This window comes from Musca vetustissima, unplaced genomic scaffold, assembly GCF_032173495.1.
Source record: "Musca vetustissima isolate MV318-11 ecotype Yass unplaced genomic scaffold, APGP_CSIRO_Mvet_v1 utg67107, whole genome shotgun sequence".
NCBI lineage: Eukaryota > Metazoa > Arthropoda > Insecta > Diptera > Muscidae > Musca > Musca vetustissima.
This window is the reverse complement of record NW_026884219.1, coordinates 52582-113958: the sequence shown is the minus strand read 5'-3', so window position 1 is coordinate 113958 and position 61377 is coordinate 52582. Positions and strand designations below refer to the sequence as shown.

General features: G+C 34.0%; 8 protein-coding genes across 8 annotated transcripts; 4 read left to right on the top strand and 4 right to left on the bottom strand.

Moving 5' to 3' along the window:
* The first annotated feature begins 6 nt into the window (after positions 1-6).
* On the top strand, positions 7-2248 carry LOC133331227 (L-threonine ammonia-lyase-like). The gene is made up of 2 exons (XM_061539628.1): positions 7-264; positions 1885-2248. The coding sequence occupies exons 1-2, from the start codon at positions 11-13 to the stop codon at positions 2246-2248; spliced, it is 618 nt and encodes a 205-aa protein (XP_061395612.1). The 5' UTR covers positions 7-10.
* Positions 2249-2381: 133 nt separating this feature from the next.
* Positions 2382-5977, bottom strand: LOC133331226 (radial spoke head protein 4 homolog A-like). Its single transcript, XM_061539626.1, has 3 exons — positions 5643-5977; positions 3624-4720; positions 2382-3160 (listed from the first exon to the last, which is right to left on the bottom strand). Exons 1-3 carry the CDS (start codon positions 5975-5977, stop codon positions 2382-2384), a joined length of 2211 nt encoding a protein of 736 aa, XP_061395610.1.
* A 9052-nt stretch (positions 5978-15029) lies between these two features.
* Positions 15030-16241, top strand: LOC133331225 (phosphotriesterase-related protein-like). The gene is made up of 3 exons (XM_061539625.1): positions 15030-15582; positions 15651-16033; positions 16104-16241. The coding sequence occupies exons 1-3, from the start codon at positions 15030-15032 to the stop codon at positions 16239-16241; spliced, it is 1074 nt and encodes a 357-aa protein (XP_061395609.1).
* A 15381-nt stretch (positions 16242-31622) lies between these two features.
* Positions 31623-33507, top strand: LOC133331223 (uncharacterized). Its single transcript, XM_061539624.1, has 2 exons — positions 31623-32641; positions 32691-33507. Exons 1-2 carry the CDS (start codon positions 31623-31625, stop codon positions 33505-33507), a joined length of 1836 nt encoding a protein of 611 aa, XP_061395608.1.
* Positions 33508-34861: 1354 nt separating this feature from the next.
* On the bottom strand, positions 34862-35562 carry LOC133331222 (uncharacterized). Its single transcript, XM_061539623.1, has 4 exons — positions 35527-35562; positions 35348-35471; positions 34995-35272; positions 34862-34921 (listed from the first exon to the last, which is right to left on the bottom strand). The coding sequence occupies exons 1-4, from the start codon at positions 35560-35562 to the stop codon at positions 34862-34864; spliced, it is 498 nt and encodes a 165-aa protein (XP_061395607.1).
* A 1498-nt stretch (positions 35563-37060) lies between these two features.
* On the bottom strand, positions 37061-39406 carry LOC133331228 (very-long-chain enoyl-CoA reductase). Its single transcript, XM_061539629.1, has 5 exons — positions 39355-39406; positions 38927-39288; positions 38175-38391; positions 37349-37464; positions 37061-37274 (listed from the first exon to the last, which is right to left on the bottom strand). The coding sequence occupies exons 1-5, from the start codon at positions 39358-39360 to the stop codon at positions 37070-37072; spliced, it is 906 nt and encodes a 301-aa protein (XP_061395613.1). The 5' UTR covers positions 39361-39406; the 3' UTR covers positions 37061-37069.
* A 7868-nt stretch (positions 39407-47274) lies between these two features.
* LOC133331221 (nuclear valosin-containing protein-like) lies at positions 47275-52540 on the top strand. The gene is made up of 10 exons (XM_061539622.1): positions 47275-47331; positions 47594-47717; positions 47785-47873; positions 48817-49003; positions 49064-49761; positions 50322-50827; positions 50879-51701; positions 51763-52092; positions 52157-52381; positions 52451-52540. Exons 1-10 carry the CDS (start codon positions 47275-47277, stop codon positions 52532-52534), a joined length of 3123 nt encoding a protein of 1040 aa, XP_061395606.1. The 3' UTR covers positions 52535-52540.
* Positions 52541-53248: 708 nt separating this feature from the next.
* LOC133331219 (carboxypeptidase B1) lies at positions 53249-56263 on the bottom strand. Its single transcript, XM_061539621.1, has 3 exons — positions 55616-56263; positions 53929-54188; positions 53249-53816 (listed from the first exon to the last, which is right to left on the bottom strand). Exons 1-3 carry the CDS (start codon positions 56261-56263, stop codon positions 53249-53251), a joined length of 1476 nt encoding a protein of 491 aa, XP_061395605.1.
* Between the last annotated feature and the right edge of the window lie 5114 nt (positions 56264-61377).

Below are 61377 nucleotides of genomic sequence, written 5' to 3'. Positions count from 1 at the left end.
CTCCAATGCCATGGAAAACAATGGTCCAATTCACACACCCATTAAGAACACCTTGGCCGATGGTTTGGCAGTGCCCAAGGTGGGTTATAATGCTTTTGTCACAGCTCTGCCATTGATCGATAAAATGGTTGTGGTCAAAGAGGAATGGATTGCTTTGGCCATTCTTCGTTTGGTCGAGGAAGAGAAATGTGTTGTGGAAGGTGCTGGTGCTTCGGGTTTGGCTGCCATTTTGGCTGGCCATCTACCAGAATTGAAGGGAAAGAAGTAAGCTTATATAAAAAATCTATATTTCTATGGAAAATTTCACTCAAATTTCTATGGAAAATTTCATTGAAATCGAAATTTTTTATGAAATTTTTTCTTTAGAAAATTTATTTATTGAAATTTGATTTCTATTAAAAATCTCTTTGCAAAAAAAAATCCTTAGAAAATTTCACTAAAATTTAATTCACATAAAAATTTTATTGCATTGTTATTTCTATAGAAAGTTTCTTTTGAAATTTTATTGTTATCGAAAATTTCATGCAATTTTTTCAATACAAAATTTAATTGACATTATTTTTTAAGGAAACATTCAATGACATTTTATTTTTACAGAAAAAATCATGAAATTTTATTTCTATAAAAGATTTCATGAAATTTTATCTCTATAGAAAATTTCATGAAATTTATCTCTATAGAAAATTTCATGAAATTTTATCTCTATAGAAAATTTCATGAAATTGTATCTCTATAGAAAATTTTATGAAATTTTATCTCTATAGAAAATTTTATGAAATTTTATCTCTACAGAAAATTTCATGAAATTTTATCTCTATAGAAAATTTCATGAAATTTTATCTCTATAGAAAATTTCATGACATTTTATCTCTATAGAAAATTTCATGACATTTTATTTCTATAGAAAATTTCATGACATTTTATCTCTATAGAAAATTTTATGTAATTTTATCTCTATAGAAAATTTAATGAAATTTTATCTCTATTGAAAATTTCATGAAATTTTATCTCCATTGAAAAGTTCATGAAATTTTATGTCCATTGAAAATTTCATGAAATTTTATCACCACTGAAAATTTCATTGAAATTTTATTTCTATAAAAAATTCCAATGAAATTTTATTTCAATAGAAAATTTCATTGAAATTTTATTTCAATAGAAAATATCATTGAACTTTTATTTCTATAGAAAATTTCATTGACATTTTATTTCAATAGAAAATTTCATTGAAATTTTATTTCAATAGAAAATTTCATTGAAATTTTATTTCAATAGAAAATTTCATTGAAATTTTATTTCAATAGAAAATTTCATTGAAATATTATTTAATTCACATAAACATTTTATTGCAATTTTATTTCTATAGAAAGTTTCTTTTGAAATTTCGTTGCTATCGAAAATTTCATGCAATTTTTTCAATACAAAATTGCATTGACATTATTTTTTAAGGAAACATTCAATGATATTTTATTTTTACAGAAAATATCATGAAATTTTATTTCTATAGAAAATTTCATGAAATAGAATTTCAGTATATATATATATATATATATTTCAACATTTATATTTATTGAAATTTTATTTCAACAGATAATTTCATTGGAATTTTATTACAACAGAAAATTTCATTGAAATTTTATTTTCATAGAAAATTTCATTAAAGTTTTTTTTCAATAGAAAATTTCACTGAAATTTTATTTCCATATTTGTTTCATTAGAAAATTTCATTGAAATTTAATTTTTATACAAAATATTATTTCAGTTGAAAATGTCATTGAAATTTTAAATTCTATGGAAAATGTTTTTATTTCATTAGAAAATTCCGTTTCAATTGAAATTTGTATCGAAATATTTCAACATTTTAATTTCAATATTTGTTTCCAGGGTCGTTATCCTGCTGTGCGGTGGTAATATCGACACCACAGTTTTTGGTCGTTGTTTGGAGCGTGGATTGGCCGCCGAAGGCCGTTTGGTTAAATTCAATGTGGAAGTATCTGATCGTCCCGGTGGCATTCATGAGCTGTGTGAAATTCTCTCGGATCTTGGTGTATCCATTAAGGATATTATGCATGAACGTGCCTGGCTGAAGGATATCTACACTGTGGAGGTGAAAGTAATTTGTGAGACGAGAGATTGGGCCCACAGTACAGAATTGAAAGAAGAACTGAAGCGACATTATACCAAAGTACAATTCTCCGAGGAGCCGTTGGCCATACACGAACAGATGATTAACCAAGGCAAGAAGTAGGAAAGAAAAAAAAAACACACACACAAATCGTCCTTTTTGAAAACAAGTCCCTGTTATTATTATTAATTTTATTAAAATGTATTTAATCAATAAATTATTCGATATTTATTTAAGTAATTTCAAACTGGTTTTATTACTCCTCTTCTTCCTCCTCCTCCTCTTCTTCCTCGTCCTCATCATCATCAGTATTATCATCTGCCGATTCATGTGACTCATTTTCATAATCCATCAAATGCTCCCCCATATCCCCTAGCTGTAATTCCTTTTTCAGCAAACTCAAACGATAAGCCTCCTCCAATTCCACACTGGGATCTGTGGCTTCCACAAAATCCATTGCCTCATGAGGATATTCCTCAGCTGGTTCGGGTGGATGATGCCACGTCATATTACGTCTGACATATTTATTACCCCAACCCAAATAAATGGAATCACAAAGATCTTCGAAAGCAAAAGTGTATGCTCCGGGCCATAGATTGGATCGCATTATTAAAATCCGTTCGTTGCTATTGGTAAAATTACTAGTAAAACGTCCAATCCATGGCACGGACATTTCATCATTCGCATCACGAGAACAGGGTGTTAGTATGGATGGGCCATATTCTCGTAATTCTGGTTCTTCAAGTTCTTCTTCTTCGTCACCACCTTCTTCGGAATCGTTTTCCTCACTTTCATCTTCTTCTTCGTCCTCCTCATTGTTCCCTTCTTCCAGACCCATTTCTTGAAGGCGTCGTAATTTTTCCAAACGTTTAAGTTCACGTTGACGATCACGTTTTGCCTTTCCTTCATCGAACCAAGTAACTCGTCCTTGTTTGAGGATATTGGGTCTAGCATGAAGCCATTGTGAGGGGTTGTTCAGGGAGGTTAGGGGTCGGGGAATATATTTTTCGTTTTTGACAAATACAATATCGTTATCTGCAAGGGCACATATTTTAATGAAATTTTCTATGAAAGTAAAATTTTAATGAAAATTTTTATGGAAATAAAATTTCAATGAAATTTTCTATATAAATAAAATAAAATGACATTTTCTATAGAAATAAAATTTCAAGACATTTTCTATAGAAATAAAATTTCAATGAAATTTTCTATAAAAATAAAATTTCATGACATTTTCTATAGAAATAAAATTTCATGAAATTTTCTGTAGAAATAAAATTTTCTATAGAAATAAAATTTTCTATAGAAATAAAATTTCATGAAATTTTCTACAGAAATAAAATTTCATGAAAATTTCTTTAGAAATAAAATTTCATGAAATTTTCCATATAAATTAAAAATTCAATAAAAATGTCATTAGAGAAAACATTTAAAGAAACTTTCTATTGGAAATGAAATTGTTCTAAAAAATAATTTTCCTTACCTTGCTCTCCTTCACCCTCCTCCCCTTCTCCCTCACCAAAGACTGTGCTTTCATGTTCCTCATCTTCCTCGTCGCCCATTTCATCATCCACAATACCATCAAAGAGACGTTGCTCAGCTTTACTCATTTTGCGATAATACCCCTTGGGAGCAATATAAGTACCCGCCGTGATACGAGCAATCATAGCTCTCAAATAATGTTTCTCTTTGCCGGGAAAGCAAGGATATGAAATAATATCCGCTTCCAAATCTCCCGTTAAAAATTTCTTAATCTTACGAGAAATCACAATTTGTTTGGGTGTACAAATCGGCAACTCAATCCATTCATCGGAGAGGGAGTTCACGACAAAATATGAAAAACGATTTACCCCACGTCCTATGGGTTCAGGTGGTATGTCGAATAGCTCTTCAGTTTTAACCGTGGGTATGGGCATGGCTGGAGGTATCATTTTATCCAACTCATCTGCCGGATAATTTTCCCAACCCACCGAACCTGGTGTTAATTCAGGACCAATATGTGAGGGTAGTTTTACCTCCTCTGGCATTCTCCATTGCATCTCCTCGATTTCTTTATGCATTTGCAAAAATCTCGAATCAATTTCTTCGTTTGTCAGCAAGGCCTCCACAATATAATATGAAGCCTTCAGGCCATTTATCATACCCCAAAAACGGCATTGCCTTATACACGGGTGTGTCTGTATGCGATCCATTGAACAGGCCAGTTGGAATATATCTTCGGAGGAGATACTAAAACCACATTGATTCCAATAAAATTGCAGATGTTGAACACGTTCATTGAATATTCGGAACTTATAGGCGTAATCGGGTTTTAATGGTAATTTTAGATCGTCTTCTTTTTGGTGATCTTCTTCCAAGTCCTCCTCTGAGATACCAGGTTTCGTATAATCGATCATGGGTAATTTCATCGACATTAATTGTTTCTTGGCCACCTTATATAGTGGGTGTTCCTCGTAGACTCCATTGGATGGAAACCTCTCCGGCAAATGGAGTTTTTGTTCACGAACATTGCGACTGAATTCTTCGAAGAAATCAATGACATTTGGTGGCCGTTCGTCTATGACACGTTTTATTATGTCCGATAAATGGTCGAAACTGGAAAAAAATCAAATAAGAAATATCGTGAAGTTCGATCTGGCCGAACTTTTTATACATTCAAAATACCTAAAATCGGTCTGTATAGAGGAATTTTGTCCACCCATAATCTGAAATGTCAAATTACAGCCACATTGACTAACTATGACTATATGTATTAAGGCGTAACCCTATATTAAGAAATTTCTGTGAATAGGTATTTTACCCAACTAGAACTCGGAATGGCAAATGTTGCTAAAAAATACCGGAAAGGAAACCGAACTCTAAAAAAGATGACTATGGTTCGAAAATTTAGTTAAAATTTGTAAAATACCGAAAATAAGATGATTTTGTTATCGCATTCTCTAGAGTTGAAAAATCTCGTTTCTAAGGCGGTTCGATTTTTTTCGGTTCACTAGGAACTAGGTCATTAATTTAGTTCTATAGTTTTTTTTAGTTCAATAGGTATTTTACCCACCTAGAATGGCAAATAAAGTCACTTCGTTGGGAAAATGTAGCCAAAAATACCGGAAAGGAGACCCACACTGTATACCTGTTTCGAAAATTTAGTTCCTTTTTGTTTAATGATTGGATTGAACGGAACTTAGTGAACGAGATAAAAAGGAACGATTGAAGCAAATTGAACTAAGGAACTGGCCTAGAATCGATCGTTCTTTGGTGAATAGTTCTTTTGAACTATTTCGTTCCGAGACGACCTAAATCTACCATTTTCAAACTTTTTAGGTGCTCTGTCTTATGGACATGAATAGTATTCAGTCTCAAAGGACATGCATAGTATTCTAAAAATGAATATGTGAATGTGGGGTATCCTACATATATTTTGAGTTGTGACAAACGCAATGGCAAATTTAATATCTAGTCCACCTTATCATTGAGGGTATAATTAATATACTCTCCATAACCAAGCTTGCATGTTACTCACAGATTATCACCACTTATGCTGCTGTACTGTTGCATTATCGACTTGGCCAGCGACAATTCATAGCCAATATTTGGTGCTGCGGGACGGGGCAATTTTTGCTTACGACAATCCTGATTGAAGAGAGCACTGCTAATGACCGAGGAGGAGGATGAAGTACTCGTTAACAATCCCGAGGGACACTGCCCTACCGATTCATTTCGTTTCGAAATATTTTCCTCTGATTCTGCGCTTGCTGGCTGGGCTCTCTGATAGGGATAATCTCCACCAATTTTGACGCTGCTTGAAGTGTCGCTTGGTATAAAATCGGTGCAGGAGAAATTCGTATCCAAGTTCATGATTTTATTTAGGCTTTGTTAAATATTTTAGGTGTTTTGTAGGAGGTAAATAAATTTGAAAAATATATTTCTTTAGAATTGACAATAATTGAAGAAGTACAGACATTTATGGAAATCGTTCCAAAATGGGTTTGTTAAAAACAGCTTGGCTTCTTCAATCTTACTTACTTACTTACCCCCCTAACTTACTTCAATCCCCTAAGAATTCTGAAGAGCTGCACAAAAGGTAATTATAAAAATTGCATATGTAAAACAAGTCTAAAGTCAATGCATTCGATGCAACATCAAACATTTTACATAAAACTATGTCTTGCTGTAAATAGTTTGCTAGACAACATACCGATGGTTCCCGGGTTCAAATTTCAGCGGAAAAATAATTCGACAATCTCCTCCAGATGAAATATATCCCAAACTCCCTGAAATATATCCCAATCCTCGGCTTCAATATCACAACATGAGGATAATTCAAAAGAGGAATGTCAGGGGATTGCTACACTAAATAAGCGAGGACACAAACCAATGTACAAAATCAAATATACATTGTTTCTAGGCTACGATAGATGGCAGCCCCATCACCTGGGATAGGTTGCAGAGACTAATCGTCTACTTATCAGGAAAAACTAATTTAACGAAGAAGAAAAAGTTAACTGTAGACTAAAAGTCAAAACTGTTACAATTTAAATAGAGCCTCTCTATTTAAAGGATATACATACATAAAATTACATTCTGACTTGTTGTAAACAAAGACTTTATAATCCGAGCGAGATGTAATTGGGAGCAGCACATTTAATTGGACTAACGACGAACTCTGTTTGAATTGATGAAAATCGGTTCAGATTTTAGATTTCATGTAAATGTTGCACCAAACCCAACATTTGCTAGATTGATTCAAATCGGCTCAGAATTAGATATAGCTCACTTACGTTTGTTCGGTCGTGACGGAATTTTGCACAGTGAACTAAATTGATTCTAGAATGTATATAGTTCAATAATAGTTTTTATATATAATATTGTATGATTACATAAAATGGATATACCCATGTCCATATGTCTATCCGATTAATACGAAAATTTACCGGTTAACCTATAGATATATATATATATAACACATATTTAATCCTCCTCTCGTCCCACTTTGGTATTTTCCTTACTAGTTTTAAATTTTAAGGACTTTGAGGATACTCGACTCTAAGGGGCTCTAATACGACTATCGTCTATAAATAGATTTCAATACCGATTAGGCTAATTAATTGATGTATGCAAATTTTACTGAAATCAGTTCAGATTTAGATATAGCTCTCGTATATAGTTTGTTCCGATTTAAGGTAAATGGTGCTCCAAACTCTCAAAATTTGTCCGATTGTGAAAAAATTTTGCACAGAGTACTGGATAAGGTCCACTTTGATGTATACGAAGTTTTGTTTTAATCGATTCAGATTTAGATATAGCTCTCATATATAGTTTGTTCCGATTTTTGGTAAATGGTGAACCAAATTCCCAATATTTTTCCGATTGAGACGAAATTTGGCATAATGTATAGAATTGAGACTAGGATAGAGTGTGTTAAGTTTTATTGAAATTAGATCCGATATAGATATAACTCCTATATAGTTCCGTCCGATTTTATGTAAATGGTGCACCAAGCTCCCAATATTGGTCCGATTCAAACGAAATTTTGCATAACTTATAGAATTGAGACTAGGATAGAGTGTGTTAGGTTTCATTGCAATTAGATCCGATATAGATATAGCTCCCATATATATAGTTTGGTCCGATTTTAGATAAATGCTGCACCAAACTCCCAATATTTGTCCTATTGAGACAACATTTTATACAGCGTACTGGATTAGGCCCAATTTTAGTTATGTGAAGTTTTCTTGAAATCGATTAAGATTTAGATGTAGCTCCCATATATATTTTCGTCCAATTTCATGCAAATGGTACACCGAGGAGCTTATGTTTGTTCGCTTTACATTAAATATTACAGAGAGTATTGGATTGAAATTTGTTGAAATCGGTTGAGGTTTAGATATAAGTTCCACATATATTCCCATCCGATTTCATCTAAATGGTGTGTGTACCAAATAACTAAAGTTTTTCCGATTGGGACAAATTTCTGTTGGATTTTGTAAAAAATATTCAGATGTAAATATAAACCCTATATATTTTCGTTTGAGTTCATTTAATTTGTGCTTCAAATAATAATGGTTTCTCCTAGGGAGATGAAATTGTGGACAGCGCACTGTGCTGCAGCATACTAATAGTGTATGCCACGGTTGCTCAATTAGGCCCTGATTTACTTCTAGCTCCCATACATAATTTTGCTGGTTTTCATACAAATGGTACATTTTCCATTTTTAAGTTATTTACGGAATGTTCTCATTGAAGTGGCTACAATTTGTCATATCGGATTCCTTGTGAATAAAAAATATTTTCAGATTTTAATTAACAAAGGTTAATTTTTTAAAATAATCCCCATACAAGTCGGCCTGGCTGAACTTAACCACGTTTGTTAGTAGGAAAATTTGCTATACATTGGGAACCCAAAGAATATCGATCCGATTGAAAACAAAATGTGGCCAAAATGGAGAATATTGGGTGTACCACTATATGGGTGTTATACTAATACGCCATGTAATATTTCGTCATCAAGAGTCTTGTTGACTTTCTGCCCAATAATTCTCCAATAATGTTTCAACCTCGCCCATTTTTTGATGTTAAATCTTGATTCTATAAACTTTTTTGGCCGTCGAACTTCCCTGCTGCATACTGCCTTCCGAAATGAATGCAATGCATTTCCATGGCAGATACTTAAATAAGAACTCAACTCAACACTTTGTTGATTTTGTGAGTCTTCATATTTTTTATAAATTAAAATCATATGATCTAATAACAACAAAAGTACAGCAACAACAACTTTGAGTCAATAACATTATTATTTGTTTGAGTTGGAATAAATTTATCGAACAAAGAAAAATTGAAATGTTGACATACACAAAACGCATTTTACCATCCCGGGCGAAGACAACAGGTAGCAGTTACTTAGTGCAATTATCATATGATACGATACGACACACAATATACGAACAGTAAATATAAATATGGGATTAAAAAATGTATAACAAAGAACAAACGTTCTCACTTTTTCCACAACTCTCACTAGATAAGATATCTACATCTTCTTCTAGAAAGGAAATACAAATATTCATATCAAAACATGTCGTGTTAAACAAAAAAGTAAAATTATCATTATTGTCGTAGTCATTTCTGTTGGGGGAGTTTAGATAAATAAACACAATGACTTGAAATAGAACTTTCTATTCTACGTTTCTATGTTTACATGTTATTTTTTAAGTTTGACGTATTGAATTTAATAATTAACGGAATGACTCATTTCTAAAGATTTTCAATAAAAATAATAAATTGTAGTAAACATTTCTAAGTTCAAATTAATTTGGAAAAATAGGAAATTTAATTTTCCTAATTAATCTAATTTAAGATGTGCATAATTGTATTAGATAATTAATTGATAACGTCAATTTCAATAATCTGAAATAATCCTTTGTTCCAAATTTAAGAATAAAATATCACAATATTTAGAAAAATAATTAAAGTGCTTTATAATATCACTGGCGGATACTGTAATTTATATTGAAGTTATTTATATAAGGTTAATAAAAGAAGACACCAACTCGCAAATCGAAGATCAAATAAAATTAATTGCAGCGAGAGATAAATTTGCATCGTTCCACTCACTTTCTCTTCCATCGCTTATCACATTTACACATTTACATACATAAATAATTAATGTTCATATAATAGACTGGGTCGTAGAAATCATTCGGTTTTAAGACGTTATGAAAACTTTTTGAAAGACTAAGACAATTTGCAGTTTTGATTTATTTATTCTACACTGTTGGCAATAAGAACAGTTGATTCAAAATACCAACCGGGCATCGGACAATAAATTATTTATGTTTTCTGTTATAACTCTTGGGAGAATAGGACTTCCACTAAACATCGCCACCTTACTCGTTTAGTTGCAGTAGTTTTAGCATTTTCCCACATAAGGTTATGTTGTTTTGGATTATCGTTTGCCTCTAGGAGTTCTTGGTCGAACTTGAATTCAAGATCCTTGGGTAATACACCCAAGCGCCATTCTGGTTATGTTATGGACTTTTTTCATATCTCCACTTATCCTTCGTTTAATATGTATTGGTTTCAGATTCCACTGCTCAATGTTACTGACGGTGTTGGGCCAGAATATACTGAATATGATCCTAAGGCATTTGTTTAATGAATACCTGTAGCTTTTGCATGTTGGCGTTAGACACAATTTTATACATGTTCGGAATATATTAAGCTTGATATTCCTGAGTATATGTGATCTTCTCCATGCACCTTGCAGTCTTCCGAATACTGCTATCTTTTTATTAGCCTATTAATTGAGTACTAGATTACAAAATCTATCGATGTATTTTCTTGATATAATTCTTAAATCAATGCTGCTCATCCATGGGAACTGGTTCCCGTGGTTCTCTGCGTTCTCTTTTTTATGTAATTTCAAGTGTGTATTCCGCTCATGCACAAAATAGTACGATGGCGGTAATGCCTAAACACGTATTCTCTTCTGTACAGGATTTTTTTTTTTGATGACTCACTTGTTTTTTTACAATTTTCAAGGTCTACTAATAAGGTCATACAAGGATCTGGTCTCCCTGGGATCAGCTGCCTCTCAAGTTTGCTTCAAAATCCATTATTGTGAATACAGTTCCATTATGAAAACGTAAACAAAGTAAAAATTTTTGCCATTACACTTGAGAAAAAAACAGCTGACTTTCGCTAGCTGGGTGACCTTATTAATGGATCTTGACAATTTCCGAACACCCCCGTTTCAAATCCAACATTGTTAACAAGAAGAAGAGACTCCATATCTCATGCCTCCTCTCTGAGATCAGAATCAATTCTTAATTTCATCCAGTACAATTGAGAAGCAAGCTTTCCTTTTTTTGGGAAATGGTTGGCTTATGTTTCCATTTTGAAGGACTGAGATCGCTCTCTTATAAGCATTCCCTTTTTGCTCAATACTTCCCATATGCCAGTTATATTTTGTACTTTCCATGGAATTCTTTTGTGTATTATGGTTCCAAGATATGGTGTTGAGCGGGGATATTTCTCTCCGGTTGTCTTCAAGTAAACATTTCTGGTAACTACATAAATATGTATTTTTTCTACGTTAGTTTTTTAAGTTTTTTTTTTGTGTGGTGTTATATTCCGTCATACTTATTCTGTCATGCTTAATTCTTATGTGTTGAGGTCGAGGTTGATTGTTAGAATTGTTCCAACTCCGTTGGGATTCGAACCCGGTCAGGTACACTGTACACTGCACTACGCCAACCCATACCCAACGCATCATATTTGATAACCTCCGATAGATTTAATGTATTTTCAATGTCCGTGGAGGATATATAAAGTAATTTTTTATAAATACAGGAATAGAAAGGATCCCTTTTTTTAGGCTTTTCAGTAAGTGGTCATAAACTTATAATTTGCATTTTTTAGAAAAATTCACCTTCAAGCAGAATGAGTGGCAAATGTCAGTTTTTTCAATTAATCGTTTGTTGTGGGCTATAATGTCAGAATAAAAAAAATGCAATAAGTCGTTCTGTTCATTTGAATGTCATGGGTTCTTTTTAAGACCGAGTTGGGAATATGACTTAGATATTGATTCATTCACAAATCATAAAATTCTTATTAACAATGTTCTAACATTCATCTTTAAACAAATGGATTTTAGAATATATATTTTCAAGATATTACATTTTTTGCTCGTTCAAATTTCTCGTGTAAAAAGTTTACAAAGAAAACGTCATTTTCTTCTTTGTTCTTTTAAATGTGATCCGAGTAAAAATGGTAAACGGGAATGCCAACTTCTGATTGGCTGTTATGTATATTTTGAAGTATTGCCATCTAATTTTGCCATATTTAGTAGATTTTCGTCATACACTTCTTTCTACAAATGTTGTAAAATTCATCTTCAAACTAATCGATGTTCGCGAAAGAATGAATCGACGACGCTTGCAGCGAAATTTTATCGTTCGTGAATTTTTCGTACAATGCGAACATTCGCGAGAGATTGCAATTCATTATAACTTTATCATTCGCGTTAATTTGAAAACATTCGAATTCTCGCCGTAACCATTCGTGAGAAAGAGCATATTTTAATCATTCTTCGCACCCTGTTTATACCTACCTTGAATAATTGTACCATGGGTTTAATCATATGAAAATTTAAAATTGCTATATAATATTAAAATTATCGTTCATTTTTAAAGAATTTTATATTATAATAATAATTATTGGCATCATTTGACAAAATATTTCTGCATAGAAACATACGTAACTGTTTGTTACTATTATTAAAAATCACGACCCACTCTAATATATATATATGCACAAATAATGCTGTCTGTTTATATGTTATCACAGCATTATTATTATTATTTATGTTTGTTGTTTTACAAATCTTAGCGATATTGATAACTGCAATTTAATAGAGAGATGTGCATATTTGTCATTCTCTCTCCGTTTGTTCTTTTTAACAACAGAAACCGGCCGGTTTTCTTATCAACTGCCTCTCCTTCCACATTTCTCACCAAAACAAAGAAACAAACAATTTGTTTGCGAGACCCCACAAAACTCTGAGGGGCTTTCAAAGGCTTCAGTTATTCGGTGACATTGCTAGAGTGCAGTTGAAAGTGGAACTAGAAAACAAGTGCTGATCTTAAAAAAAAAGAAAATTATTATATTATTTAGTTTTGTGTATATTTTTGTGCATTATAAGTTTCTTTTTGTTTAATCAGTTGTTGATAATTTACTTGTCATAATGCCAATTGTGCAAACAGGTAAGTGCATAAATTGAAGATCTTTCCATGAGATATAATCTATGTTTGTACGATGCGTTTTTACTTCTATCATAAACTAAAAAATATTTTATTTGTTGTGGGCTCGCTTCGGGGGGTGTTATTTGAATTTATCTCAAATAATTTAGGTCATTTCAAAACAAAAATGAAAGTAACAAAATTGATTTATGACTGTAACTCGTGATTTTTTCTTAAAAAATTAAAACAAAGATAATATTTAGCTTTTAGCAGATTTTAGATTATGGACTACACATTTCTAGAGGTATATACGTGACGAAATGACTTAAAAAAATTGTTTTTAAAAAATACCTCATTTTTTGGAATTTGGAAAAAAATTACTTACAAGTCATTTTCCAAAATAATAGTACAATTTTCACAGCTATTCTAATTAGGGAACTGATTCCCATCAAGTAAACACAATTATGCATACTTGCTCATCGATATATTACCTCGTACCGAAACCCTCAATCAAAACACTTCAGTATACTATTGTACATAAAAAGCTATTTGGTATGCCCACTCCTGGACAATTCTGTCAGGAAAATATGGTTATCTTTGGAAAGGATATTGAGTCTAATTAATTATTAAAAAACCTAAAAAAAATCCCTTAGTTAGATTAATTTAAGGGTCATTGCTCCGTCAGGACAATTCTGCCAGGGCAATATGGCTATCATAGAAACGGTTATTCAGAGTACACTCCTATCACATTGTTAACAATATTCAATAACGAGTATATTTTAAATCAGCAGACCAAGCAAGATTTTACAGAAGTTCTAAAACTCGAAACAACGGCATCACAATTATCAGGTGATTATAGAGAGGTTCCATTTCGAAAAATTTGTGACCCAATGGTTGTTCCATAAACCAAGCTTAAAAAATATTTCCAAGCACGTCGGTTTTGTGCGCCTCTCATCCAATTTGAAATAACATGTTCCGAGATGTTGTCTTCTACTTGATCTTTCCACAGGATTCGTGGCTTCTCCTTCTGCGTGATCCTTCACATGGCTCGCTTTTATATGCCTTTTGAGTGGGGGAATCCTCATCCATTTTCACAACATGGCCTAGCCAACGTAGTCGCTACAGCCCGGTCCGTCGGATTATGTCAATGTCCGAGAATATATGGTATGACTCATGGTTCATTCGACGACGATATTCACCGTCAAGATCGGCGCATAGATCGATGCAGATCGGCCCGGAGAATTTTTCTCTCAAACACTCAAAGAGCAGCCTCATCTACTTGCGCAAGTACCCATGCTTCAGACCCATACAACAGCACGGGTAATATCAGAGACTTGTAGAGTGTGCGTTTGGTCTAGCTGGAGGTGGTCTTGCTTTTGAGTTGCTTAGGCAGATATCAGCTTACTATTGATGATACCGCTGGGAGTTCAGTGTCCACAATTGAGATGAAAGAGAGACCATGATAAGCCCGCGCTCTGCCATGCTAAAGACAATCAGAGACGTTGCTTGGTATCTATTCTCCATACAGCAACGCAGGTAATATCAGCGTATTGTAGATTGTGAGTTTGGTCTGGTGAGAGGTGGCCTTGCTTCTGAGTTGCTTACTCAGACCGTAGTAGCACCTGTTGGCCAACACTATTTTCATCCGGATTTCAAAGCTAATATTATTAGTTTTGTTTATGGCGATGCCGAGGTATATAAAATCTTCGACTACATCGAAGCTGTAGTTTTCAAGTTCCACAGTTGATCCAAGTCTACTTCGCGTTGATACCATCAGCTTGGTCATCTCGCCAGTCCCACTTTGGCAGACTCCTTCTCAATTCGTTCAAATGTGGCTGTTGCCGCTCGCAATGTTCAACCCATTATGTCGATGTCGTCGGCGTAGGCAAGGAACATATTCTGTTCGGTGGCGTACAGAGTGTCATTTTTGTTCACAGGAGGATATTAAACAAAAACAAAATTTAACATTTATTTATAACAGAGACGGAAGTTTCCAAAACACTTAACTTTTTTCTGTTTATACCGCGCATTTTGTGCTAGGCTAAGAACTTTCCGAACTGCCCTCGTACTATAAGTCTCGATGTTAAGTTCGAAGATGGTCCACTCTTACCTTTCCAAGTATAACTTTTTTACAATGTCTTATGACGTATTTATGCTTCTATTAAAATTTCATGAAATCTTCTTCCTGTTTTTTCCTCACATTCACAGTTTTGGGACCCATTGATCCAAATCTTTTGGGTCGCACCCTCACCCATGAACATATTTCGTTGGACTTTGAGCATTTCCACTGTGCTCCGCCAGAGGATTTCAAACCCTTCTTTGAGGGGAAATTGCGTATGGAAAACTTGGGATTTGTACGCCAATATCCATACTCAAGCTTGGATAATACACGCTTCTATGATGAGGAAACTCATGCTGCCGTCCTAAAGGATATTGAGCTATATAAGAAATTTGGTGGCGGTACCATTGTTGAGAATAGCAACCATGGCTTGAAACGTAATTTGGAATTTATGGTTGAGGCCAGTAAAAAGACTGGTGTCCATATTGTGGCCGGTACTGGACATTATGTTCACGATTTGCAGGAGAAGGATCATCTCAACATGACCGTGGAACAAATGACCGATTTGTATTCAAGGGAAATTATCACTGGCGTTGAGGTGGAAGGTGTAGGCATGGTCAAGTGTGGTTTCATTGGTGAAGTCGGCAGCGTGTATCCGATACATGGTAGGCAGATGATTAAAAATATTTTATTTTTGGATATTTACTAATTTATTGTTTTTATTTTTTCCTAGATTTCGAAAAACGTGCCATAAAGGCCACCGGCGAGATCCAAGAAGTCTTGGGCTGTGGTGTTTCCTTCCATCCGGGCCGTGAAGCTGAGGCTCCCTTTGAAATTGTCCGCATGTATTTGGAGGCTGGTGGCAAGGCCTCCAAGTGCGTTATGTCCCATTTGGATCGCACCATCTTGGATGTTGATCAACTTTTGGAATTTGCCAAAATGGGCACTTACATCCAATACGATCTTTTTGGCACTGAATGCTCCTTCTATCAGCTCAACTCGAATGTGGATATGCCATCGGATGCCCAACGTATTAATAATTTAATGCGTTTAATTGATGAGGGCTATGTTGATAGGATTCTTATGTCTCATGATTTACATACCAAGCATCGTTTGGTAAGTAGTTAAGAAAGGAGATTTTATTTCTAATGGAAATATTAATAATGTGTGTATTTATTTTTTGCAGTCATCCTTTGGTGGTCATGGCTATCATCATGTCCATATGAATATTTTACCACGCATGTTTGCCAAGGGTCTCTCTGTGGAACAAGTCGAACAAATGACTGTTGTCAATCCTGCCAAATGGTTGGAATTTAATATTTAAGCGATGATATACTGCCTTTTAAACATTTTAATCGTTTCTTTACAATTTTTAAAGTCATGATATTTGAAATGTATTATATCTCATTATTGTTGTTCATATTTATATTTAATTATATTTGTAAAGTAATATCTTTATTCCTATATTATATTTTTAATAAATCCTTACAAATATAAAGTCCTCAAAAAGTAGGTGTATTTACTGCTTAAATCAGAACATACACATGTAAATGTCTCAAAAATTGAAAAATGTATTGGCAGATTAATTTAAAATCTTTTAAATCATAATTTCGGTAAAAATAACAACTCTTCTACAGGCTTACAATTAAAATGAAAAATCGTAAAAATTAAATTCTTACTAGGCGTTCAGAATTAGTTAGTTATTATCATATCCTCCCTGTACAACCAATAGTTTTCACTATTTCTGTTAATTTCTACCAGGCTCACAGAAAGAAATATCTCAATTTATCAATTATTTTATCAACGTCTTTTATACAAAATTATAAATTGCCACGAATTGGAAAAATTTTTAATTGTACCAGGTGCCCATAAATATATGTTTTCACAAATAATACGTATTTTCAATTGTAACAGGTAAACAGAAAGAAACCCCATTTTGTAGTCAACAATTTTAACATTTTTTAATAAAAAATATGTTCTTATAGAACAATACTTTAAAAATAGATTTTTTAAAAACATTTTTAGAACAACTAATTATAAAATTATTTTTTAGAAGTAATCAATAGGCGTGATTTTTTATATAAACACATTTTTTTGATTTCTTAGAAGAAATAATAGGCGTGAATTTATAAAAAAAATATTTCTTAATATTTTTTGAAGAATAAAGTAGGCGTGGATTTTTTAAAAATATTTTTGAAAAAATAGTAGGCGTGGATTTTTTTTTAAATATATTTTTTAAAATTTTTGTAAAAATTGTAGGCGTGGATTGTTTAAAAATGTTTTTGAAAAAATAGTAGGCGTGGATTTTTTAAAAATATATTTTTTAAAATTTTTGTAAAAATTGTAGGCGTGGATTGTTTAAAAATATTTTTTAAGAACTACGTGTTTAGGAACTAGGGGGATTTTTAAAGGTATATTTTTTGAAAAAAATGTGTGGGAGTGGATTTTTTCAAAAAAAAATGAGGATTTTTAAAAAAGTATATTTTTTGAAGAAAAATATGTAGGCTTGAATTTTTTAAAATATATTTTTAAGAACCAGGTGTTTATGAACTAGGAGGATTTTTAAAAAAATGTGTAGACATGTTTTTTTTTTTGTGTTAAAATGTGAAAAACTGTATGGGCGTGGATTGGTGTTAAAAAATATGTTAACACTGTGTAGGTGTGGATTTTCGTTAAATGAAATATTTTTCGACGAACTAAATATACAGGTGTGGATTTCAAAAAAAAAAAAATGGGCTAATATAGACAAATGTTTGGTAGGGAAATTTTTTATGCAACGATAACCTAAAATTGCTGCCAATTTGGTTGAAAAATGTGCTCAAATTCCCTAAAATTTCGAAATTTTGGAAGTAATATTTAGCAGGAAGATTTTCCAACCTCTAAGAACCCAATGTACCAAATTTCAGCCAATTCTGTTGAAAAACGCGTTCAAAATCTTCAAAATAACATCAGCAGTTCTTACCATTAATATGGCCAAACTACGCCATAATTTCCCTAAATTCGCACTTAAAGTCATTAATTGAACCTTATACTACACGTTTACATCGATTTTTTTCCAAACATTTCATTTTTTACCTTCAAATTTAATGATACAGTTGTTCACGTTATTCCCTTATTTTAGGCAACAATTTACCTCATAATTAATATTTCTTTCTAATACACATAAACTACACTTTTTTTCCTACCATATGGCACAAATTTCATTAAAATTGTGTTATGTACCACCTACTGTGGCGCTGTGGTTTTAAGGCCAGCTAGCCCAGCAGCCATCTTTGGGGAGGTTCTCAACCCTTACCCATCAGCCCGAGGGGACAAACAAGTAAATATTTGGAATTGATACACAAACCATAGAAACACTACACTTACAAAAAGAAACACGATACACCATCAACAAGGAAGCTTGGTGTTTATGCTTCCACACATGGCCCACCCAACCTTGACCCTTAAAATCCAAAATTTATATCATTCATAAGGGCCCCTGGTCCTCCACACTTACCACATGATGACTTGCACTAATTTCCCCCTCTTTCTAATAAATTTAGCACTTCATTTTTAAACTCTTAACATTCACGTTACATTTATTAACATATTTGACTTAAAAATCTAACAAAAAAAAAACAATCAAACATAAACCTTAGATTACTAACACTAATTTCATGAGACAAATCTCTCAGATTACCCTGATTTTACCTCTTAGTTTCACCTATTGGTAATTAGACTATTTATTACACCCTGCCTAAGAGAGCTCCGTTAGTGGGATTCTTATAAGACTTTAATTACAGCCTTTTTTTTGTACACTTTAAACTTTTGGGTATTTTAGGGCAACCCTACTCTCACGCTTTCTTTTAGCATTAATAATCCTTACAACATGAGAATTGAACACATACAAACAATACAACACAACTTAAACTAAACACTTAAAATATTCATAGTAAAATTAAATTTTTATAATAGTTTTATATATAGAAATTTTAAATATAAAAAAATTAACTCATTTTCTTTATATCTTTCAGGTAAAACCGGCGTTTTTTGGCTTAAAAGCTGTGTTCCACACAAAAATGGACCAAATGGACTTCAAATATTAATATTCTTTGTTACCTTGGTCAAAGGCTTGCCTTATTTAACTAATCCCGACTCTTCTGCCTGGTGGAATGTTGGCAGTTGGTACAACAGGGGATTTTAGGCTCTTTTGTGGACCTTCTTTGGCGGTATTGTGGGGATCCGACAATTATATCCCAAAATAATTTTCACTGGCCCCCTTTTTTTTGCAATGGAATGAGGAGGCCAGACATCAAATTTTTAGCAGTGTGCCTTCGGTTTTCTAAACACATAAAAGAACATAAAAAACACAACATTAACTCTACGTCCGCATACGTTATTGTTGAAATTGCCACTTACGTAGATATAAACAAATTCCCGCACACACACACATACAAATAAAATTGAAATATAAAATATAAAAAAAAACTTTGTTTTATTTTGTTTTTGGTAATCCTTTTGTACTTTTGGTTTTTGGTCGCTTTTTCGATTTTTAATGTGGAAGGTTATAAAACACGGTTTAGAATTGAAAGGTTTTTTCCTTTCAGTCCCTTTTATAACCTTCTACAGACGCATAATTTTCCCTCTTTTTTTGTTTCCTTTGGTTTGCGACATTTATTATTCCTTCGTCTTTACCCCACTTAGCCAACCTACAAACCCTCCCAAGGTTGTATTTTGCGCTCCGTCTCCACTAACTACAATTCGCAGTGGCAACACCGAAACTCATTAGTTTTATCTGGCGGCCGGTATATCCGGTTCATTTTCTTTTTGCTGGCCGGTCAACAACCATCGCACAGAGATGCGGTTGGTTGTATTTTATTTATTAAAATTTATTTAAATCAGGGGCAATCGCAACAAAACTTCGCCATTTCTAAACTTTTGTGAAAGAAATGGCGATGTGCGTTTGGCCTCTGATTAATTAACAAAAAAATTACGTGTAAAGATGGAGTTTGCCAAAAATACAAAATTATTTTATAGTGCATCAATGGATAACCACGAGGATGTCCCCGTGTGGCATTGGCTTGCAGAAATTATTTTTTTTTTTTTTCTTGGGTAAGTCTGGAATTTTTCATATTTTTATCATCAATTACTAACATATTATATTTTTCTTTTTTAGAAAACTCCTTTTTTGGGCATCAATGAACGGCATTATATGAATTTGGACGCGTACCTGGGTATGTGTGTACGTGTTCTTTCATTTGGATGCCCGCATCATTGACCATAGTATTGCATATGGATTAGCGGTTTTACACACACACACACAAACCCACCCATGGAGGAATACACATTTTTGAGGCGTCATTCAATTAGCCATTTGTTCGCGCCGTACAACTGTACAAACCCAATCATACATGTATGATAATTTTGTTTGATGCTGTATGGTTGTTTAACGGATGGCTGCGCTGCTGCTCTGCCGGTCAAACAACATTTGGTTCTCAGTGACGGTCATCACAGTGCAACACTTTGCTGTTCTGCTTTGACGCAGTCAATGCATGTAAGCAGGTAAGGCTTTCGTTTAGTTTACTCTGTCATCATTTTTTTTTTATTATCATGTTTTTTGTTTTGATCATTGCTTTCCTTTTTTTGTTTCAGGCAAACGAATGTTGCTGTGTGACCCTATTGTGAATGGAAATATTGTGAAGTGAACAAGAAACACACATTGAATTTATTGCTGTCTACGCTTGCTGATTTTTTATTAGAATTTCTGCTGCAAGAAATATGTGGAGATCTGTTGTAATTTCGGGAAATACAGGTAAGTGGAAATTGTGATTACTATGTAGTGAAATTGTTGTTGGTGAATTTTCCTATTAAAGCAATGGGTGTCAGTGAGAATCATGTCAGTGTGCTTCATATATAAACAAATTTTGAGATTTCCAAAAAAAATTATCAATTTGGTGTCTCGTCAGGTATCGATTAAACAATATTTATGCTCTTTGGAAAATTGACATTTCGCCGTATACAATAGTTCGCTGTTCATTTGTTTGGTGCATTCAGTTGTGCGTTACATGGTGTTAAAATGGAATTGAACAAAGAAAAAACTGGTAGATTTTACCGATTTTCTTTGACAAAGGAGAAATGCAATTTAAGTTGCTAAAATTTTAAATGGTGTTTATTGTTCCGATACTGTAACAGCAAATTATGTGCAATTGTGGTTTCGTAGATTCCGTGCAGGAATTTTTTATGTTAAAAATGCACCTCGCACAGGTAGATAAAATCGGAGAACTGATCGAATGTTAAGAAAGAAAGAAAAATAAGTAACATTTAATGAAAATGAATATGGCTATTTTATTAAAAATGATTTTTTTGGATTGTTTACATTTGTTGTGTTTTGAATCAATGTCTATGGCACATCAATCACTGTTCTACCTGGGCTAATTTACATTAAGTGTGAAATGAAAAAAATCATTAAAACCACATTTAGTGACAACTTGAGCAAAAGGTGATTAATAATTTGAATTGAATTCATTCCAAAGAAAACAATTGTATACCAGCACTTGACACATAAGTGGTGAAATGGTTTCAATTAATGTCGCTATGTTGTGGAGGCTTTAGTATGGATGTTTTGTGAAGGCGACGTACCCTTGAGGAATTTTTGCTAAGTTTTAGTGTCATTGATACATTTTACAATGCAAACAAAAAATGTTTTGGCCTGTTTATTATGAAGCTGCATCTACAATATTATTGGTTTGATGTTTATGATGGTTGTATACATATGTGTACCTGCTGACTGTGGAATATAAATTATTAACTGAAATTAACATTATGTGGTTTAATGGTTATTTGGGGATAAATTATAGGTTGTTTGGTTCTGTAAAGAAAAAAACACATGGCATTTTGTAATTTCGTTTTATTACCATCCTTAATAACCAATGGTGAATTCTGAGAAAGACAAATTGATTACATGATTGTGAATGATTTTACTCTGGAGAATAAATACTTATTTTTTTGTTTCTATTCATATCATTTGTTAAATTATATTCCATCAATCAGGATCTCACATACTGAGATACCAACAACTCATAAATATATCTTTTGTTTAATTTAAAATGGTTTATCTAGGAAATTATTTAAAAATTTTTATATTTTTATGGAATATTAAACATTAACATTAAGAGAGTGAAAAAGCATTGATCTATGGGCATTATTTAAAATATTATTCTGAATTAGCTGATTTCTGGAATTTGCTCTCGATCTCGATAAAATTGTTCAAGGTGAGGAGTGTTTCTTTTTTGCACTTGATCAAATTTTTCCAACGTGGGGAACTCCCACGCCCTGTAGTCTCATTAAGCCGGGCTAATAAAATAGTTTTTGGTAGAATAAAAAGGTAGAATTGATAATTTGTAGTATAATCTTATATAGGATATTGTAAAAATAGAAAAAGGATAAACAATTTCTTAGTATAATCATATATAGTCAAAATAAATTAATAAAATTTGGACGATCACGACACAAACTTATTAATCTATATTGCACTAGTATTTTTATATCACAGAGTTGTTAAGCCTATTCTATTATTGTATAAATATTGAGACAATAATCTCTTTGTATAATCATATATAGTCAAAATAAATTAATAAAATTTGGACGATCACGACACAAATTTATTAATCTATATTGCACTATTATTTTTATATCACAGAGATATTGCACAACTCATACTTTTATATCCTTGGCGTGGAAATTTCCTAGTGGCTTTCCTTGTAGAGATTCTAATTCGTACATATTATTTCCGATTGGTTTTACAATTCTGCATTTTAAGAATTTTTTGCAAAACTTTGAATTTATATTATTTTTGAAATCGGATAATACATAGTTCCTCCTGTACACTTCCTGACCGGGAAGGAAATTAACTACACGTGCCCTCCTATTGTATCTATTGGCGCTTGATTGGTAAGCCTGATGCATTCTTTCTCTCATCCTTTCCCTGATTACTTCAAATTTGTCGTGCCTATTTAATTGTTCAATTTGATGGTCAGATAGTGATTGTAATTTCCTTGCCAATTTGTAATCCGTTCCATTCGTGAACATGTTAAATCCAAATAGGGCGAAAAAAGGATTTACTCCTGTTGCCGAGTGTACGGATGTTCTTAGCGCCTGTTCGATTTCTTTCAAATATAGATCCCAGTCTCTATGGTCTTTTTCAACATATGTTCTAATAGCTGCTAACACTGACTGGTTTACTCGCTCTGACGCGTTAGATTGAGGAGAGTAATAGGCTGTGGTGATATGGTTTATTTTATAATTGGTTACCATTTGTTCAAAAATTTTTGAAGTAAACTGCTTTCCATTATCGCTGTGTAATGTTTCTGGTACACCAAACGTATGAAAAACTTGGTCTTCCAGAAATTTAACAACGTTTTGTGCTGTAGCTTCTTTCATGGCATGTAAGAAGGTAAATTTCGTGAAGTGGTCGACCACTATAAATATATAGGCATTTCCATTTTTGGACCTTGGATACTTTCCTAGGAAGTCTATGTATAATTTTTGGAAAGGTCTGTGAGTTACCACTTCATTGCCGATTGTAGGGTTCATGTGCTGGTTTGATGGTTTTGTTTCTTTGCAAATCTGACAGTTTTTAATATATTGTCTGACTTGCGAGGTCATTTGGGGCCAGTAATACAGGGTTCTTATTCGATTTAGTGTCTTGGCTACTCCGTCATGTACTGATTCTGCGTAATTATGAGCTTTTTCAATGATAACATAGGTGATATCTTGTGGAATCCATAATTTCCACTCGAACTCCATTACATCTTGGTCAAAATTCTTCTGGCGGATATATATTTTATCATCGTCTACCTTCAGATCTGGCAACTTCTCTTTGTTTTGATTAATAATATTGCGAAGTTCGACATAGTCATCACTCTCAAAGGCATTTGTTTCGAAATCTAGAAGATTTTCGCTAATTTCTTCCAAAACTATATCAGACTCGATTGGCATTCTTGATAAGGTATCTGCGACCACATTTTCAGAACCTTTTCGATGTTCTATGGAGAAATCATAGGCCTGTAATTGCAGTGACCATCGCGCAAGTCTGCCGCTTAAATCTTTTAGTGACATCAGCCACTTGAGACTGGCGTGGTCTGTTATAATGGTGAATTTCATCATTTCCACATATGGGCGATATCTTTTCACGGCCAAAACTGCAGCTAGGCATTCTTTCTCAGTTACTGAGTAATTTCTTTGGCATGAGTTCAACTTCTGTGAGTAGAAGGCAATCGGGTTTTCTTCGCCGTTCTCATTTTTCTGAAAAAGTACCGCACCTATTCCATAGTCAGAGGCATCGCACTGGATGTAAAATTCTCTGCTAAAATCGGGATGTCGGAGTACTGGTGCGGTGGTTAAGGCAGTTTTCAGGGTTTCAATGGATTGCTTAGCTTCTGGGGTAATTGTGAATTTCTGTCCTTTTTTTAATGTGTCTGATAAGGCGGCTGAAATGGTGGCGAAATCTTTAATAAATCTCCGGTACCAACCGGCTGTACCGAGGAAACTCCTCACTTCTCTTGGAGATTTGGGTATTGGTATCTTTTGTATCGCGCTTACCTTTTCAGGATCGGTTTTCAAGCATCCGCCGCCGATTATAAAACCCAGGTATTTCAATTCGCGAAAACAAAATAGGGATTTTCCTAAGCCAATCGTTAAGTTAGCTCTTTGCAGACATTCCGCAACTTCATCTAACAGTTTTAAATGTTTTTCAAAATCTTCCGATATGATTAGTAGATCGTCCAGGTATATAAAGACGTTAGATTTTAGGCGTCCGGGTATGACCTTGTCCATTAACCTGCAGAGTCTTTGAGCCGCATTGCAAAGGCCGAAGGGCATGACCCGGAATTGATACAGTGGTCGACCTGGCACTGTAAATGCTGTATATGGTTTGGCCTCTTCTTCAAGCTCAATTTGCCAGAAGGCATATTTTAGGTCGACACTACTGATAAAATGGGTCTGGTCAATCCGGCTCAAAATTCCATCGATATTTTGCAATGGGTAAGCATCTTTGATAGTTAAGGCATTGAGTTTCCTAGCATCGAGGCAAAATCTATTTTTATTTGGTTTCCTGACCACTGTCGTTCGGTTGCTCCACGGTGAATCACTCTCCTCAATCACGTTTAGTGCGAGCATGTTGTCGATTTCTTTATACACAATCTCTTGGACTGCCGGTGATAAAGGATAGTGTTTATCCTTTACAGGATTCGCACCTTCAATTAATTTAATAGAGTGTTTCTCCAATCGTGTACAACCCAACCCATTTTTTTCAAAAGAGGGAAACTTCTTAACTATTTCATCTAACCTTTGTTTTTGATTTGGTGACAAATCATGCATTTTCATATTCTCATTAGTGGACTGTCCTTGAATTTTTTGCTGAAGATTTATTCCAATTTCCTCGACAGGAAATATTTCCGGCGCAATCTCAAACAATTTCCAGAAATCAGCTCCTAAATATAAATCTTGCTCAAGATCAGGACATAAAAATAGCTTCATCCGCTTGCTAGTATTCTTATACTCTACATTTACCTCTATTTTGCCTAGTATTCTATGTAATTTCCCTGATGCAGTGCTTAAGTTAGAAGGACATGGATCAATGTTTATATTTAACTCTTCTACTATTTCGCGACAATGTTTTCCCAATATGCACACCGTTGCACCTGAATCTAATAAGCCTTTTAATTGTTTTCCTTCTATTGTTACAGTGGCATACGGTCTTGGATCTGTTGAAGATTCACTACGAATTATAGCTTCAACTATAGACTGTTTTTCCTTCTTATTTTCCTTAGTTTTCTTCCTCATTTTCATTATTCTATTTTGATTTTTCAAACCTTTCTTTGTATTGGCATTTTGATTTGTTTTACTTTTTGTACTTTCTTGCCTGTTCTCCGAATCAAATATTTCCGACCTAATTTTCTCGTAATTTTCCTGCCTAATGTGAAGTGGAAGGTAATGACGGATACCCGAATAATCTGCTTTGTTCGCATTTTCTTTTACATTTCCTGTGGGGCTTGATTCGCGGGTTGTTCGGTTGAACGTTGATTCCCCGCAGCAATCAAGTTCCTCTTCACGTTTCCCGTTTTGCAGTTTTGACATTTCGGGGTAATGGTATTTTGTTTACCACATTTGAAACAGAAATAACCCCTTTGGGTGGATGGGCAGTCCCTAAATCCATGTCCCTGTTTTTGGCAGTTCCAGCAGATAATAGGCTGGTTTATGGCTGACACATCTATGACTTCCTCTGGACCTTCAATTGCCGAATATGGTTCGACTTCCTCCTCCTGTACAGCATTGACCCTCATGGGTTTATTTTGGAAAGGCTGAGGTGGAAATGAAATGGGATCCCGACGGAAAAACGTTCTCTCGATTTCCAGACATTCTACTCGGAGTTGTTCTAGAGAGGATACCGGCATCGAATACACGATGGTAGACAGATTTTTTCGTAAATTCTTTTTCACGAGAGAGATCATCTCTAGTTCGGAAACTGGCCTCTCCAATTTAGAACGCATGAGATTTATATCATGGAAGAATGCATCAATTGATTCATTCGCTGTCTGTTTGCGTTCCAACAAATCACGCATTTCTTCAAAACAGGTTCTTCTGGTTTTGAACCTCTCAATTAGAGCGAATTTTAATGAATCCCAAGTGGTAATAAAATGAGTCCTCTGCTGGAGCCAAAACCATTCGTAGGCTGGTCCAGACACGAGGATGTGGAATTCATTCAATATTTCTTCCCAGGCTAATCCATAGTGTTGTTGGAAATATTCAAGCCTATATATAAAGTCTTCTACGGATAGGGTGTTGGGTTTTCCGGAAAAATTTAGGCCGAAGCGTTCTACTCTAATGCCTTGCGTACCATTCGCACTTATAGACGGGGTTACTGTATTTCTACGATTTAACCCTGCCGCCGATGTCTCTCTGTTTGGTGGTGGAATAGTTGGTTGAAAGTTACTTGGCTGAGGGTTTGGGGGGGTGTTACGTCCTTCGATTGACAACCTGGCTACCGTTTCATTCAATTTATTTATGACCGCATATACCTTTCCCATTTCCCTACTGACGCTTTCTGATACTAATGTGGTCAGATTCAATCTGGCCTCATTAATACTTTCTTGTACCATCCCTCTAACGACTTGGTCTACATGATAAGACTGTTGTGTTTGAACTTCGGGTAGAGGATTACTTTGTTGCAACCGAGCATTGGCGCTGGTGCTAGCAGTTGGGTTATTTATGGTTCCCGACAAATCCCTTATTGTCGAGTCCCTATTTGTGTCTGGATTATCCATTCTATTTCCTACTCCCTTCTTTTTGTATTTGGGTTTCGGTGAGTGAAATGAGGTTCTACTTAGGTCAAAGGCTAAGGATCTATTTCTTTTACTGCGTCTTTTTCCTGAAACGTTTTCGCTCATTGAAAAAGTAAATAATGTGAAATGTGTGGAATTTGTATATCGAATTTTGTTTAATAAAAATCTTGGCAGAATAATAAAATCTTATAACGTACGCTTACAAATATTAAATATAAATTAGTTTATTAGATTAAATTTGTTAGTCTACTTTATAAAATTGTTAAAAAAAACGTTAAATTAATTGACAACATAGAAAACATACAAAGTACCTATTATTTTAGACACTAGACACAATATTATAAACGATTAATTTATTCAGTATTAGAGAGGGGCTTGAGTGCTTTTTCAGCTATCATGAGATAAGTGTGTGGATTTTGTTCTTTTTCTTATTTTTAACAATATTATGTGTCCTGATTTGGTTGTTGATGTGTATTGTAGGACGAGACTAAACATATAAATTTTCAATAAAATTTTAAACGGCGAAAACCGCGCATTTACTTCGCAATTTTGGCAAAATAAAAGATCTGCGGAAGGATATTATGAAGCAAAGCAGTTCGCAGCATTTAGGCCACGAAAGACATAGTTTTCATTATCAATTTTCACCATTTTAAAACTTTACTTGGACATAAAACAAAACATAAATTCTGGTGAGGTCAACATCACGGCAGTTTTTGAGACATAAACGTTACAAAAAAAGATCTCGTGAACAGGGTTTCAGAATCAATGCTGACTGTGATTTTCGTCTTCTCAGTCGCTATTGCACTTATCCCTTTGCTAACCTAACTATTGAATCTACTCTAACAAACACAAAAATTAACTGGTCATATAGACAATACATACATTGTTACATTACACGAACAAAGTTATTGCACCTGACCCTATAATTGGAACGAAAATCCTACTTTTCTCTTAAATCTATTCTAAATATTGCACATTATCCCGAATTAATACTAAAAACGAGTTGGCAATATAAGATAGTTTTAAAGAAAAGGCGATATTTCGTTTTGTTTTTACTGCATGGTATTTGGTCTATTGCTTTGAGCATAGCTGTTATCGCTCTGATTTTCTTAATTTATTGATTTTTTTTATTTGGGCGCCATACTGTTATGTACCACCTACTGTGGCGCTGTGGTTTTAAGGCCAGCTAGCTCAGCAGCCATCTTTGGGGAGGTTCTCAACCCTTATCCATCAGCCCGAGGGGACAAACAAGTAAATATTTGGAACTGATACACAAAACATAGAAACACTACACTTACAAAAAAAGAAACACGATACACCATCAACAAGGAAGCTTGGTGTTTCTGCTTCCACACAGGGCCCACCCAACCTTGACCCTTAAAATCCAAAATTTATATCATTCATAAGGGCCCCTGATCCTCCACACTTACCACATGATGACTTGCACTAATTTCCCCCTCTTTCTAATAAATTTAGCACTTCACTTTTAAACTCTTAACATTCACGTTACATTTATTAACATAGTTGACTTAACACTAGAAAGACGGGAATTTTGTATATACCTATATTGCCTAAAATCGGTCAAAATGACTTCATTCTGAAAAAAATTTTATTTTGTAAAGAAAATTTTTTAAACTTATTTATTAATATTTTTTACATTATTTACAATCATACAAAACGTTGTTATTATTTGTTTTATGGGGGAGGGCTCTCGAGTTTCCCTTTATGAAAAATAAGAACGCGGACAAAATATTAAAAAAAGAGGAAGTCTTTACTCTAAGAGTGAAATCGACTGGAAATATAAAATTTTTTTTTCCCGATTTGTGTGTTCGTTTTTGTTTCTAGAGTATCAAAGGGTGTTCGATGTTGTTGTAGTGATCTTGTCATATAAGAAATTTATTTTATACAATAATAAAAGTAGTTTGATTATTTAATATTTCACAAAAAGTCAAAATGACCGCTTTTAGGCTATATAGGTATAGCACATGTGAATACGGGGAATGAAAGAGGGGAGGAAGCAGCTACTATGATTAATAAACGTAGTTCTATGTGGTACAAAAAGTCACCAAATTTTAAAAAGCTGGGTCATAATATACACAATTGTTTTTGTACTTGAAATTGAAAAAACGTCAAAATGACTGCCTTCGGCTATCTAGTGTTAAAATTCTAACAAAAAAAGAAAACAATCAAACATAAACCTTAGATTACTAACACTAATTTCATGAGACAATTCTCTCAGATTACCCTGATTTTACCTCTTAGTTTCACCTATTGGCAATTAGACTATTTATTACACCCTGCCTAAGAGAGCTCCGTTAGTGGGATTATTATCTGACTTTAATTACAGCCTTTTTTGTACACTTTAAACTTTTGGGTATTTTAGGGCAACCCTACTCTCACGCTTTTTTTAGCATTAATAATCCTTACAATATAAAAATTGAACACATACAAACAATACAACACAACTTAAACTAAACACTTAAAATATTCATAGTAAAATTAAATTTTTATAATAGTTTTATATATAGAAATTTTAAATATAAAAAAATTAACTCATTTTCTTTATATCTTTCAGGTAAAACCGGCGTTTTTGGCTTAAAAGCTGTGTTCCACACAAAAATGGACCAAATGGACTTCAAATATATATACTCTTTGTTACCTTCATCCAAGGCTTGCCTTATTTAACTAATCCCGACTCTTCTGCCTGGTGTAATGTTGGCAGTTGGTACAACAGGGGATTTTAGGCTCTTTTGTGGACCTCTTTGGCGGTATTTTGGGGATCCGGCAATTATATCCCAAAATAATTTTCACTGGCCCCCTTTTTTTGCAATGGAATGAGGAGGCCAGACATCAAATTTTTAGCAGTGTGCCTTTGGTTTTCTAAACACATAAAAGAACATAAAAAACACAACATTAACTCTACGTCCACATACGTTATCGTTGAAATTGCCACTTACGTAGATATAAACAAATTCCCGCACACACACACATACAAATAAAATTGAAATATAAAATATAAAAAAAACTTTGTTTTATTTTGTTTTTGGTAATCCTTTTGTACTTTTGGTTTTTGGTCGCTTTTTCGATTTTTAATGTGGAAGGTTATAAAACACGGTTTAGAATTGAAAGGTTTTTTTCCTTTCAGTCCCTTTTATAACCTTCTACAGACGCATAATTTTCCCTCTTTTTTTGTTTCCTTTGGTTTGCGACATTTATTATTCCTTCGTCTTTACCCCACTTAGCCAACCTACAAACCCTCCCAAGGTTGTATTTTGCGCTCCGTCTCCACTAACTACAATTCGCAGTGGCAACACCGAAACTCATCAGTTTTATCTGGCGGCCGGTATATCCGGTTCATTTTCTTTTTGCTGGCCGGTCAACAACCATCGCACAGAGATGCGGTTGGTTGTATTTCATTTATTAACATTTGTTTAATTCAGGGGCAATCGCAAATATCAGAAATGCATTAATTCATTAAAAAATATATAAAAATGTTCAAAATTTAAAAAATTTACATCAAAAGTTATTAAAACATAAAATGACTTAAAAACAAAAATTAATATGGTGAAAAATACAGTTAATTTCGTAATCATATTAACCCATTTGAAATTTTGAGAAATCGAAGCCAAATGTTAAAAACTCCTTTTTTACTCGAGTTTAATGGGCATGTTCAAAGTTGCCCCACCCATGGCATTTTACGGAAATTTAAAATAACTTTTTTTGTAATAAATATATATGAAAGAAATTACATTAGTTATGTTTGAAATGATTGTTGGAATGCAAAAAATTTGTTTGACGAAAGAAAACTATCATAGAATTCTTCCTGCGCCCTTAAAACCAAATGAATAAAAGTTTACAATTACACTGAGAAAACATGGTCACCCATGCACAATTTTTCGACAACTGAAAAAGCAAGCCAAAGTGGTTTACGCATATAGAGAACAGGATTGCCATATACAAAAATGTGGTTGCGGGTCGGAAAAATATTAAACCAAGATTTTATGAGCGCTGTTCAAAGCTGCCCCACGTTCAAAGGTGCCCCCCTCTCCCCTATATATAGATTTACAAAATTCAGTATCAATTAAATAGCGTATGCAAATCCTCGTAATAAATCTGGTGGATTCTATATGACATTTATGCCATGAAATTAAAAATTGAAATCTCGTCGCTTTGTGTCTATATAAAATATATTTTATGGAGTTCGTCTAAACCTTGTTTATAATATTGATAAATTTCAAACAACAGGTCAGAAATCTGTTTTTAGATCCCTATTGTTTATAAACAACAAGCTGAAGGTCCTCAGACCAAATCTAAGGATTTCTTTACGATACCGCGGATTATTTTCGGAATAAAACAAACATCTATAAAAAAGCCTAAACCTCATTATGGGCGGTTGTCGTTGTTTCTTTCGTCATTGCCGAGTAAATAGCTATAAACAACCGCGAATTCATTTCTTTCACGTTCCTCTTAAGGACGCAGAACGCAGCAAGCAATGGATCGCATACGGAAAATTAGAATATATGTTGGAATATCCCGCTTCGAAACAGAAAAACGTCATCGTTTGTGCCAGGCATTTTCGGGATGAGTGCTTTATGAATTATAAAAAAGATCGTTTGTCACAAAGAGCTGTTCCGACAATTTCCCGTCTCTCCAAGGATAAGGCATTAGATTATGAGCTGGATTTGGAAAATGGTGTTCTAGTAACTCTGCCGGAAACACAAATGAAACATTTAATACCACCCGAGGGATTCGATTGTACCTTAGGTTTGGAAAACGACGAAAGCGTTTTGGAAAAGTTGAGGGAACTTGAAAACCCCGTCGATTGTGATGAAATCAAAGTCTTAAATGGAGATATGTTTGCAAAAGTAACTGAGAACGAGTTTGAGAGTAATATATCAACAAGTCCTGTAACCCTTAACCGTTCACTTATTAAGAGGCCGCTGAAAGTTGTAAGAAATGATGAAGAAGTTGAGCCCAGTTGTAGCAAGAAGATCAGAATTGATCAAGTGCCATTACCTCAGGGAACAATCATTGAACTAGAATCTCCCACAATTATTAACCATCAAATAATTGGGGCTGATGGTAATGTGTGGATTGAACATGAATCGTATAATATTGCCGAAACCAACAATGATGGGGATTTTGAATTCATTGAAGTTCAATCAAGTGATGATGAAGCTTTCAAAAATCCACAGGAATTTCAAAATATTTCTACAAATGACACAGCAGATAAAATAGTTTTAACAAATGTCTGTGGGGAGGAAGAGGCGGAAACAAACAATTCATCAGCGACTGTCAAAGCCAATGATGAAATATTTAATAATTTGCACCTGGAGTTGAATCTAATCAAAAAAGAAAATGCCACATTAAAGGAAGAACTGGAATTCTTTCGAAGAAGAAAATCGCAAACTAAAGGAGAAATACGAACAAGAAATTGAAAATAAAAACGCTAGATATTGCGATGAAATCGAATCCTTAAGAACTAATTTAGATTTTATGGAAAAAGAGAATGCAAAGAACAAAAAGAAAATAGAAAATATTCAAAAGTTATCTCAAGTCTCGGCGGGAAAACTAAAAGAACAATATGAACAACAAATGGAAAATGAAAGAGCTAAATATGTATCAAAGGAAAATAAGCTATTGGAACGTATCAAATCATTGCAGGATGATTTGGAAACGGCAAGAACTGAATTAATGGAAACTAAACATAATCTTGAAAGTGTAACAAAAGACCTGGAGAATTCACAGACTAGAAATAGGCAATTGATTGAAAAACAACTTCGAAATGAACTTTTAGAGCAAGGGTTGAAACAAAAACACGATGAGTTGGATGTAAAATATCAACTTTTACTAAAAAGCCATGAAGAGTTGCAAAAATTCAATATCAAACTAAAAGAGGATTGCACAAAATTGGAAAATCAATTGCAAAATCAGGTTTCAACTATTACCACTACAGATTCACAGCCGCCCGCAGTGGCTAAACCACCAACTACTCCATCTGCCAGCACATTAACCAAGGCTCAACTGTTCAACGGTATTAAACGTTATATCAGCTCTTCAATGATGGCCTTGTTACGTATGGAAATGTTTGGAAATTCCGATAGAGAATGGAAAACAGATGAACGACAAGTGGCCGTGGATATCTTACGTTTGGGTGAAAATGTCTATAAGTACTTTACAGATGAATGGCGTTTTCGTTTACCCGGTTTGCGAGATGCGAAAACTTGGCTTAGTCAGTCTGTACAATTGGATGACGAGGAAGATCTATGATAATGTAAGGAAGGAATGCATCATTACATTTAGATATGTATTTATAAACAACATGCCAATCGGTTTATTTAGTACCGTCTATTATGATAAATTCGAGACTGGCTGAATAGATTGTATATTATCTTACATCCGATCAACAACTCATCATGTTCAGAGCTTTTTTTACATTAATTTTAAGTTTTGAAGTTACCGTGTATACTATTATGATTACATTTTTTATATATAGAAACAAGTAGCTCATACAAAAATCCCAAATCAAAACTTTTTTAAAGTGTAGTTTCTCCATTTTTATGCCTAAGCAAATACATTCTATATGGTATGTTCGGGTACTGCAAGAATCTACTAGTTTTTAATATTTTTTCAGATATCATAAAGGAAAATTTGTTGTCGTAGTAAAAAGTAGTATATTCTTGCAGTAAGGGAACAGACCAATATTTATTACATTCTATTTAAGACCAATAAATATAATTAGTTTTTCAAATAAGTATTTATTTTTTGTTTAAATTTAAAGGGTACGCCATACCCATTCTGTAGTTCTTTATCATTGTGCTTCCCAGGATCTCTTACAGCAAATGGCTCAGCTGTCGCAATCATTAAATGTTTCTTGTCCAATATGTGAGTCTCTTGAGCAGGAATCGCATCTCGCCCCCAAAAAACAATATGAACTTCACCTAAAGGATCGTTTCTGACACCGTTTACGTTCTATTTATGAAGTATTTCTATTGGTCTTCAAAATGTATATATTTGTAGACGAATAGGTATTCTTATAAAAGACAGACCACTAGATCTTTATAAAGATGACCTTTTAGAAAACCACTATGTCATCGTATAGAAAACAACTAAGACTTCGTATGATTATTAGTGCCTCTTCGTAAAGATTTCCCTCATGTCATCAAATAGAAGATCACTATGTCTACGCTAGCTTCTTACAGAAAATATTCAGCCATTAACAACCCTATTACTGAATAGTACTCCTATTCTGGAGAGAATCAATTTTACTTATTATTACTTTTCTGCAGTAAAAACCATTTGATAGTTTATTCACCTACTACTAACTGAGCAACAGTTCCTCTCACGGACAAATATTTTAGAGTATGTCCAGATCGCTTTTCGCTATGTAAATCGTTGTGGTGTTCAAATTATACCAATTGCATTAGAAAATATGTATCGATTCGAAAATAGACTTTGTTAATAATTGCGTTTTGTAGTTTGACTGGACGGAATTGAACAAACGTTCAAAAATGGATATTATAACGCACGCATAAAAATACATGTAAAGGTTCAATTAACACAGTTCTTCTATTTTTTATGAAAACATTAAAAACACTAGTTGTAATTTTTATATAACTTTTATTTATTGATATAAATTTCTAATATCAATTGGTTCCGTCAAATCGCAAACAATAGACGTTGGCTAAAAATAAGAGCGTGATTAATTGAAAATTATTGATGAACAAAATATTTATTTTAAAACAACAACTAAATACCTTTAATTCTCGAACACAAAAGTCTGAACTGGAAGCATCGCATATCATTCCTGTCGGACAACTGCCCACTACATCCGATGGTATTGTGGCTCCAAAACAAAATGCAAATGTTGTACGCGAAGTACACGCAAATACTTGATTAGAATTACATATACCACAGCTAGATGTATCTCCGCAACTGGCTGGCAAAGTATTACGTTGGAAACATATATTCGGTAGGTGGGTACAAACTAAACCGTCTGGGCATGTGAACAATTGTTCAGTATTTGGTATGTTTGCTAAAAATATTAAAAACAATTTACAATGGTTTATTGTTTAGTGGCAAAAAAGCTCTGACAAAATTTGCCACCTACCACCAAAACAAAAATGATAAGACGTTTCATTTACACAGGCCACATTATTTTCCTGGCACTCATTACAAACAGCAGCCACCAGGCAATTATTTAGGTATAATAAAACCAATGCAAAAAATAGTAACTATAAAATAATTTTTAATTTCTGTTACAATAAATGAAAATAAAAAAATACTTACTGCAGTTCTAATTACAAACAAATATTCCATTATCATTATCTATTATCGTAAGTCGCCAAAGTGTTATTTTGTTTCTTTTTTCTTAACTACCAAACGGTATCAATCAATCGCAATGACTGTTGAATAAATACTATTTCGAATTTGACAAATCCATTCAGCATTTTCCTCCACTATCATTTTGAAATACATACTTATCTTACCGCTATTTTGTTTGTGTATTATTTTCGTCATTATTAGCTACTGCGTACGGGTTGTTAGGCATAAAATGTTTACTTTTTCTTCTATTGTTAATTAAAACCATTGATTAGAACGACATTCAAATTATCACCGGCATTAGGCGGTTATCCACAAAAGAAAAGAAATATTACCATTTCTCACCAAGCGTTACAGGTTGAATGTGTCAAATATTAATGTAGTGTGCTGTATTGTGTTGAACTTAATAAAGAAAGCAAATTTACTGTGGTATGCATTGAATAATTTTCGACTGGCTAATTATGAATGAAATAGACATGAAATTGGCTGCGTTTATAACAAAAGCCCGTATAGGGTGACGGAACCGACAATATATCACCCTAAACAACCACCATTGGATATCGTTTCCACGACAGAGGAGTCTACGATCCGAAACGACCCGAGTTTTTTTCAGCTACAACAACAATCAGTGGATGTTAACGTTACATAACCTGAGACAAGCTTTCCACATTTACGCCATCTAGTGTGATAATATTCGAATATCGAGATACATGTCTAGCACAATTCGACAATGCCTTCCCAAAATAAATATATTCAGTTCGGGCCTGCCGAGTTTAACGACATTTTACATTTCTAAAAAAAACGTGCTATTAGCGTGGCTTTAAAACAAACATTTTCAAGGAATAACGGAGATATCGGATTCTGATACAAAACTGTTCAAGTATTAAAGATTTTGTGATTATTTGTAAATATTTGCATTCTAATATAAACAAATAATCACAAAATCTTTAATACTTGAACAATTTTGTCTCAGAATCCGATATCTCCGTTATTCCTTGAAAATGTTTGTTTTAAAGCCACGTTAAACTCGGCAGGCCCAAACTATCATATATTCCACCACGAGGGTAAAATAACTAAAATCGCGCGAGTTTTGGGGTTATTTGAAAAAGTCTTATATCCACCAACTTTGCTTAACAAAAAAAGTTCGAATTATATTTTTTATCTTCTCAAAACCATTTTTTTCCTTTATTATTATTTCTATTTAATTACATACATAATATGTAAATATGACATTAGATAGTGAATGCAGACACATACATTAATATATAATCGATTTTCTTTATTTTTTGGAGATGATAATGTATCAACCCAATACAAACCACGTTGTATGTCTAATTTTTGGAATCTATGCTCGTCGCAGTACATATAAAAATGAAATAATTGTTCTAAATAACTAGATCTTATATGGAATATGTGTCAATTTAAATTGTGCAGGGAAGATACACGATATACTTAATGACAGAAGATCAAAATGCTAAACTTCCTTTCTCTCATGGAAAATGAAATTAATTTACAAAATGAAGGGGAAAATTGCACGTCTTTGTTTGGGATAATCTTTGAATTCTTTTCTGTAGTTGCGATGTTTACCCAAGGCCCAAACGGTCATTTGGAAGGCGCCGGCAAAGGCGAACAAGAGAGCGGGCAAACACGATGTCATAATGGAGAATGAAATCCAAGCACCAATTTCATAGGTGTAGTTGGGGCAAGAAACCAAGCTGTGAAGTAAAATAAAAATAGAATCAGTTTGTGATGCGTCTTTAGAATATGTTGGTGTTCAATGAATACTTACTGGAACAAATTTGTTAATGGATTGCCATCGGGAACGGGAATCTTACGCACCTTTGTGCCTGGTGGTCTCAAGTTACGCAAAGCAATGTGAACGGAAAAGTTGCCCAATTCACAGAACTGTAAAAAAACAGAATATATCATTAATTATAATTTACAGTACAGCAAATTTCTTGACTTAGTTAAAAGCAGCAATGAAGAAAACAATAACAAAATCACTTGTTGCTAATTAAAATACAGTATAACACATTGCCTTAAATAATTTACAAGTCTTATTCATTTCAAAGTCCGAATAATTATTCTTTAAAAATATAGTGGTATTGCCTTATTTATATGTTTTTTTTTCTAGAACTGGAAATAATCATATAAACACAAGTAGACAAAGTAGAATTTATCATATTGGAAAACTCAAAAAAAAAAAAAATAAATAAATAAAAAACACAAAAAAAATTATCAAAATAAAAGATTAAATTAAATTTTTGAATGTAATTTTAAATCAAAAATTGCGAAGGTCAGTTATTGTGTTTATATCCCCTATGTTCCAAAGTATAAAATTTCATTGAACATTCCAAAATGTTTGTCTATTGTTATATACCTTTCGTCAAAAAACTATTCCTTGAGTGCTGTTATCTTTTCCAAATTTGTTTAAAAAGTGATAATTAAAAAAATGTTGTCAGTGAACTTTAACCCTGCATTGATTGCTTGTTGTAAGACTAAATATTTTAAGTCAATACATATATTAAATTCCTGAGCATTCCATTGTTAGCAATTCTAATTTACAATAAATATTTACCCAAAAGTGCTAGGTGTAACGTGTGACAATAACTTACCGCAAACAAAGCCAGAGCGGCCCAAACTTGCAACATACAGGGAGATGTGAAAAATGGATGATTGACGTGATACGAAACATATGCGGTAAATCCCCAATAGTATGAGCAATTTTTGAACAGGTTACGCAAGGGCATAGTGGAGTGAGAGAATCGATGAACGAAGATGGTTTCCAATAATCGCTTCACATAATGGACTGTGTAGCAAATAGCAGCAATACTACAAAACAAAAAGAAATAAAATTAGTTGAGACACAAACATACACACTCACATATATGAATAACAATAAACTATATACCGAATATAAAATAAAATCGAAAACTTTTGTCATAGTTTTATTTTTTCGTCACCCTAAATTATGCAAAAATTATACAAATTCAAGTTCGAGGTACAACAAAATTTAGTAAAACGCTCAATAGCGCAGCTATTGCAATGCCAAACGTCGACGTTTGCTGGGGTCAAACTAGGTTAGGCATTTCTTCACCGTTTGTTATGGCTATCAATGTTATTAATATTGAGTTGCTTTGTATGTGTATGTGTACGTGCGAGCGATTAGTTCATATGTGTTGTTCCACAACTTTCTCAGATTTTAAATATTAATAATTTGATTTGAAAAAAGTGCATACTTTTAAGGGAAAGTTATGGAATCGAATCTAATCTATGTATTTGGCAATCACCAGCAACACACTTTATCACTGATATGAGAGCATACATACATTTTTTTTAAATATCATTATCGAAAACATTAACTTACTGGGTGGTTAGAGAAATTGGCTCTGTTGCGTTTTTACCATAAACCAATTCGGGACGTGTATAGAAAATCAAATATACTATTAGAGGGCCAGCATATTCGGCCAAAAACACCGTTTTCCAACCAATTTGTGGTCCCAAATCCTTTACGTACACCTTATCACCGGCTTGAACTTTAAGGGTTCTCAAAGTCTCAGTGTCTTTGACTGCCTTGCCCTTGGGTTCCAAACGCAACGATTGTCTATCAGCCGAGGGGGTTTGCTTGAATTTGTTGTGAATAAGTTGCCGCAAGTAGGACATATCTGTTTCAGCAGAAACAGACATTTTTCCATAGGGCTTTAGGGTTTTTGCATTAACTATTTCAATCTATGAAAGAAACATCACGTTAATAAAATATGAATGACTTAATTTCTGTAATCATCAGTTACATACCTCCATTTTTACGTATTGGCCTTAATAGGTTTTGTTAATCACTGGAATTAAACACAGTCACCGTCCTCCACAAGACCGAGCTGAACACCTTCTTATACAGAGTTTGCCGAATGACAGGTAAAAACTCAAAGTTCGTTGGATAGCAGACAAGCCATGAATTAGGGTACAGTAAATGCGTTAAGCAAAATCAGCTGATTTGTATACCATGAATAACAACGTATGAAGGGAGTGCACTGTCAAAAATATATTTGAGGATATTGTTATTTGTATGCATTGTAAAAAGGCGCGTTTAGACAACAACTTGTATTGTGATATATAAATAGCTAAATGGAGATCAATTTACCTCGATTTACCACTAAAAATTAAATCCACTCAATATCTCGATTTGCTGGAAATCCTATGCTAAATCGAGATAATTTCAGATACAACCCTGCTTTTGCATCAAAATATAATGAGTTCTCCTTAAAGTATGCTAAAAAATATGTTAGTTACAATTCAAAATAATTACCTACCAAAAATATGGCAGCCGATGAAACATTGAAATTTTTAATGTAGAATGATTATCATTATAATTTAAATCAACAAAAGTGTTTATCCTCTTTTGACCTAATGGAGAACAAGTTATGAAAATATTAATTGAAAAAAATTGTCACAGAAGTTATGAAAACAGTGAAATGTGTACGTAAACAGCTGATAAGTCAACTTTATGTTACTTATCAAAAACAATTGAAAATTCAGGATTAAGGGCTGTTGCGTTATTTATTTCCTGAAACTGGCACAATTTTGCGACATTTAAACAATGCCCCTTTTCTCATTAAATTAGTCGCTCGGTGCACATAGATTAACTCACTTTTTGAAAAATATTAAATTTACGTATCAAGGTTCTTGGGATGGTCACAACTTTTAATACTTATAATAACTTTTCTGAATAAAATCAATTTGTTTCTTCCAGATGATTTTCATTTAAGAGGAAACCGAAATTATAAATATCAAAGTCCAATAAAAAATGAGTTAACATCGTATTTTTTTAAATTCGTGGTAAATTTTTTTCTTTTTGTAAACAAGTGTGAGTTAACAAATATCAGCTGGCAGTCATTTGAAATTATTTCAAAGCTAGTGTAAATAACCTTAAAGTACATTTACATGTATGATTTTAAATCGACTCGATTAACGAAATCCAGAAATACACCCTAATTGTTTACACGTGATCTAAATCCCGATCAGCTTATATTTGTTAGTATACATACAAAATTATGAAGTGGCGCCAAAAATTGTTCTTTGCAATTTGAAAATGAAATGAAAAACTACAAGAATGGAAATGTTTTTGCAAGTCTGCAATCTCTTGGAATGTAAAAAAAATCACCTAAAACACAACAATTCTATAAATAATTGTTTTTTCTTTGATTTTTCAATTTTGCATTTAGCAACCGTTAAATATAAAAGTACAACATGTGAAAACAGTATCAAATTTTGGTACAGTGTAGGAGAGCTGTATTTTTTCGTACAAAAACCGCGATGCATCTCATTAGTATCATGATTTCGATAATGATTTAAAATAAACCCTGCCGCGCAATGATTTGAATTTGTAAGATAAATCATGGTAAATTCAGCCTGATTATAAAAACTTCGTAAATCCACATCATATAAAGTGTGTATAGGTGCATATAGACTATAGCTTTTATCGTGATAAAGTGCATTATCTCGATTTAATTGGTAAATCGAGCTGAATTTACCTTCATTTACCATATAAAATTAAATCCACTTAATATCTCGATTTGCTCTATACGCTATGCTAAATCGAGATAATTTCATATACAACCCTGCTTTTGTCCCAAAAAATAATAGTTTCTTCTTATAGTATGCTTTAAAATTAGACATTGTTCAAAATAACTGCCGGGCAAGAGTATGTCAACTGCTGAATATTCAGTTTTTGTTTGCATTCATAATAACTATTACTATAATTTAGAACGACAAAGGGTTTTATGCATTTCTAACCTACTAGAAAGCAAAAATTAAGTTAAAAATTGCCACAGACATCACGGTAGCAGTAAAATGTGTATGTATACGTAAACGAATAACAGCTGACAAATCCACTTCATTCCATTTTAATACTAGTCTAAACAGTTATGATTAGATATCTCGTATTACAAATCGAGTCGATTTAGAAGTCATAAAGTACATTTACATATACGATTTTAAACGAACTCGATTAACGAAATTCAGAAATACCCTAATTGTTTACACATACCCTTAATCATGATCTAAATGCCGATCAGCTGATGTTTGTTAGTATACATACAAAATTATTAATTTGCGCCAAAAATAATTGTTTGCAATTTGAAAAAGAATAGAAGAATTACCACAATGGAATTGTTTTTGCAATACTGTGATCGTTTGGAAAGTAAAAAAACGCCTAAAAACACAAAAATTCTATAATTAATTTTTATTTTCCTTTGATCTGTCATTTTTGTATTTGTCAGCCGTTAAATTTAAAAACAAACGGCATGTAAAAACAGTTGCAAATTTTGGAACATTGTGAGAGAGTTGTATTTTTTCGTACAAAACCCGCGTTGCATCTCAGTAGTATGTCTGAATTTAGATTGGGCGAGTTAACTTGCGGCAAGTCTTTGTTTGAAGGAGAGGGGGGCAAGGGGAATAGAAATTGAAAAAAATTGCTCGTACCGGCAATTTTCTAGCCATTTGTTTTGTGTATTTCGTATTTTAGTGTCAACTGTCAGATATTTCTTGACATTACCTTTTAATTTCGAATTTCAGTGTGAAAAATATTAAAAACAATAATTTAAAAAATATATGTGCAAAAAATATTAAGTAAATAATTAATAATAAATCATATAAAAAACTAAAAATGCCAATTAAGTGGTCAAGAGATGAAATAGAAAAGTTGATTGTTTGTGTTCAAGAAAATCCCTGTTTATACAACATCAAATCGGCCGAGTATTTGGACCGAAATTTAAAGGCACAAACATTCAACAATATTTTAATTGAAATGCAGTCTTTTATAACAAATATAACATTGGATGACATCAAACGAAAATGGAAAAATTTAAGGACCCAATATACACAGGAACTGCGTACTCAAAGGCAATCAAAAAAAAGTGGATCTGGTATATGCGATATTTACGTTCCAAAATTATGGTGTTTCCACCAATTGTCGTTCATCGATATTCATGTACAATCTCGAGAAAGTGTGGATAACACGAAGGTAGTAAAAATGTAAATAATGAAAATTTGTGTTAATACTCAAAATCTTTTCTTTAGGTCGTGGAAGAAAATTTAGAAGATGAACCAAATTCAATTGTACCGGTGAGTTAACTTTGGTCTAACTGATATTAACTTTATTTGTGGTATATAGTTTCTAAATTAAGAACTGTAAGACTTCTTTTCAAAAATATATTGTTCGAATAGGGCATATTTTTAAACGACACCATTTACCTCATTAGTTCTTATTTGTTTATATCTTCCACATTGCAGGACACTGAAATATTAAGCTATGTCGATGAGACAACAATGTCTACTTTTTGTGAGGAGAATAGTATCAACGAAGTTCCTCCAAGAAAAAAGGCTAAGGTCATTAAATGATTTATTATAAAGAACTGTAATGCAATGTGTGTTTCATTATTTCATTTACATGTTTACATAATACAGAATTCTCGTCAAATTCATGAACTTCGAAGTGATCTGGATTGTTTTAAGAACCTAATTGCTCAAAAAAAAAGAAAAAAATTTGACTGGTTGGGCAACTTGGTGGCTTCCCAAATGGAAGATATTGATCCTGATGATCAGGCTGACGCGGCTTGGAAAGTACAATGTCTTATGCGGGATCTTTTAAGTCAGGCTGCTAGTAAGAAAAAAAAGCAAACTAGTCCTTCTGCCGGGAATGATATTTTGGAATTGTCAATGGAGGGAGTTTATACCGAAGATGATTTCCTGGAATAATTCTAACATTATGCCATTTACATTAATATGTAAGGACTTGTACGATATGGCGTCGTCTGAATCACACAGAATACAATTAAATCGCCATTACTAGCAAAACAAATTATCTGTACTATTTACAACCTACACATCTATGTTGTCAGGATATTATAGCTTTTGCAGCCCCAAGAGTTTGTAACGCCGCGAAATATTGGTTCTAGACCAACCTTTAAGAATACCGATCGTCATATCTCGAGCTGATATGCTGAGTCGATCTAGACATGTGTGTCTGTCCATTATAATTTGTAAACACGATACAGGCCACAGTTATGGACCAACGAACGATTTGCATGTAGGATGGGTTCTGGCCAATGAAGACCCGTTTTGTTTTTTGTATTGTAAAGATCGGTTAATATTTAGGGGATGAAAAGGACCAAATACTTAATTTTTGTCGCTCCAGAGGCCACAATTATGGCACAAAAATCGCGATTTTTAACACTGAGAAGGGGATTGGGCCAAAGAATAACCATGACTATTTTGATAAAGATCGATTAATATTTAGCGGGTCAAATGGACCCTGACTTTTGTGTGAAAAATTACAAAATTTGTATTCTATAGGGAATATGTTTACTCCTGAAGGCCATAGACCCGAGAAGTTGATAGTATATCCAAGAGGAGTGGTTGGCCTTTAAATTGATACCAATTATATTGTCGTATGTACTCGGTGTGGGAGTTACACTTAAACATTTACAGATACTTATCGTTAGCTAAAATGCAAAAAGGCGTAACTAACAAAAAAATTTAAAATTGACTTTTTGAATTAATATTGTGAATGTCAATAAACCACATGTGTTGACAAAGTTTTACACGTCTGCGGTCAAAAAAGAGCTTCTATTAACAAAAAACAAAAAGACGTAACTACAAGTGGGTTTATTTGATAAATGCAAAAAGGCGTAACTAACAAAAAATTCACGTTTTTACTTAATTGTTATGACTGCCATTTAACTAAATAACTAAATTTGTTAAAAAGATATAGTCTATTCGTCATATGCAATATCACCCTGCAGGGCATACTTTTTCATTTCACATGACATGTTTATAGTTTTCATTCAAAACAGTTTTTTGCTTCTCCTACACAATTATGCTTTTGTTAGTTACGCCTTTTTGCATTTTAGCTGACGTTATGTATTCATATATTATTTATTAACCCACTGCCACACTAGAGGGCCAGGTATGGTCAAGGACAAAGCCTATTATTTTCGGTGATGATCAGATAATAATATTGGGATGAAGTGAATCAAAAACTTAATTTGATGTGTTTTTTTCGAGTTGATCTATAGGCCACAGTTGAAAGCCGAACATCACAATACAACCCACGGTGTACGAAATCTGGGCAAGTAATTAGAAGTACTGAATGTTAGTAATATTTGTTGACCTCTAGTCTTCAAGATAGTGCAAATACCGCGAATAACTGCCCAGGTTCAGAATATAGAACCGTAGAAAGTTAGATTTTAGTGGTAGTTGTGTAGGGTATCATATGGTCGGCCCCGTCCGACTATACTGCTCCGCCCACTGATTTTCATTTGAATTCAATATTAAATACGACATGTATTTCATTTACGAAAATATCTGAATAGTAGGGAGGATACATTATTATATAAGACGTAAACATACACCTCAAAATTTTTACTTGTTTTAATTAATTATTGTAATTATTTTTGCTTTTATTTCAGATTAACAAAGAAAACAAACAATTAAAATTTTGATATTTATTTATTCATATTTAATTGAAAATATTTGTAAATTAGATTTTATTATTAAAAAATAAATGAATGAAATTAATTTATTTAACTTCTATCCAATCTAGTTTCCCTTCATTATTAAAGTATGCCATAAATTCTTGTCGAATTATTTCAGCGTTTCCCTTTCGGGGATTATATGTGGAATCCACTCCACCTTCATTGACTACAGGAGTAAAATACTGATAGGTGTTGATATATGTCTCGTCACGTTCTAGCAAAAAGTTGTGTAAAGCACAACAAACAAATGTTATAGTTTGCACAGTTTCAACTCGTAAGTTCATTGGGGATAAAAAAACTCGCAATCTATTCGCAAGAATTCCAAAAGCATGCTCTACAACATGTCTTGCTCGAGAGAGTCTTGCATTGAATGTTTGTTTTTGCCTGCAGTTCGTGTGGTATGGATATGGTTTCAATAAATGTGTTTGCATCGGAAATGCATCGTCTCCCACTACCACATATGGAAGACACCGGTCTTTACCCACCACTGAGTTCACAGGTATTTCTTTTCCTTCCATCAACACTCTTCTCAATTTACTTTGTAGGAACACCCCAGCATCATTACAACGGCCATTGCAACCTATATCGACGAAAATAAATTTGCAATTGGCATCAACTAGGGCCATCAAAATAATGCTGTTTGTCCCTTTATAGTTGTGGTAGAATGCACCATCTTTTCGTAGCGGTCTAAAGGTGATATGCTTTCCGTCTATTGCACCTAGGCAGTTTGGGAATTGCCATTTGATGGCAAATTCTTTTGCAATGGATTCCCATTCAAAAGGGCAATTGGGAAACTGTGTGGAATAAAAAAACTATAAAAATATATTTTTCAAAAATTTACATCAAGATAAATACCTTCAAATAAAAATCTCTCAGTTGATTTAACAGCGCTTCGCATACCTCCGGTATTATAAGACAAATTGATGACTTAGATAAGCGAGTTTGATAGTCAAGACTTTGAAAAGTCTCTCCTGTACAAGCAATTATTATTAAAACAACGACTAGATATGTGATAACTCACCACTAGCGAGGAACCTTAAAGTCAATGCTAATTTTTCAGCTGCTGGAATTGCGTCCCTCATTTTTGTATTGGAACGCGCGATTTCCTGTTGCACTAAGTTTAATAAATATTTAAATTGCTCTTTAGTCACCCTTAAATAATTTTTGTACGACACTTCGTCTTTCAAGAGCAATTCTTTTGTCAGAAACGCAAATGACCCGGAATCACTTCTATTTTCTCTCCATGGCTTCACCCATAGCCTTCTAGCTCTAGTAGGCAAAAACGTGGCTTTCTTGCATAAACTAGTCAAACCTAAATTTTAAGAAGAATAATGTTAAATTGTATTTATAATATATTTTTTTGCAAACCTATTAGTATATCCTCTTTGTCACTGCCGTCCGAATCTAAGTCAATCGCTTCACCAATGCAATCTACAATATTTTCGATGATGGTATTTCTGTCTGCTCTATTCATATTTCTATTTATATTTGTTTTTAATCTTATTTTGTTCAATTTTTTCCACAAAATTAAAAAAAAAACTTTCACAAAATGTCAAAACAGAAAAACAAAACAAATATTTTTGAAATGGAATTGCCTTGTATAGACGCATAAAGCAAGTTTAAAAGAGAGCGATAAAAATTGCCGCAAGTAAACTCGCCTAATATAAATCAAGACTATCATGATTTCGATCATGATTTAAAATAAATCCTGCTGCACGGTGATTAAAATTTGTGTGGTAAATCATGGTAAATTTAGCCTGATTAAGAAAATAAACCCTGATTCAGCCTTTAATCATGATTAAATGTTATATGTAAATTCGCTTATAGTCTAAACGCTAACGCTTATGTAAATGCGCTATTGGGAACACAACTTATTCAATACAAAAAGTTTTTTAGCCGAAAGTCGGCTTACGCATCCCTAAGCATTCCTCGACATAAGCGCCGATTTGCGGTATCCCTAATCGACAATTCTCTCATGTCTCTTTCTCAACAATCGCTTCTTAAGCGGTGTCCATCACATCTCATTCGTAAATTTTACGTTTTTCATTTTGAGTTCCTTCTTTATCGGCCATTTTAATTTTTCTCAATTACAAAGCTTGCTTCTTTACTTTGCCGAGTAACCTCCGAACACATTGACAGACTTTTGAATTGTGAATTTCAAAAGAATTGTGAAAAAGTCTGCAAAATGAAGAAAAATAAACCCATTCTGTACGATCCGCAAATAATAAATCGTGTCAAGCAGGTGAGTCCATCAAGTAGAAATTGTCTACATAAAAAGCGTCAATGTCACAGCACTTTGATGAATGGAATGTTAAAAAAGCAACATCAGTGCATTCACACCGGCAGAACTTCGAATCAATTGGACGCATCTTTTGGCGGTACACTTACTTGTGTGAAATTAGGTTAAGTTTTTCTATTGCCTGATACATATTTCATTTTATGTTGTAAACATTTCATGACACTTCCGGCCATTGCAAATATCTTGATCATATGAGTGTCCACAGTATTTGGAGGAAAATGTCGATAAGACCTATTTGGATGTAACAATAATGACGAAACATTTACAAGAGCGTTATCCGGAATATGCTCGTCGTAAAATGGCACCATTTCGGGCATTGGTGGAACAAGGTAAGTGCATACGATTGATTAGCTATTAGCTAATGATGTAATTGGAATAATTTAATTGTGTTTCCAGCATACCATGTGGTATCACAGAGCTATGGTCTCGATGATCAAGTTTCAAGTGGTGATGAATCTGATGCTTCCGATTTGGAAGTTATGGATGTAAGTTGACAAGTGTTATATTTCATATGTGTATTCGTAATTTATTGTACTTTTTAAGTAAGGGGTCAAGGTCGATATATTCGATGCTCACTTGTTAAGTTATTAAACCTCACGTTAATATTGGAAAATTTGGATTAGATCAGCTGTGCCCAAAATAGGTCCCATGGGCTGTCGGTGTGTGTCAAATTGCTCACACATACAATTATAAAAGAGAAAATTTTGAAAATAAAAATTATTTTCAAAATTGTCATTCATTCCTTTTCGTTTTTATACACTAACCGAAAAAATTGGGATATTTCTGGCAAACATTAGTTCGGAACAGGTCGAAATATGTGAGCAATATTATGCCGGAAGGGCAAAACAGAAACAAATATATCTTTATATGAGAAAATGTATCATCAACATCCATATTTGCATTAAATATTAAATTTGTTCTTCCTTAAAATTTGAAAATAATATTTTAACAAAATTTCTCCCAGTATATGACATAGAAACAGAACTTTTGAAAATATTGTATTTGTAACATATACAATCACAAAACTTGAATGTATTAGTGTGGACAGCCCTGGATTAGATCGAATATTGTTTCTATACATGTATTCCAATATATTTATACACTCCTCGTGCTACATAAAATACCTTCTGTGGTACATTTTTAGTGAGATTAATATTAAATTTTTATGGGGTCAATGGTTAGTTTTCAAATTCTCAATCCTAAGATATAATTCAATACAAATCGAATATATCGAACATTTGTGAGATCAGCTACAAACCAGCTGGTGTTTATGTCTTCATAAGTCACGACCCACACACAATTTTACCAAGAATTAAACTGATAATTTATTATAAGCCTTTAGTTCTATTTTTGTATATGAACGTAAAAAACTACACTATTGTTTTTGTGTAACGTCTGCACCTAAATTTAAATTTATTTCCTTTACAGGACTCGTCAAATAATTTAATGAGCAACATGATGAGTGATTTGTACAGCAAATCAAAGCCACCATCAACTTCAACTGCCACAGCTCCACCAGCAAATAAAGCATCTGCTGAAGCAATCGACATCAGTAGCGATGAAAGCGGAGATGAAACTAATTCATCAAAACCCAATGGCAAAAGTTTGCCCAAAGGTATATTACCTCCAAGTATTTGGTGTACTTATTGATTGATTTCTCATTTTCCCTTATTAGGTGTCAGTGGTCTGCCGATATCAAAGAATGCAGCCATAACAGTTACCAAAATCCAAGTTCCCACATCATCCGTACAGGAGCCATCATCCAAAGGTTCCTCTTCAAACGCATCAAATGCTACAGATTCCAATTCATTACCCCCTCTGCAACAGCATCCCGGTCAGAAACGTCACGAGACTGCTAGTGGATCGAGTCCAGCTGCCCCAGGACAACCATCTAAAAAACGTAAGTTGGATGAAACTATGAATAACGACTCATCAATGTATACGAAAAATCGTCAAATGACAAATCAATTCAACAAACTAGAGAAAAGCGATAGCGTCAACAATGCCTATATAATGCAGCAATTGCAACGCCACACTAATCAAATGCGGCAGCAGCAAGCTACATCAAATCGTGGCAATAGTAATGACTCAGATCGGCCATTTAATCCCAACACTGGTGGCGGTGGCAGCAGTAGTGGCGGAGGTGGTTCTCGTTCCCGTAAATATAAAAAGGAAGTTCAGCTGCGTAAATCCCGGGAGACATTTCAAGATATTGGTGGTATGGAAAAGACCCTTAAGGAATTGTGTGAACTCCTTATGCACATTAAATCACCTGATATATACTTTGTGTTGGGCCTAATGCCACCCAGAGGTATATTGTTACATGGACCACCTGGATGTGGTAAAACATTATTGGCGCATGCTATTGCTGGGGTGAGTAATTGTCAAAGTCAATACATTTTGAGGTAGATACAATCTTGTTTTGTTGCGAATTTATATTATTTTATATTGAACATAAATATGAAAGACGGGATTGACTTCGAATCTGTCTCTATATCTATTCATAATAGTCAAAATTAATCTTCAAAATCCTCGTTTATTTACCTGATAGTCCACCAAAATTATTCACGTTTGTGTAGCTGATAGTCATATAAAATTATACATTGAAATTTTCCATTATAAAAGATAAATTATAAATTTTTTGTCGCCAATTTGAAATTATTTGTTCTCATGAAAAGTTTAAATACACGATATGAAACAATAAATGTTTGATGTCACACTTCTATAGTCTAAAACTACGCCTGTCAATTACCAACAAAATTAAAGCGTGAAAAGCCTGAAAAAATAATTCTTATAGGTAGATGCTGGATTGTATCTTCCAATTTCACATTCTAAAATCTATATTCCATATCTAACCGATGTTTATGTAGGGCATCGCCTAGTTTAGCTCTTTTCTCTAAAACAAAATTAATACGTATTCTTTTCCCTTGCAGCAACTCAATTTACCGCTCATTGAAATTCCCGCCACAGAATTGATTGCCGGTGTTTCGGGTGAATCTGAAGAACGCATTCGTGATGTGTTCGATCAAGCAGCTGCATGTGCCCCTTGTGTTTTGTTTATTGATGAAATTGATGCAATCTCTTCGAATCGTTCTATGGCTCAACGTGATATGGAAAGGCGCATTGTATCACAACTGATCAGTAGTTTAGATAATTTGAAATTATCTGAAGGTGGTCAATCGGTATTGGTCATTGGTGCAACTACACGGCCGGATGTTTTAGATCCCGCACTCAGACGAGTTGGTCGTTTCGATCATGAAATTTCAATTGGTATACCGACACGAAAAGATCGCAAAGATATATTGACTATAATATGCGAGGGATTGTCGGTGGAACAAAAATGTGATTTTGATAAAATTGCTGAGTTGACACCTGGCTATGTGGGTGCCGATTTATTGGCTCTCGTTTCAAGAGCAGCAACAATTGCAGTTAAACGAAAGTAAGTATATTAAATTACATTAGAAACATATTAATTACAACATTTTTTCAGATGTTCTGAACAGATGCGTGCCTTCCAGCTTAAGGCCCAGCGCAATATTACAATTGTCGATTTAGATGATGACAACGAGGAGACGGATAACAACAAACCCGCTGAAGAAGGGGAAAAGAAATCTGAAGGAAAGGAAGAAGATGCAGCTGATTCGTCTCCTTCTACCGAAAAAGATCAAGACAAACCCACCGATGATACAGAAGAAATGTCTGTGGATACAACGGAAACAGAAGCCAAAATGAAGGAAACATCAGATAAAAATATATCGGAGGACAAAAATAATGTAGAGAATGATGTCGAAATGACAGATGGTACCAAGGAAAAGTCTAATGACAAAGAAACTAAAGATTCATCTCCGAATACAACAGAAAATAAGGAGTCAAAAATTACCACCCCGGCTGATGCTATTGTCGGTGACAAAAACATAAAATTGCCTGAGCCCACATTATTCGAATTACTTAACTGGCTTGATAATCCACCAGAGGATATAACATTTGTTTCCGAATTTTGCATAACCCTTAATGACTTCTGTGAAGCTGTGAAGGTGGTGCAACCCTCAGCGAAACGTGAAGGTTTTATTACCGTACCCGATGTTACATGGGACGATGTTGGCTCACTGCAAGACATACGTGAAGAACTTAAATTGGCCGTTTTGGCGCCAGTTAAATTCCCTGAAAAGTTAACACGTTTGGGCTTGTCAGCACCCTCGGGTGTGTTGTTGTGTGGTCCACCTGGTTGTGGTAAAACATTGCTTGCCAAAGCTATTGCCAATGAGGCTGGTATTAATTTTATATCTGTTAAGGGACCAGAATTAATGAATATGGTAAGTTTTGCAAAATAGAATTTCAAGGATATATTAAATTAATGTTTGTTCTAAATTTCAGTATGTTGGCGAAAGTGAACGTGCTGTCAGGGCCTGCTTCCAGAGGGCAAGAAACTCTGCACCATGTGTCATCTTCTTCGATGAATTCGATTCGTTGTGTCCCAAACGTTCTGATGGCAACGAAGGTGGTTCCGGCACTAGAGTGGTTAACCAATTGTTGACAGAAATGGATGGTGTTGAAGATCGCCAGGGTGTTTATATTTTGGCTGCTACAAATCGTCCAGATATTATTGATCCCGCTATTTTACGTCCCGGTCGTTTGGATACCATACTCTATGTTGGTCTGCCGGAAAAACAAGATCGTTTGGAAATATTAAAGGCAAACACAAAGGTAATGTTTTATTTTTTGTGTTGTATGAACTCAAATAATATCACAATATTTTATTTACATTTAGAATGGTACAAAGCCTGTATTGGCAGCCGATGTTGATTTCGAAGAACTTGCCTCATTAACTGATGGTTATACTGGTGCCGATTTAGCTGGTCTGGTACGACAGGCATCAATGATGGCCCTCAAAGAATCTTTAAATAATAACGAATTAAAATTGGAAGATTTATGTGTAACACGAGAACATTTCAATAAAGCCGTTAAAATGCTAAGACCGTCTGTCAGTGCGCAGGTAATATGGAAAACAATTTCATTAATATATAAAATTTATTTTTAATATAATATATTGTTTTTATTACAGGATCGCAAAGTCTATGACAAGTTACGCTTAAAATATGCGGCACCCCGCGTTTCCATAACAGACATACAAACCACAACAGATTAAATATTAAGTTTTTTTTATTATTTACATTTATTTTGCGCATTCTGTAAACTGTTTTTTTGTCTTTAATGAATTATAGTAATATCGATTATCAAACTATGTGTTGGTACAATATACCAGTTTTGAGAGAAAACATGTTAAACATCATAAAAGTTAATTTTTATACACCTTCTTGAAAAAGAAACAATTTGACAACTAAATGGCTGGACAATTGGCAAAACACATATTCCATAAACATCATATACATATATAAAAAAACGAAAACAAATTGAAGTTGTATATTTTCATTTATTTTACGAAATATATTTGTAAAAATAAATTAAAAATGATTAAATTTAATACGCCATTGTTTTTTTATTACAGTCTAAAAATACATTTGAACATAAATACATATGTTATTGATTTAATTATTAGGCTAGTTTTCAAGGGCCAGTAGACCCATAAGTTTGGGTTTTTGTATTATTTTTAAAGGATGCACATTTTTTAGTTTCAGGACCCAATAATAATTCCATTTTTTAAATAGGACGACCGAAAATGTAGAGCTTTTATAATGATTTACCAACGAAAGAAGGGCCTGAAGCGTACGCTAAGATCAAGTATTTATAGGAATATTTTTCACATATATATTTGTCAATACTTCGGCAAAGATCAGCAAATTACAATTTTTTTTAAAGACCAATTTTTTAAAATTAATATTTGTCTTTATTTAAATTGTCTTTATTCGTCCAATAACGATGGATAATAGCCATCAGTTGGCCTATTAACAATTTTATTTCTTACATTAAATTTAGGCAATATTTTCTTGTCATTCTGGTCCTCCCCTATTGTTTCCGTTGAATGAGATTCCATCATTTCGTCGTTAATTTCTTTGTGCTTTAATAACGACTTCGTTTGGGGTTCTACTTTTATGGAAATTATGTTTGTTGGCAAAAACCCTTCATTTTGATTTTCCAGTCGTTGTTTAGTTTCTTGTTCCTGAATTTGTGTTTTAAGATTGTACGCATGTTTACACATTTCCCGTATGCCACACCAACTTTCACTACTTATTGGACTAATTTTCTCTGGTGGTGGCTGAAATCCATATTCTGTTGATGGCAGCTCCATAACTAAGCAAATCGGTATTTTAACAACACCATATGCATAGTCGACCACCGAACCGGCAATAATTCGTTTCGTAAGATGCGAAATACTTCCAACACGATAATAACGACCATTATATGATTTGATAGCATTCCTTGCGGCCATGGCAACACTTTCCATTAGTTTGTAGTCTTGGGGTAAGCATCTAAAATTACACAAACGAAAAAGTTTATCATACAATATAACATATGTTATGCACTACTGCATCGTTTAGTTTGATGTCCATTTTCAGATGTGTATGCATGTATGCAACTTACTTGCTATGGCCCCAGGGATACATTATGCACTGAGCATACGAATGCAATGATAGAAAGAACAAAAGTTTTGGTGCCAGTTTATGTAGCATCTGGGCCAGAGATTTGGTTTCCGGTTCGGAGAAGGGTTTATCGCCAGGATAAGTGTTCCGTTTCGCATTTGATTTACATTGATCCCAATGGATATCAAAATTACGATTACAATCTGTACCCACATAGCCATCATCGTCATGGGGGCGACGATTTTTCCGCCATCGTGGATTCTGCAAATATTTTCAATAATGGTATTATTAAAATGAATAAGTAGAAAAAGGAAATCAATAAGATAACTCGGCGAAATTACTCCCAAGAGTGGGCACCAGCCAGCCAGACAGACACACCGACTCCGTCCTACTATACTGCTTACTCCGCTCACTGGTTTTAAATTAATTTTTTCGAGTAGATGTAAGTTTTTTGAGTTTATTTTTCGAGTGGCCATAAAGGCGTGATATTTATACCCTTCACCACATTGTGGTACAGGGTATTATGTCTTTGTGCATATGTTTGTAACAGGCAAAAGGAATCGAGATAGACCCATGGTTCCTTTTGAGAATATGCATAGAATCACTTTCTGAGTCGATTTATGCATGTCCGTCCGTCCGTCTGTTGATGTTAAATTGTAAACAAAGTACAGGTCGCATTTATAATCCGATTTGGCTGAAATTTGGTACAGCTCATTTATTTGGCCCAAGGACGAAATTGGGAAAAATCGGTTCAGATTTAGATATAGCTCCCATATATATTTTTGTCCGATTTACGGACTTTAATGATGTGTTACGGTCTATAATGATGTGTGCCAAGTTTCGTGAAAATCGGTTCAGATTTAGATATAGCTCCCATATATAGTTTCGCCCGATTTTAGGTAAATGGTGCACTAAAGTTCCTAAAAATCTTTCTATTTGCACAAATTTTTGCACAGCGTACTTAATTAAGGGTAGAATGATGTGTGCTAAGTTTCGTGAAAATCGGTTCAGATTTAGATATAGCTCCCATGTATAGTTTCGCCCGATCTTAGGTAAATCGTGCCCTAAGGTCCCTAAAAATCTTTCTATTTGCACAAATTTTTGCATAGCGTACTTAGCGTACGTCATCTATTTATGCATTATATTGAAATGGCACAGATGAAATAAATTGGCTACGGTTTTTGTGCCATAACTTTTGAATTACTTGAGGCATTGTAATGGAATTTGTATCATACGAAAGCCAAGAAGTCTAACTGTTTCGAAATATATTTGAATTTTCATAAATTTTAAATGTTGTATGTACAAATATTGTATGTAAAAAAATATGTTTTAAAATTATCACTTGAACTAAGTTTTTAGAATATATTCTATAATATATAGTATATAGTTCTATAAAAAGGCAAGTATTTCCACTACAATATGAAACATATTTGCATTAATTAAGCAATTGTTTAAAACATTACAGCAAGTGGAAAACAAATCTGAAGAAAAGCCATCCGGTTCTGCCTCCCGCAAATATTTTTTTATATTTTTTAATAGCAAGCACAGAAAGTTTTTCGTTCTTTTTTTTAGAATGTTCGGTTTTTTTTTATCGATTTTATTATTTTTGATATTTTTCAAGCATGACTTTTTACAACGACTACGTGTGCCGGTCATTGCAAACTTATAAGAGTTCTAGAATTTCTCACCTTATTCTTGGAATACTCATAACCATCGGGATTAACGACGGGCACAATAAAGAATCGCAGTTTCCTCAATAATTCACGATGACGTCCATTCTTTTCCGTCAGCTGGTGAATACAATGTAATGCCACCGTTACTGTAATCCATTCACGAGCATGTGTACCGGCCTCAATGAAGACCATATTACGTCCTTTTTCCGGAGCACATAATTCCATTTCTTTTAATTCCACGTTACACGAGCTTGGTGCTGATGCGATACGATTCTCTTTGGCCTGGGCCCATAAATTACGTTCACTATTCCAATGAATTTCTATTGCTCGAATGGGACGTCTTTCATAGGATAAACCCAAGGTGTGGAGTTTGACAAATTCACAATAGCGTAAACGCAAATAATCTAAATATTGTACAATTTCACTATAGGATAAATAACTGTTTAGGACATCGGGACGGGGTAGTTCGATTAGGCGTGATATTGCCACCGTTGATTTTTTACGCTTTTCACTTTTTACACCTTTAATAGCAGCAGATAAGGCAGCAGAACGTCCACGACTTGTTCTGGTTTTCTGTAATTTTGGTAGACAACGTTGCGATGCTGATGACTGTAGACTTAAATGTTGACCAGATATTTCCAATGGCTTCTCATTCATGGCCATAATTTTGATTTTTATTTCCAAAAACAAAAATAATTTTAAAACACACGAAATTTCAATAACACACAATAAAATAATTTGGATTTTTTTAAAGTACTACTTTCAAATGCTCATTTGCTACTGTGTGCAGTTTTCCTTTTCAAAACAATTTCAAAGTATATTGCCTGTTGGCCACTAGTCGAATGAAGCCAATAAAGTTCTTAACCTAGAGCGGCATGAAGGTTTCCTTGCTCTAGGAGAAAGAATAAAAAAAGACAATCGTATAACGACGACATCGCTTGCGAAGATAACAAACTATAATAAAAAATATGCCAAACATTTTTTATGTTGAGTATGGTCGTTCCCGATTCCCTAGTCCCTAGTCCCTACTCCGTATAAAGTTTCTTTGTTGTATTCCGTCTAAATATTTTCTTTTTTTATTTCATAAATTCATAATACCAACACACGCAAACTAGCAGTGTCAACCGTTTTCTCCCACAAAAGTTGTGCCCTATGCTGCCGGCGGGTTAAGTTCCTTCTTCATATGACTTTTAGGGAATTTTGACGACGATATGCGTGTTGCGTGCTTATCTATTTATGTTAACTGCTAAAGAAAAGGAAAATGTCTTTGTTTATAGTTGTCTCAGCCATTTATATTGTTAAAAGAACATATAGGCATTCCAATTATCCATAATCGCTATATAAATTATTTATGCAGTCCCATGAAATGTAGGTGGTGGTTGGTAGGCAGTATTATAGGCGCAACTGTTGATTGTAGAACAGTGCTTCAAAACAATGAAAAAAATATACATTTTATGTGACACTGGAAGCAAAAAGGGTCGGGTATTCTGATTTCGAAGATTGTACAGATTTAATAACGTTTTCCAAAGCTAATGTGCAGAGCCTCACGAACTGCGTATATCAAATATATATATATATATATATATATATATGTTAAAATAATAAACTTTATAGGCCTTGGACACATATTGCTGAACAAATCACATTTATTGGTCTGTGGTTTTTTGAAAAATATTGTTTAATGACTATACGCTTATAAGTCAGTGGGCCTTTGAACGATATTGTTTAAAAAATCAACGATAATTGGCAAGCAAATCTTTGAAAAATATTGTATAAAAAGTCCATGTTTACTGGTCCGTGGGTCTTTGAAAATATATTTTAAACCAGTGAGCGGAGCAGTATAGTCGGGCGGGGCCGACCATACGATACCCTACACAACTACCACAGAACTCTATCATTCTGCGGATTTTTATTCCCAGCCTGGGTAATATTTCGTGGTAGTTGCACCCTCTTGCCCGACTAGTGGTCAACGGCACCTCTTCCTTACACTGACATATTTTCCGAATATTACCAATTTTCAGTACAGCCCTTCTAATTACTAGTTCATATTCCCATCACCGTGGGTTGTGTTGTGATGTTCGGCTTATAATTGTAGCCTATAGATCGAATTGAAAAAAAAAACACACACACACACAAAAAAAATACGTTTTCGGCCCAATTCATCCCAAAATTATTATCTGATCTGATATTTCTGCCTTCTAGTGTGGTAATGGTTTATAAATAATATCAGAATACGTAAGCACCTGTAAATATTTACGTGTAACTCCCACATCCGAGTACATACGACAATATAATTGGTATCAATTTAAAGGTCAACCACATATATTATCAACTTCCCGGGTCTATGTCCTTTAGGAGTAACTATATACACCATAGAATAAAAATTTTGTAATCTTTCACACAAAAGTTAGGGTCCAATTGACCAGCTAAATATTGACCGATCTTTATCAAAACAGGCATGCACATTCTTTGGTCCGATTCCCTTTTCTATGTAAAATTTCACGATGTTTGGGCCATAATTGCGGCATCTAAAGCTACCAGAAAAACCGACAAAAATTTTGTATTTGGTCCATTTCATTCCCTAAATATTAACCGATCTTTACCAAAAACAATAGGGGTCTTCATTGGCCAGAACCCATCCTACATGCAAAATTTTGTGAAGATTGGTCCATAACTGTGTATCGTGTTTACGAATTATAATGGACAGACGGACGGATGGACGTACGTCCGACTCAGCTAGTCGAGAAATGATAATCGGTATACTTAAAGGTGGGTCTATGACCAGTATTTCGCAGCGTTACAAACTCTTGGCGCTGCACAAAGCTATAATACCCTGAAAACATAGTTGTGTAGGGTATAAATAGCCTCGCTAAAAGTTCTGTGGAAAAATAGTATTTAAAATTCTACGTTTATAAATCTGTGGGTCTTCGAAAATCGTATTTAAAAATTCCACGCTATGTCCGTGGGTATTTGAAAAATAATTTTCTATGTTTGTTGTTGTTTAAAAATCCACTATTATAGGATTATATGTTATACTCTACATCGTGGGTTGTGCATTAAAAATACTGTGAATCCGGAATGCCAAATTATAGCCTTCAATATGTCGGAAACGGGATGAAACTTTGGGTCATGTGAAACATTTTTCAACCTCGGTATGCTATGCCACATTGGCAAAAGTTTCCGTGTAGTCCCATATAATGGTATCCCCCATTGTTTGGTATTTTCTCATGTGGTGTCAAATCTTCCTTTCAAAAATTGATATATATCCATTCCCATTGTAATAGCTGTAATATACCATAACGGGATATAGAAGGGTAAGACACATTTTAGAGGAAAAATTTCTATTTAGGCCCAAGCTCCAACATAGACGTCCCACTCCATTTTAGGAATTGTGAAGACTTTGACCGAATTTTCTCATAGAGTTGGTCTAACGTATTAAAAGGGTGCTATAGATATTTCCCGTTGAATTTTCGTTATGTTGAAGTTCTTACCCCCTTTTTCCAGCCTGAGTGTCTAAAATTTTGAGCATTATTGTTAAAGAGCATGGTGGGAGGTTGTCCATGCTCTTTAACCTACTTTAAGGAATATAAATATCGACGCCTCCGAACCATAGTATGCTAAGTCGACTTAGCATGTTTTAAAGTTCTTTACGTTTTTAGATACTACGGTCCTTAATTTAAATTCACTGAAATTTTGGTAATCATCGGCCAATCCAAACCAAAGTTATAAGCAAAAATGTACTTAGCATGGCACGTACGATTAAAGAAACTTCCATACTTTGAAAGCTTCTACTGAAAAACTCACTTTTCAGACTTGGCATACTATGGTTCAGAGGCGTCGATATGAGAGGATATGAAAAGTTCGATCTTAACAACATTTTACATGTTTTTAGATCTCCTAATTTAATTTATAGGAAGTTGACATATTGAGGTATTTGTAATTTTACAGATTCAATACAAATAGTTACCCAGTAGAAAGTGTCTTGCAGACAACATTAACGAATCGTGTAAGACAATGGCAATTCCTTGAAGACACTTTGCAGACAACAATGTGAAATCGTTGACGAAATTTTCACACAAGTGTCGCAGTATTCATGCACGACAACTTGGGCGACAGGGTAAGCGAAGTTGTCGTTGACGACAACTTCAGCGACTAATCTCCCTACTTTTCGTTAACGACAGATTTACTTCCTGTCGTTTACACCTCCGTCGATGACTGTATTGTCGTCAATCATACCCAATTTAAAATTCAAATAAAAATGTATGTACATATTTTTCATTTATATTTTTTTTAGCATGAAATTTATTATATAAATAAACACATTGCCTGAGAACTTGGCGTAATGACTATCTGCATTTTAACATCATCTTTAAAGAAACTACACAATTAAAATGCATTGGAATATGAAACATCGTTCAGATATCAGATAAATAAGACGTGCTATCTTGGTTAAAATAGATAAGTTTAAAAGAATATATAACTATTTATATCATTATTTAAATGCATTGTTTTACTCTTAGGATGGGGGCAAATAAATGGCAATTGGTGAAATATTGTAAGTAATATCTGAAAGATGTTTCATATTCCAATGCATTTTAATTTTGTTGTTTCTTTACAGATGCTGTTAAAAAGGAGATAATCATTACACCAAGTAATATAAGTACTCAAAATTTCATACTTCTAGCTTCAGCCGTTTCGTCTGGGCGATGATCTCACAGTCACTCTCTTATCACTAAGCTCCTTTATATATTAAGGTTATATACGGCATTTTCGAATTAATTTATTACCGAGCAAAGACCCTTAAACCGGGGTCAATGACCTTTAATCCGAATTAAGCCTTAATCCCCTCAATGGCCCTTAATCCTGAGTCAATGACCTTTAATCCGGGGTTAATAACCCTTAATTCCCTCAGTGACCCTTAATTCGGATTAAGCCTTATTCCCCTCAATGACCTTTAATCCGGGGTCAATGACCCTTAATCCCCTCAGTGACCCTTAATCCGGGGTCAATTACCCTTAATCCGGACTAAGCCTTAATCCCCTCAATGACTTTTAATCCGGGATCAATGACCCTTAATCCCCTCAATGACCCTTAATCCGGGGTCAATTACCCTTAATCCGGATTAAGCCTTAATCCCCTCAGTCACCCTTAATCCGGGGTCAATGACCCTTAATCCCCTCAATGACCCTTAATCCAGGGTCAACGAACTTTAATCCGGATTAAGCATTAATCCCCTCAGTGACCCTTAATCCGGATTAAGCCTTAATCTCCTCAATGAATTTTAATCCGGGGTCAATGACCCTTAATCTCCTCAGTGACCCTTAGTCCGGGGTCAATTACCCTTAATCCGGATTAAGCCTTAATCCCCTCAATGAATTTTAATCCGGGGTCAATGACCCTTAATCCCCTCAGTGACCCTTAATCCGGATTAAGCCTTAATCCCCCTCAATGACCTTTAATCCGGGGTCAATGAACCTTAATCCCCTCAGTGACCCTTAATCCGGGGTCAATTACCCTTAATCCGGATTAAGCCTTAATCCCCTCAATGACTTTTAATCCGGGGTCAATGACCCTTAATCCCCTCAGTGACCCTTAATCCCCTCAGTGACCCTTAATCCCCTCAATGGCCCTTAATCCGGGGTCAATTACTCTTAACCCGGGTTAAGCCTTAATCCCCTCAGTCACCCTTAATCCCCTCAATGACCCTTAATCCCCTCAATGACCTTAATCCGGGGTCAATGACCCTTAATCCGGATTAAGCTTCAATCTCCTCAGTG

What these genes read in the sequence shown, in the direction of transcription:
- LOC133331222 (XM_061539623.1), bottom strand. Translation starts at nt 35,562, where the DNA reads ATGATAATGGAATATTTGTTTGTAATTAGAACTGCA. An exon ending in TGTTTGTAATTAGAACTGCA is followed by an intron (nt 35,472 to 35,526) that starts GTAAGTATTTTT and finishes ATTATTTTATAG; the next exon opens with TTACTATTTTTTGCATTGGT. An exon ending in TTATCATTTTTGTTTTGGTG is followed by an intron (nt 35,273 to 35,347) that starts GTAGGTGGCAAA and finishes TAATATTTTTAG; the next exon opens with CAAACATACCAAATACTGAA.
- LOC133331227 (XM_061539628.1), top strand. Translation starts at nt 11, where the DNA reads ATGGAAAACAATGGTCCAATTCACACACCCATTAAGAACACCTTGGCC. An exon ending in CCAGAATTGAAGGGAAAGAA is followed by an intron (nt 265 to 1,884) that starts GTAAGCTTATAT and finishes ATTTGTTTCCAG; the next exon opens with GGTCGTTATCCTGCTGTGCG.
- LOC133331225 (XM_061539625.1), top strand. Translation starts at nt 15,030, where the DNA reads ATGAAATCTTCTTCCTGTTTTTTCCTCACATTCACAGTTTTGGGACCC. An exon ending in CAGCGTGTATCCGATACATG is followed by an intron (nt 15,583 to 15,650) that starts GTAGGCAGATGA and finishes ATTTTTTCCTAG; the next exon opens with ATTTCGAAAAACGTGCCATA. An exon ending in TACATACCAAGCATCGTTTG is followed by an intron (nt 16,034 to 16,103) that starts GTAAGTAGTTAA and finishes TATTTTTTGCAG; the next exon opens with TCATCCTTTGGTGGTCATGG.
- LOC133331226 (XM_061539626.1), bottom strand. Translation starts at nt 5,977, where the DNA reads ATGAACTTGGATACGAATTTCTCCTGCACCGATTTTATACCAAGCGAC. An exon ending in AGCATAAGTGGTGATAATCT is followed by an intron (nt 4,721 to 5,642) that starts GTGAGTAACATG and finishes ATTTTTTTCCAG; the next exon opens with TTTCGACCATTTATCGGACA. An exon ending in TGAGGGAGAAGGGGAGGAGG is followed by an intron (nt 3,161 to 3,623) that starts GTGAAGGAGAGC and finishes GTGCCCTTGCAG; the next exon opens with ATAACGATATTGTATTTGTC.
- LOC133331219 (XM_061539621.1), bottom strand. Translation starts at nt 56,263, where the DNA reads ATGGCCATGAATGAGAAGCCATTGGAAATATCTGGTCAACATTTAAGT. An exon ending in ATGAGTATTCCAAGAATAAG is followed by an intron (nt 54,189 to 55,615) that starts GTGAGAAATTCT and finishes AAATATTTGCAG; the next exon opens with AATCCACGATGGCGGAAAAA. An exon ending in TATCCCTGGGGCCATAGCAA is followed by an intron (nt 53,817 to 53,928) that starts GTAAGTTGCATA and finishes GTGTAATTTTAG; the next exon opens with ATGCTTACCCCAAGACTACA.
- LOC133331223 (XM_061539624.1), top strand. Translation starts at nt 31,623, where the DNA reads ATGGGCGGTTGTCGTTGTTTCTTTCGTCATTGCCGAGTAAATAGCTAT. An exon ending in TTCTTTCGAAGAAGAAAATC is followed by an intron (nt 32,642 to 32,690) that starts GCAAACTAAAGG and finishes TAAAAACGCTAG; the next exon opens with ATATTGCGATGAAATCGAAT.
- LOC133331228 (XM_061539629.1), bottom strand. An exon ending in CCAATTTCTCTAACCACCCA is followed by an intron (nt 38,392 to 38,926) that starts GTAAGTTAATGT and finishes TTTGTTTTGTAG; the next exon opens with TATTGCTGCTATTTGCTACA. An exon ending in CCGCTCTGGCTTTGTTTGCG is followed by an intron (nt 37,465 to 38,174) that starts GTAAGTTATTGT and finishes GTTTTTTTACAG; the next exon opens with TTCTGTGAATTGGGCAACTT.
- LOC133331221 (XM_061539622.1), top strand. Translation starts at nt 47,275, where the DNA reads ATGAAGAAAAATAAACCCATTCTGTACGATCCGCAAATAATAAATCGT. An exon ending in CCGATTTGGAAGTTATGGAT is followed by an intron (nt 47,874 to 48,816) that starts GTAAGTTGACAA and finishes TTTCCTTTACAG; the next exon opens with GACTCGTCAAATAATTTAAT. An exon ending in ACAATTGCAGTTAAACGAAA is followed by an intron (nt 50,828 to 50,878) that starts GTAAGTATATTA and finishes ACATTTTTTCAG; the next exon opens with ATGTTCTGAACAGATGCGTG.